General features: G+C 36.2%; 4 protein-coding genes and 1 pseudogene across 5 annotated transcripts; 3 read left to right on the top strand and 2 right to left on the bottom strand.

Moving 5' to 3' along the window:
• Positions 1-1,834, bottom strand: part of LOC114757518 (leucoanthocyanidin dioxygenase-like) — a 12,490-nt pseudogene extending 10,656 nt beyond the window's left edge.
• Positions 1,835-35,499: 33,665 nt separating this feature from the next.
• On the top strand, positions 35,500-39,253 carry LOC114757501 (PGR5-like protein 1A, chloroplastic). The gene is made up of 10 exons (XM_028946577.1): positions 35,500-35,961; positions 36,067-36,163; positions 36,270-36,370; positions 36,535-36,591; positions 37,035-37,111; positions 37,370-37,421; positions 37,789-37,899; positions 37,997-38,094; positions 38,210-38,287; positions 38,878-39,253. Exons 1-9 carry the CDS (start codon positions 35,623-35,625, stop codon positions 38,277-38,279), a joined length of 1,002 nt encoding a protein of 333 aa, XP_028802410.1. The 5' UTR covers positions 35,500-35,622; the 3' UTR covers positions 38,280-38,287; positions 38,878-39,253.
• A 379-nt stretch (positions 39,254-39,632) lies between these two features.
• On the top strand, positions 39,633-40,777 carry LOC114757508 (putative expansin-A30). Its single transcript, XM_028946583.1, has 2 exons — positions 39,633-39,789; positions 40,149-40,777. Exons 1-2 carry the CDS (start codon positions 39,633-39,635, stop codon positions 40,775-40,777), a joined length of 786 nt encoding a protein of 261 aa, XP_028802416.1.
• A 3,430-nt stretch (positions 40,778-44,207) lies between these two features.
• On the top strand, positions 44,208-49,835 carry LOC114757519 (protein FIZZY-RELATED 1). 2 transcript variants are annotated; one of them, XM_028946596.1, is made up of 10 exons: positions 44,208-44,760; positions 44,844-44,966; positions 45,150-45,254; positions 45,599-45,778; positions 45,939-46,001; positions 46,105-46,299; positions 48,182-48,283; positions 48,392-48,438; positions 48,558-48,626; positions 49,405-49,835. In XM_028946596.1, exons 1-10 carry the CDS (start codon positions 44,272-44,274, stop codon positions 49,484-49,486), a joined length of 1,455 nt encoding a protein of 484 aa, XP_028802429.1. In that variant the 5' UTR covers positions 44,208-44,271; the 3' UTR covers positions 49,487-49,835. The 2 variants fall into 2 exon arrangements, with proteins under 2 accessions (XP_028802429.1, XP_028802430.1); XM_028946597.1 differs by having other exon boundaries at positions 48,376-48,438.
• A 790-nt stretch (positions 49,836-50,625) lies between these two features.
• Positions 50,626-52,539, bottom strand: LOC114757517 (protein STAY-GREEN, chloroplastic). Its single transcript, XM_028946594.1, has 4 exons — positions 52,125-52,539; positions 51,824-51,997; positions 51,412-51,579; positions 50,626-51,306 (listed from the first exon to the last, which is right to left on the bottom strand). Exons 1-4 carry the CDS (start codon positions 52,251-52,253, stop codon positions 50,938-50,940), a joined length of 840 nt encoding a protein of 279 aa, XP_028802427.1. The 5' UTR covers positions 52,254-52,539; the 3' UTR covers positions 50,626-50,937.
• Between the last annotated feature and the right edge of the window lie 19,550 nt (positions 52,540-72,089).

Genomic DNA, 72,089 nt, shown 5'->3' with positions numbered 1-72,089 from the left:
ATCTTGGTCCTAGAAGTGTTCTTGCTTTGGTTACTTTCTCTTTTATGGTTAAAAATCTGTCTCCTCCCTCTCTTAATGTGGACCGAACTGATTAATAAAAAGGGGAAAGAAGTTTTGATAATCACACTTGCTAAGACACAACAACATAAGTTAGATCCTAGTGTTTGCAAGTGAGTTTAAGTTGTTTTAAAGCATTTTTCATGGTTGTTTTCTTGAGCATCCATTTCAGCCAAGTGAGGAAATGAACCCTAGGATGATTTTTTCATTGTTTTAAGGCTTCCATGATGCTTAAAATGAGGAATGGTGTAGAGTAGACTAAAAGGAACAAGTGTTGGAAGCTTTAAAGCAAAGTTTTGATTTTTGGTCATGATTCCTTATGGTTCGGTCAAAAGGGAAACTGAAGGAGGCCATTTTATTTTCCTAGATCTAAGCATATATTTGAAATCTACATGAAAAACCATTTAGGGTTGAGCCAAGGAGTGATTTTTAGGGTTAAAGAGAACCAAGTTCAAAAATAGTGAGCAAAGGAGGGAACTTTATGGTTCAAAAATCATTTTGATGTATGCTCTTACTTTTTCATGGTTGGATAATGATTATGGCTGCCTTTGTTGATGGATTATATGGTTAGGGTTTGATATTTGTCAAGGGAAAGAGGAGAAGGAAGAAAAGCTAAGACTTTTGGAGCAAGGTAGTAAGTTAAACCTAGCTACTACCACTAACTAGCATTGTTGATTATTGTATGGTTAATTACTATTATTGTGGTTGAGCTTTCTTGATTGTTATGTGGCTGCTCTTTATAGTATCTTGCTTTGGCCTTTGCATGTTTGAGTTTGCCAAATGATAAGCATGTTAGTTCACCAATAGTAGCTAATATGATCATGCATAATAATGATGCTTGCTTGGTGCTATAGTTGGTTAATTTGCTACTGGGATTTTCAAAAATCTCATCCCTCAAAAATAATGTAACATTTTAGGGCTTGAATCCTCTAAGGGAAATCTGCAGATTGAAGGCTAATTTGTGGGGTTTAGCCACAAGAATTCGTGAGCTCATTTTGGTTATGTAAATATTAAACTAACAGTGCTGGAAGCACACTGACACTGACTGGTTGATGTGACTTTTTGATTATGGTCCTAAATGCGTTTAATTATGAAATTTGGCATGATGAAAAATAACGTCCTGAGCTTCAATTTGATAACTAATACGTTAAAAATGGCCCATTATACGATTTATAATGATTTTTCAAAGTTAATGGTCAGAATCTGGGAATCAGGGTTTTTGGCAAATGGACAGTGTTGCTTTTCTCAAAAACCTGACGCTTTCTCATAAGGAATTGGATAATGAGATTATTTTTTCTTGAAATAAGAATTAAATATCTTTAATTAGAATTTTGAATCACCCCAATTGGAGTTTTGTAGAATAAGTTATGAATTTTTGAAGTTGGGCCAGAAAAACTGGATTTTTACCCGATGAACAGTAAAAATCCGAAAATTAGTGTTTTTATAGAAAAAAGTGAGCCCAACACCATCCAATGTGGTCTAAAATGATTTTGAAAGGAACCTAAGTCAATATAATAGTAAGGTGTGACACATCACACCCCACTCCTCTGCTGCTTTCTTCAACCTCTCTCTGCAACTCCTTCTAACCTCCTCGTCCTCCGACTCCATCTCCTTTAAGTCCACCGTCGGAACCTCTAGTCCTTCCTTCTTCTTGTCTTCTTCGAACATGTCGCCCATGTGTATCAGCTCTTCTTCTGGCCTCACATACTCCTTTGGATTGACTTGACCCACTCTTTGCCAAGCTTTCCACCCTTGAACCAACTCTAGTACTCACCATCTTCTCACTTATACTTCAGCTTGATGGTTATGTTATATATCTATTCAGATATATACTAACCCTTCTCACTGTCTATATTTTTTATATTGTTCAAAAGGTGTTAGAGCCAAGTTCTTGAGGTTTATATAGAAGTACGTACTGAGTGTGCGTGTTAGTCTAGATCAAGGAGTTGATTAGTGGATGAAAGCTTAATTAGGAGAAACTTGGAACCGGCCTAACTAACGGTCTCCATATCTTATGAATTTAAGTTTTGTTTTTTGTAACTTGTGTATTTTATACTGATGATACTACAAAACAAATAGTGAAAATTTTTGCCACTAATAATCAGTTCAGCTATCAAAAAAGGATATTGTTCGCCAAATTTCATCATTAATTTATTGTTTTTTAGTAGAAGATGGAATGTACGTGGCATGACTTGTTACAAAGAGAGATGCATGCACTACTACAAAATAATTGATTTGTAGCGCACGTTTTGTAGCATTTATAACGAAAACGCTACAGCTAGTAGTCAATAATTTATTAAAAAAAAGATATATTCTGTAGCTGTATGATACTTGCTGTAGCACTCTCTCAAGAAAGCGCTACAACATTCAATTTACCTTTTAAAAAAAGTAAAAAAAAAATCTATAGCGCTTTATTGAGCAAGTGCTACAGGAAGTAGGAGACTTACAGAAAGCGCTACAGAAAGTAAAACCTTCTGTAATGCTCTCTTCAGAAAGTGCTACAGAAGGTTCTATATGACTTTGTGTAACGCTTTCTACAGAAAGCGCTACATAAGGCCTCCAAATTTTTAAAAAAATTTACAGAACCTTTTGTAGCGTTTTAACTTGAAAACACTACAGAATCCTTTTTTATTTTCATTTTTTTATTAAATTAAAATAAAAGATAATGCATTGTTACAAAAATTATAAAAATCCCCTGGTAATTATATTTCCTATTTTCCCTCTCTTTTTTTATTCATTTTCAGAATTTAATTTAAAATACCTTGTGTAGTGTTTTATTTAGAAAACGCTACAGAAGCCCACCTTCTATAGCGTTTTATTTAGAAAACGCTACAGAAGGCCAAATTTTTTCATTTTAAATTTAGGTTAGAAAAATGCTAAAATTTATTTTTAAAAAAATATAAAAATCCCTTGCTAATGATATTTCTCAACTCTTTTTTTTTTTTTCCATTTTCACAATTTAAAGAAGAAAGCTAAAACAATTTTTTTTGTAAAGTTAAAAAAATCCTCTGGTAATGACACATTTCCCTCCATTTTTTTTTCATTTTCCATTGATAATTTTAAAAACAAAGGTAACATATTTTTTTTAAAAAAAATTATATAAATAACCTGCTGTAGCATTTGGATTACAACATTTCCCTCATTTTTTTTCATTTTCCCTATTTAATTTTTAAAAAAAATATCTTAAAGCATTTTCTTTTTTAAGTTATAAAAATCCCCTACTAAAGACATTTCCCTCCTTGTTTTTTTATGTTCTTTGTTAAGTTTAAAAAAAAAAAAGAAAGCTTAATTCAATTTTAAAAAAAAATTTAAAAAAAATCTTATGTAATGTTTTAATTTAAAACGCTATAGAAAATTTTCAAAATAATAACATTTTGTAGCGTTTTTTTCCCCTATAAAACGCTACATAAGATCAAATGCTGTAACGTTTTGTACACAAAACGCTACAGCAGTTCACATTTTTGCTTCCCCAGCTCCCTCCATTTTTTTCCCATTTTCCCTCTCTTTTTCTAACCCACAGTTCCCCTCCACACCCGTGATCCCACAACCCCAGCTCGCTCTCCCTGTCTCTTTCTAAGCCCGTAGCTCCAGCTTGACCTCTGTCCTTCAGCTACTCCATTTTCAGCTCCCTTTTTCCCCACAGCTTCCTGTCGTGCCCCTTTCCCCATGCATCCCCACCACTAAATGTTTCCCTATGCTCCCCCACTTCTCTTTTCCTTCTTTGTTGCCACTCCCACCCCTTGCCCATCCCGACTCCCACCCATGGTCCTCACCCTTACCATCCCACCACCCGCCCACGATCCCTACCCACATCGACAGTCCCTACCTTTTGTCCCCACCCCTTTCCCGTACCCACTTTCCCAATTCACCCCCATTCCCATTCCCATTCCCTTTGCCCTTACCCCTCTTCCCCCTCCACACTTTTATTTAATTTTTTTTTGCAGGACTCTCAATTTAATTTAAGTCAGTCTACAATACACTGTAAGTATTTTTTTTAGCTAAATTATTTAAAACCTTACAAATTTAAGTTTGTTATTACATGTGGAAATATGTGATAGTTTTATTTTTCTATTTTCTATTTTAGGTTGAATCATATGTTGGCAAATATGATTGCTATTGTTATGAGCTGTGAAAAATTAACAAAATTTGCTATATGAATTGTTTAATTAACTGTTAAAAAGGGATTTTAGGACCATGAAATTTTTAGCCTGGTATGCTGCTAAAATTTTTAAGGTAAAAAACATTATTTAAACAACTATTTACATAGTTTTGTATGTGATTTGGTTTTGTCAGATATGGAAGTTAGAATGGTCTAAATATTTAATCTGTTAGCTTTTAATGCTTTTTATTTGAGATTTGATATATGATGGCAAATATGATTTTGTTGTTGTTGTTTATAGTTGTGAAAAATCATTGAGTTGTGCTGGATTAATTGGTTGATTATAGTTAAAAGACAAGTGTTGAACCCGAAAAACTTGCATTTTGAAGCCGTTATGCTGCCCATTTTATTTTTAGATAAATAAAAAAATATTAAAAGTATTAGGAGGTATAATAATAATTATGTACTCAACTATTTATTTATAATAGGTTGAAGACATGGATAAAAAATGGATGTCATCTAATCAGTGTTCAATGGAATATATAAATGGTGTGAAAGAGTTTATTAGTTTTGCAATGAGGCATGCAAAATATCCTGAAAAAATTGTTTGTCCATGCTTATGATGTTGCTATGGAAAGTAAATTAGTGTCACATCCAGAAATATGTCATTTAGGAATAAGGATATTCCTAAATAATTAAGGGTCAAAAATGACAAGGAGAAATAGAAGAATTGTGGTGGAAAATAATTATTATAATTTTCCCAGCCAATTATGAAAAGCTTGACTAATTAAGGAAAATTGGTCAAGAATAATTATGGAAAAATATTTTCAAGTCTCAGAAAATTAAAGAAAAATAAGGACAATGTTTCTTGAGAATTATATGGGATTATAAAATTAGTTTTATGACCAAATTGCCCTTAGAGAAATTACAAAGGAATTTAAGGGTGATTTAAGCTAGTTTAAGGTCCTTTATTTGGAAAATTCCAAATCAATATTTTGAAGGAGGATAAAATCCCAAGAAAATTCCTATGATGTCCCAAGGAATTATAAGAGATTATGAAATTAAAAGAAGACCCTCAATTATCCAAGATTTTTCCCAATTCCTTTGAAATGAGGAAAAATCACTAAAGAGAAGGAAAATAGTTTTCCTTTTTATTTAATTATTGGAAAATTAAATTTGAGACAAAGAGGGCAATTTGGGAAGATAAAAGTGAGGAGAATAATTTATGGATCTGACAAAAAATAATTACAAAGGCTAGAGTACTGTAATTATAGAAAAGAAATTAAACCCGGAGTAAAAGTACACCGATAAAGTGTTAATCAGAGTCTTGCACTTGGCCCACAAGTTACCACTTGTCAAGCCTTTAATGGATGGTCATTAAAGCTTTCCAAGTGTCAAGCTACCAATAGAGAGGATCTTGACTTTAAAATTTAATTACATTATGGTTTAAGTTAATTAAGAGAGAGTTTTCAAGGAGGCTTAGGCAATTGACACTTGGACTTTCATTAAATGTGGTAGATGAGATATTTTGGTGCCTTAATGAACTCCTCCTTCCCCCTAATTGCTGATAGTGGTTCGGCCAAGTGAGAGAAAGAGAGAAAAGAGAGGGTTTTGAAGGAGAACCAAGAAGAAGCTATCAACTTTGGTCACTTAATCAAGGATTCAAGGTTAGTTTTTGTTCTTAAGTTGTTCTCTACCTTGGTTGCTTAAGTTGTATGGTTGAAAATCATAGTTTCCCTTCTCTTTTGATGCTGGCCGAAACATATCTATGGTAGAGGAGGAAGTTTTATGGTTCAATCTTGCTAGAACACTTCAAAGTATGATAGATCCTAGTGGTTACAAAGGGTTATAGGTTGATTTTGAAGTGTTTTCTTTGTTATGAAGCTTAAGTACCATTTCGGCCAAAGCTAGATCTGAACTCTAGGATGAGTTTTTCAAATTTTTGAGGCTTCCATTGTGTTCAAAATGACAAATGGTGTAGGATAAACCTAAAGAACAAGTGTTGGAAGCCATAGAATCAAAGTTGAAATTTTTGGATAAGGAACCCTAATTGTTCGGCCAAGCTGAAACTAAAAGAAGAAAATTTATTTTGTTAAATCTAAGTAGATATTTGGAATCTACATGAAAAACCATGTAGGAAAAGGTTAAGAGGGAATTTTTAGGGTTTATGGAAACCAACTCTAAAATTTCAAGAACAAAGATAGAAGCTTTAAGGGGGTTTAGGAGTTACTTGAGTTATGTTATTGGATTTTATGAGGAATGGTTGATGATTCTTGCTGCCATTTTTGTGGATTGCCATGTTAGGTTTTGGCATTTGTGGAAGCAAGAAAGAAGAACAAGAAAATCAAAGAGCATTGGATTAAGGTAGTAAGATTTAATTAGCCTTAATGTTGAATGTCGCATTGATTGCTATGCAATTTCATGTGCTATTATGTGGTTGAACTAAATGATGATGATGATGATGATTGTGTAGCTATACTCCTTGCTTTATGTGCCTTGGCTATTGCATGTTAGAGTGCTACATGTATGAGGTAAAGTAGTTCCCTATTAATAGCAAAAGGTTGGAATGCTTGTAATTGATGCATGTTAATGTTTTGGTTGATTGATCTTGCTACTGGGATTTTCAAAAATCTCATCCCCCAAATATAATGTAACATTTTAGGGCCTGTAACTCTCAAGAGCAAGCTACAGATTGGAGGCTAAATTATGGTGTTACACCATAAAAACTCATGGACATTTGGTTATGTATAATTATCAATGGTTGGTGCTGTAACCCCTAAGCAGGAGGTGAGTTTAGAGCCACGTTTTATTTAGTTACCAAGAGAATTTCTGCATGAAATTTGGTATGGTTAGATTTGACGTCCTTAGCTTCAAATTGATAGGAAGCACATTAAAAATTGCCAAGTATACGATTTTTAATGATTTTTTAAAGTTAAGGTTCAGAATCTGGAAAAAGGGTTTTTGGCAAATGGACAGTGTTACCTTTTACAAAAGCCGGACACTTTTTCCTAAGGAATTGGATCATAAGATTATTTTTCCTTGAAATAGAACTTAAATAGCTTTAATTATAATTTTAAACCACCCTAATTGGAGTTTTGTAGAATAAGTTATGAATTTTTGAAGTTGGACCAGAAAACTGGATTTTTACCTGATGAATAGTAAAAATCCGAAAATCAGTGTTTTTCATGAATTTTTGAGTCCAAGACCATCCAATGTGGTCTAAAATGGTTTTGATTAAACCCTAATTGGATCCGATAGGTAGGTGTGACAATTAGTCTACCTGATTTGTTAGATCATTTGGTGTGTCATGGAATTGATCAATCTTATACATGATGGACAAGGCATGGTGAGACTTATGATACATGTAGTGATCAAGTTCATAGCATAAGTGGTGCTTCAAATGAGTTTGGCACAAGCATATGTGATTGATTAATGTGCTAGACTGTCACCTTCCGGATCGTCAAGAAAGAGAGTTGCACCAAATAAAATGCAGTATAGGATGCAACCATTCGTTCTTCTCGAGGAGCTTGTTATTGGAAATCCTAGTCTAAATTAGGTTTCAAAAACATTGTAAAAAGGGGGGTTTTAGTTGTTTTAAAAGTGGTGCAACAAATGCAAAGTACAAAAAATTTACTATTTTTGGTATTTTGAATGAATGAAGAAATGTTTTAGATTGAAAGGGAATTATGGTTAAACAGTCTCTTGATGATGAAAGCTCAGCTATCACTACTTTTTAAAATGATTGGGAGTTTGGAAAACCTCTAAGTCTGAAGAAAACCCCAAGTAATCACTTGGGTCTAATGTCTTAATTAATGAAAACTGACTTTAATCAAAGTTAATTAACACCTCTTAAAGACACTGCTGAAAACCACTTAAAGTGTAAATGAATGAATGATGCTAATGCCCTCTGAATGTCAATCGATAGCCACAGAATACCAAGCACTTAGATTAATCAACAATTATCACTGATAATCAAACTGAGCACAAGGATTCAAACTGAAATATTAAAATAGAATAATCAACATTAACACAATCCAATCCAAATACAATAGAATAGTCTAAACACAAGATTTACAATCATAAACCAAGTTTGATACAAGTGTAGAAAGTTCCGAAATCTAGAAAAATTCAACACAGCATTAAACAATGATTTAGACTATAGAAAGAAAACTCCCCGATTAAGTCCTTGAGCTCAAGCTTTGTCTTCCATCACCAACAGGCTAAGGGTTTAGCCTCTTATGCCTTTAAACAAATCGCAATCGTTCCAGGAATGAATAACCATGGTTAAAGCTAAAAATAAGGTTGGAAAAATGGAGAAGAAGGGTGTTGGAGTGTTGATCGGTTTAGAAATACAGAAAATGATGAAGAGATGAAGAAAATGAAAGTTTTGGGTATAGAATCAATGGAGACTTGAGAGGAGATGATGGTGGCTGAACCTTGTGCAAATCTGCAGAATGGAAGAGTTTCCTTTCATGGTGGTTGCCCTCCTTAGGTATAGAAGCTCAGAAACCTATTCCAAAACGCACAGCTTCACTTAACGCACTCAGGTCGCGACCTCAGGAATGTAAGGTCGCGACTCAGGGGGTCAGGTCGTGACCTGAGAGATTTCTTGTCATGACTTGGGAACGACAGAGAGCTCTCATCTTTACTCAGGTCCAAAACATGTGGCTTCAGTAAAATGGCATCTAGGTCACGACCTAACTAGTCCATGTCGTGACCTGGGGAGGCAGAACACTCCCAACTTTTGTGTTTTGGTCCTTGTAACATTTTGGCTCCATCCATGCTCTATCATGACTCTTGGGTCCTTCTCCAATTGCCTGAAAATCACACCAAGGAGCTTTTTAAAGACTAACTGATTACAGATCAAGGCAATTAAAATTTAGAAGAGAAAAATGACCCTTTTTTACCCCTTAAACAGCAAAATGCAATGCATGACTCAATGTAATCAAATGGATATAAATGCATGTATAATGAGGGTAAAATTGTTGCAAAACATCAGAAAATACTTGAGAAAACATATAAAGATTAGGTTCTATCACTCCCCCACACTTGAACCTTTGTACTCGCGGACAAAGATTTGAATCATTCTAAAGAAAGTACAGCTACAATTAAAGAGACTAGCATGTTCAAAAGTGATCTCAAGAGCTAATCGATCAACCTCTTTTAGGAATACAAAAAATGATAAAATGAACAATGCCAAGTAATCAGATACAAGGTGTAATTGACTCAAAATGCATGAACAACAGAGATTTGCTCACAGGGTATAAGTGTTTGAATCGCTCATCTCTCCTCATTGGGGTTCTTTTCTCTCAACTATCTAAGTAGCAAACATTCTACCATAAGCTTGTAATGACCTTAAAATCTCCACTACTATTCAACATCCATGTAAAGAATCAAGAGGACTTTTGGGGTTATGGTGATGGGAAGGCTAAATCGAATCGAAAGGAAGAAAAAGAAAAAAAAATGAAATCGAGTGCCAAGAATTAAAGAAATGTGAGTTGAATAACATCTATTTCTAGTCAAGGAAGTTCAGATCCCAACCTTCTATCACCAAGAGAATACTTTATTCAACTACATTTTGTTGTGATAACTTATGTATATAAAAGGAGTATTTCCTTACTCTTTTGTGTCTTTCCCTTTTGTTTGTTTTTTTTCAAACTGAAATAAAAGGAAAATTCCCAATTAAGTCCGATGAAGACTAGGAAATCGTAATTGCTGAGACGGATTCAACTCAACAAACATCGTTGTTCAAAACACTCGAAATAGTAGACAAAATGAAGGAAGTGCGGGCTCAAAAATGGTCAAGCAATAGATAAATGATTGTGGGTTGTGTTTGGGTAGAAAGGTGTAGAAAGGAATGCCTCCATCATATTCAAAATCATAAATGCACACGTAATTTTGACCAAGAGCTAAAACAAGTTTTAAAGAATGTAAACCACATGAATAATCACTCAATATAGGAATCAAGGCTCAAGAATATCCTTCCAACAAGGGTTTCACATCTCAATTGCTCATACAAGAAGTTTCAATCAATATGCACTAATCACAAGGCATTAAAACACTTATCACAAAAGCAACCCAATAGATGAGGATTAAAAAGATCACGATAATCACTTGAGAACATACTTGAATCCCAAAAGTGACTATAAATTCTTCAGGAAAAAAAATCCTTTTCAAAATCCAATATGCTTAAAAATCCAAGGATGGCATGGTTTTCAAGAAAAACTATTCGATGCAATGAGGGTATATGAAAAAGGCAAAGGTTTGCTTTAAAAAGATGCAAAGATAGCTTAAAAAGGTTCCTCCTACACAGCAATGCCAACAAGCAAAGAGAAGGGTAATGGTGCTCAGAAAAAAGAGTCTAGGTCATGACCTAAATACAATGAGGTCGTGACCTGTGCACACAGAGGCATGAAGACAAGAAAGGGAAATGAGGTCGCAACCCTAAATCACATAGGTCGCAACTTGGGATCACACAAAGAATTCCCTCGCCAAAATTAGTCTTCAAGTCACGACCTGAATCAGTGAGGTCGCGACCTGAAGTCACAGAGGCTACCAATGCAAAAATTTCAAACAAAGGCCACAATTAACAAGTAAAAACCCTTTCAGTAAGCATCAAATGATCCAATTCACAACAATTCAACATCTACAATCAATTCAAAGCCAAATAATGATGATGAAAGATTGGATTTTTGAGAGAAAAAAAATAACCACAGAGCTGATGCAACAAAGCGAAGAGAATTCCTCCCCCACACTTAGACTTGACAGTGTCTGCACTGTCAACAGAAAAGGGAAAAGAATTACAACAACCATAAAAGAGAATGAAAGACAAAACAATCATTGCAGAAAAGTTAATATACAAAAAAGTTAAGCCTTCAGTTACAGACATCAAGGAAGAACAAAGACCAAAGAAAAACTAAAAAGAAAACAAAGATTATTCTCAGTCTTCTGCCCCTCCTCTGTCTTCCTGGCCAGTATCCCCTCCTGCCTGGACATCTCCTTCTCCTATCTCAGCATCAGTAGTAGCAGCACCAGCACCAGCACCGGATGATTGTCTGGACCCTCACTAAAATAACTGGCATCAGGAACGGTGTTCTCCCAGAAAGCCCACTCATACTCGTGGGGGAAATTGACCTTAAGAGCCCTGGCCATCTCCAACATCAGGGGATCCAAAAACCTTTGCCTTCTGAATTCGTGAGACATGGAGATAGCTTTGTATGCATTAAACTCCTCACTTAGGTTTGTCACTTGATGACTGAGTTCGATAATCTGATCATTCAAGGAGGCGAGGTTGAGACTAGAGCCACCCTCAACTGCCTCCTCTTCTAGACCTTCCCCAGTCACCTTTTTTCCTCTCTTTCTTTCTCTGTTGGATTTAGAGGCGACATAGCATCTGGTCGCGAAAGGGTCTAAGAGAGAATCAGAGGGGCACGTTGGTATCTCAAGTGCTGCACATAGATCAGTAATCAAGTGTGAAAATACCATAAGAGTTTGGACATTATTGATACAGCAATCAATCTGGTCCAGGGCAATAATGGGAATGTCAACCAGCTGCATGGTCATCAGGAGATGTAGCAGAAGTGCACCCTCTTCAGAACATCAGAAATATGGGCCGATGGCATCACATTATAAACCATGAAGTTCAGCTAAATCCTGGCTTTATCATTCATGTGCTTGCGCTCAAAAACTTTCCGCCCACTCTCCTTTATGGTCTACCCAACATCCCCTGTCCCAATGGTTTAGAAGACTTGTGCCCAGGGAACTTCAGTAAGTCTGATCCTCCATCGTTGGTATTCGTAGACAGGGACATTGGGCAAATTGTAGAACTTCTCAACAACCTCCTGAGTTAAGAAACATTCATTGCCTCTAAAGGTGATCCCCCTGTGTCTGTCCATAGTAGAACAAGTATAGAATTCTCTTACCAACGTCAAATTGGCCTTGTTCCTCTTCTTCATAAGTTCCTCAAGGCCCCTTTGTTTGGCAAGCTCATAGAAATGGTACTGTTGCATTTATGGAAAATATCGCTCTTGAACCACCCCTCTGTTGGCAAATAACTCCACCGCTTCCTTCCTTGAAAGTCTGGTCTCTTCACGAGGGTGAAGCTTCTTCTTTAAGCTTCAAAACTCAGGGTTTTTGGTGCGAGGCATCTGGGTGCAAAGCAAACAACCAACAAGCAACCAAAGTAAACACATAAAACAAAAAAACCTAGGAAAAGAAACTAAAAACTACACTAAGCCCAGAAACCAAGCACTCCCCCACATTAGGCCTACATTTACCCATTGCCAGACTCACTTAAGCAAAATAGTTGAAGATTTTGAACTGGGACATTTGCATTTTAAAATCATTAGGGAAATCATGAGAAAACCCAAGTATTTATAATTATCCATTTCCAAAACCTATTTCTTTCAAATCCTCAATATGTAAAATTAAAATCCATTGAGAAAAAGCAATATAGAGACAGTAGGAGTGAATCAAAGGTTTAAAACCTCCTCTGTGAACTCAGGTCGTGACCTGAATATAGTGAGGTCATGACTTGAGCAGACAAAGGGATATTTTAGATTTCAGAAAACATCAAGGTCGCGACCTGAAAACAGTGAGGTCACGACTGGAGCAGACAGAGAGACATTTTAAAGTTCAGAAAACCATCGAGGTCGCGACTTGAAAATAGTGAGGTCTCGACTGGAGTAGATAGAGAGACATTTGAAAGTTCAGAAACCAAATCTTTTTTCAGAAAATGCAGTCTCAAGTAGTCTGAAAATCTGTTAAACAATATTTTCAACGTCCAGTAATACTCCTCTCAACCAAAATCAAAGCCCTAACAAAACAACACTAACTACCCCTAAAACAAAACGCAGAAAACTAAACTAGGAAGAACAAAAAAACTGAAAATGAAGAAGGAAGATTAAACAGACCTTGAGATAGTGGAAGGATGGAAGAACTAAAATCAAGCCGGCTTGATTTCACACTGCAGGAGGAGAATCTTAGAGTGAAGGCACTCAGAAATCAACAGAGAACAAGGAACTGAAGCAACTGAACAGTTGTAGAGGAAGCAACCATTAAATAGGAGTTGAACAGTTGTGACTTTGGAGGGAATTTGAAAAGAAGCAGCTGTTGAAGAATCTGTGATTGGAGGGTCGTGACTTCAGAGAGAAACTGGAAGGCTGGAGGGTCGCGACTGGAAGGAGAAGGAATGAACGTGTCGAAGGAATGAAAAACTGAAAGGAAGGTTAAGTGGGGTTTTACAAAGGGAGGCTAGGGTTTTGGGTCCTTGCAGTGAATATAGCTTGAATAGGGGGCAGGTTCAAGGGGCAACAAGGTAATTAGGGTGGAAATAAGAAAGGGTAAAGAGTTGAACTTGCAAAAAAATCCTGACTTTTCATGTCAGGTCGCGACTTGAAATATACGAAGTCACAACTTCAAGAGCCAGAGGGGGATTTAGGGTTTCAAAAGACTCCATGTCGCGACCTGAAAACAGTTAGGTCGCGACCTCAACTCACAAAGAGCCTTTACCCAGTTTCTTCCCAAGTCGCGACCATATATACTGAAGTCACAACTTAAACACACAGAGAGCTTCCAAACTCAGACTAACCCCCAAGTCGCGACCTGAAAACATTTGAGTTGTGACCTGAGTGCACAGAGAGGCTTTAACACTCTAAACCCTGAAAAACTTCAAATTTAAGTCCCTAAACCAAAATCACTTACCAAAATGCCTACCATAACAACCCAACTTGACAATCCATCATCAAATTCTTAACAATTCAAAATAAAACTCCTGGACCATAAAACCCAACACCCAAAACACAAAACCAACTTTTAAGAACTCCCTCCCCTACACACTCAAAGCAATGTCTACATTACGGTACATAGTCACACCAAAGCGCAAAGCCAAAACACAAAACAACGAAGGTGGAAGTTGTGAAGTTCAGTTCAAAGATGAATCAAGCTCATAAGATTCATGTGATGATGCAGCAGAAGAATCAATCAACTTAGGTGAACTCATGTCATAACTATCATGCATATGCAGCTCATGCTTATCCGTAGCTTGCTCAACAGCTAAATCAATAGTATTTGAACCCATGAATGCAGAATTGTCAAAAGGATAACGCATGGCTTCATTCATATTAAAAGTTACAACATGGTCTCCTACTTCCATTGTTATACAACTATGTTTTATGCTTATGATAGTCTTGGAAGTTTGTAGGAAAGGTCTTCCCAAAATCAAAGTACTCTTATTTGCAGGTTTATTCGACATATCTAAAACATAGAAATCAACAGGGAATACTAGATCCTTGACTTGGACTAGAATGTCTTCTATGATTCCCTTAGGATACCTAATAGACCTATCTGCTAGTTGGAGTACTACACTTGTGTCTTTGATCCCATTAATCCCTAGAGCCAAATAAACGGACCAAGGCATGACGTTTATGGCAGCACCTAGATTTAACAATGCTCCCTTAATGTGAACTTTTACTATGGTACAGGGGATGGTGTAAGACCCAGGATCTTGACACTTAACTGGTAGTTTAGCTTTGAATAAGGATGACAAATTAACACTCACCTGAATTCTCTCAAGGGGCCTAAACCTTTGCTTGTTGATTGAGCTCAAATTATTCTTATCTTTTTATTACATCACCTATGGTTTGGTTGCATTTTCTAGCTCTTTTGGCTATAATTGAGCTTATTTTAGATCAAGAGTCCTTGCAGTGAGTTAGTGTCTTTTTTAGGGTAAAATCGTCATAATTAGTTATTAATTGTATTCAATTAATTTCTAGGACAATTGATGCCTTAAATTGTTGCTTTTCAGTGTAGGACACTTAAGATTGGAGCCAAGGTTGAAGACTCAAGGCACACAAGCAAAGAGGAGCCTCTGCCATGGTTCGCCGCAGCGAACCCCTCGTATCAGCACATTCAGACCCAACCAGTTCGGGAAAATTTGACTTGCCCACTTCCATGAACTGACCCAGACAAGTCATATTCGGGTTAGAAACCCTATTTTCAGTATGAATGAGGTCACACACGGATATTCAACCACCATCCACATTTTTCTCTTCATCTTCTCTCATCTCTCCCACCAGAACCCTAATCCCTCACCTTCCACTGTCATCTTCATCCATTGGCAACATTGAGTCAATTTCAATGGAGATGTTTCTACACACCATGAGTGGCTAGGCTTCCTCCAGCTCTTGAAGATGGATGATTGGCATGAGTTCTAAGAGCTTAAAAGGGGAGTTTTAGTTTCATCTTAGTTTTAGCTATATATTTATGAATTCCTAGGTCTAGGATTTGTAAATTCTTAGTGAAAGACTTTGATTGATATGTAATCACTAGTTGATGATTCATATTTGTAGTTGGATTGGTTAACGTTGGATTTCATGCTTCAATATATGTAGTTACATATATGTTCTTTACAGCTTTGTTGATTCTCTTCATCTTGCATGGTCATGTTTTGATGATGAGTTGATTTTCTGTTGCATTAAACCATTTACATTAATATTCTTAATTACACATTAGGGAAGCTTAACAATGTTTTCATTAATGAGTTCATTAATGTAAGCATTAGACTCAATAAGTTATTGAGGTTGTTATCAAGGAAACCTAATGAATTTCTAAAACTTCCACATCTTAAGAGAACTATGATTGCCAAGAATCCATTTTCAAGAGGTTTTATCAATTGATTCAGTACTTGATTTCCATCCATTTCATCTTAATCTCCCAAAAATCCAAAAATACATTTACATTCTATTACATTTTATCTTAATTACAAGTCTCAATGAAAACCCCCAATCTTTTCAGATCAATTTGCATAACCATGGCATTTCGTTAATCTAGGATCTTAATTTCGGCTCCACAAGTGAAATGACCCGAGGTTGTGCCTATAGTACAATCCTTGGATAAATTTTGAAATTGGCCCCAAGGTGTAAGCAAAGACAAGTCAAGGTGATTTTCAAGTGGCACCGTTGCCGGGGAGCCAAGAAATTGGTTCTCTAGGTTAGCTTGTGTCATTGGGTTGTTAATTGAAGTTTTGATCCTTTTAGGTTGCATTTTAGTTAGTTTAGTTGCATATTTGTTCATAGTATAGGTTTCCATCTTGCATAGCATCAAAATTTTTGGAAATACAAACAAATATACTGATTTTCTACACTTTCAGCATGTTTACTTTGCATCAGTGGCGTCCAGTATTTGATAAGCTTTTTGTGACAGTTCGCCACGGCCAACCTGTCCCTTCGCCGTGGCACACTCCTGCTTTCACCGCAGCAAACTTCCTGCACTCAGCTGTCTGTTCGCCTCTGTCACCTTTTGCCGCGGCGAACTATCTTGAAAAGTTTTGAAACTTACACTTTTTGCTTCTTTTTCTGTGCATACATACTCATACTAATCCATACACTGCATCCATCACAACTCATACTTTTATCTGACTTTGTGTGCTACAAGTCAATTTTGTTTGCTCTTTCTCTTGTGACTCTTTTCTTGCATGCCACGAAAAAAAAAAACTTGTGCCCTATAACCCTGAGATTGAGAGAAAACTTAGAGAGATAAGAAGAGAGAAAAGAGTTGAGGGGACAAGTGAGTTAGTGGTTGAACAAGAGAACATTTCTGTAGAATCTAGCCTATCTAGTAGTGAGAGTGAGCCTACTGATCAAGAGATAATGGCTTATTTACCACCTAACCACCCTAATCCTAACCCCAATGCCAACCAAGTGAGGAATGGAGGCAATGGAGGGAATGGAGAACAAGAGAGAGTGAGAGAAAATAATATGAACCCTAGAAGAAGAACAATTAGGGAAGCAACCACATCTGATGTCAATTTTGACCCATTTACTCCTGCTTGTCCAAATTTTGAAGTTAATTTTGAAATTAAAGGATTATTGATTAACTCCCTTCCAAAATTTCATGGCTTGACAGGAGAAGATCTATATCTTTATTTGCAATCCCTTTCTATGATCTGCCAGAGTATGAAGCCTGTGGGAACATCGTTAGATCAAGTGCTATGGAAGGTTTTCCACCTATCATTGGAGGGAAAAGCTAGAGAGTGGTACATAAGCCTTCCAAGGCACGTAGCTGATGCATATCATAGTTGGGGGAACTTAAGGAAAGCATTCTTGGAGAAATACTTTCCGGCTTCTCATACTTCATCAATGAGGAAGGAGATCTATTCTGCCAAGCAAGACTATGACAAATCTCTATGATTATTGGAATAGATTTCAGGACATGCTTTCAAGATGCCCACATCATCAAATTCCGAATGAACAACTGGTGCAATATTTCTATGATGGGTTGAAGAACCAAGAGAAGGGTATGTTGGATGCTGCATCAGGAGGATCTTTAATAGACTCCACTGCTGAGGAGGATTGGGATTTAATTAAGAAGATGGCCCTGAATCATCAACAATACGGTGTGAGAGATACTAGAGGAGTACATGAGTTGGGAGCTGCTTTAGTTCACAATAGAAGAATGGACACTTTAGAATCAAAGATGGATTCATTGGAAAGCACGATGACCTCTCAATTGTTTGTAATCACTGCGGAATTGAAAAATATGAATGTGCATAGACCAGCACCCCCTATGGATATTACTGCCCCTAGTTATGAGACTTGTGGCTCGGTTATGCATATTTCTAGCGTATGTCTAGGCCGTTATGAGGAGGTATTTACAGTCTACCAAGGCCGTCCAAATCAAAAGTGGGACCCTTACTCGAACACTTATAACGAGAGATGGAAGGCAAACCCTCGATTGGGCTGGAGGAATGACGATAGTAGACCTCCAAACAGATTTCAGAAGAGTGGAGGAGCTGGTCCATCTTTAACCTAGTTCTAAAACCAATCTCAAGCCCTAACCGTCCCACCCAAGGATGATACCAACCAACTCCTACACAATATGATGGCCTTAATGAAGGAAGAAAGGGCTGCTAACGCTACTCAGTCCAACTCCTTAGCCTCACTAATTCAACAAGACTCATCCAAGAATGATGTTAGATTTAGTGCTTTGGAAAAGAGGATGGAACAGTGGGAAACTAAGTCTGAGAACATCAACTCCTATGTAACTCAGTTGTCTAATAACATGAGTGAGCAACAAGCAAGGAGCAGTGGCGCTATCCCCTCCAACATTGTTATCAATCCTAAGGGTTTGAATGCCATTACTCTTAGGAGTGGGAAGCAAGTGAATTTTAGAGAAGAGGAGGATGAAGCTATAGATGAGGAAATCTTGTGTGATGAGCTGCCACAAGCATCTTCAAAGGTCAAGAATTCTGAAAGCTCCAAGGAAATGAGGCTAAAGTTAAAAGAAGCCCCAAAAGAACATGATGGCAAGGGTAAAGCTGTAGAATCTGAGCCAAGCAATCATGGAGTCTCAAGCAAGGAAGGTAAGGAGGTAAACATCAATGAACTACCTTTCCCTCATGCTTATTTGAAAAATGTTAAAATGGGTAAGGAGAGGCAAGATCATGAGTTGCTTGAGACATTTAGGAAAGTAAAAGTGAATATACCCTTGCTTGACCTGATTAAAAAGATTCCTAAGTATGCTAAGGTCTTAAAAGAATTATGTACTCAAAAGAGGAGATTTAAACCTAATGAAAGAGTCCAATTACCCTCTAATGTGTCTGCTTTGTTTAAACCCCAAATTCCTGTAAAGTGTCAAGACCCTGGATCTTTCACTATCCCTTGCACTATAGGAAAGGTTACTATAGGGGGCCTTGTTAGATCTAGGTGCAGCCATTAATGTCATGCCTAAGTCTGTATACACCTCTCTAGGAGTCAAGACTCTCAAGTCTACTACTATTGTGCTCCAACTAGCTGATAGGACTATTAGGTATCCTGAGGGCATTATTGAAGACATTTTAGTCCAAGTTAAGGGATTGGTGTTTCCTGCTGATTTTTATGTGCTTGACATGTCTTCTGAACTTGTAAATGACACTACACTCATCCTTGGTCGACCTTTCTTAAGGACTGCTAACACTATGATTAGCATGAAAGAGGGCACCATAACTATGGAGGTGGGTGATAATAAAGTTTCTTTTAACATGTATGAAGCAATGAAACATCCTTATGAGGACTATTCACTTTTGGGGGTTAACATGATAGACATTGCTGTTGAGGATGCTTGCTCTGAAGTTGAATTGCAAAATGACTCTTTCTATTCTGATCTTTACACTGATGATTCTATTAATGAGAATGAATCCATTTCTTCCTTTTCATCTCTTTACTCTACACCTTCTATTTGTTCATGTGGTGGTGATGTTACATGCCTTGATTATACTGTGGTTAATTACATGCTTTCTATCCCACATACATTTTCTGTTTCCTCCCTTGACTCCAAGTTAGACTGTGATTCCTCTATTGTCAATGATGCTTCCCTTGGGGAAAGGTTTCCTGTTGTTGTTTCAGATATGGGGGAAGATGTCATGGAGAAGAATCCCTCTAAGGCGGTTGCTGTAGATCAACTAGAAGTTGGTTCAACGCTTGGAGAGGAAGTTATCTACAAGGCTGAGGAACTATCATTGGTTGAAGGAAAGGGGAGTAATCTGTTCTCTCTTGAACTTCATAAATTGATTCCTTCTATTGTGCAACCACCTACACTTGATTTGAAACCCTTACCATCTACTTTGAAATATGCTTTCCTTGAGTCTAATGAACAACTACTTGTTATCATTGCTAACTCATTATCTGAGAGTGAGGAAGAGAGACTCTTGTCTGTTTTGAGGGAGCATAGAAAGGCAATAGGTTGGACACTAGCGGACATACCAGGAATTAGTCCTGCTGTGTGCACACATAGAATTTTACTGAGTGAGGAATCAAAACTAGTGAGACAACCCCAAAGACGATTGAACCCTCTCATATTGGATGTAGTTAAGAAAGAAATTACTAAATTGTTGAGTGCTGGGATAATATATCTAATTTCTGATAGTGAGTGGGTCAGTCCGGTGCATGTTGTGCTAAAGAAGAGTGGGGTAACAGTAGTAAGGAATGAAAGGGATGAGTTAATTCCTACAAGGGTTCAAAACTCATGGTGTGTGTGTATAGACTATAGGAGACTAAATGATGCAACACGTAAGGATCACTTTCTAATACCCTTCATTGAGCAAATGTTAGAGAGACTAGCTGGTAAATCACATTACTGCTTTTTAGATGGTTTTTCCAGTTATTTTCAGGTACCTATAGCCCTCGAGGATCAGGACAAAACCACCTTTACATACCCCTTTGGTACCTTTGCTTATCGAAGGATGCCATTTGGGTTATGTAATGCTTCAGACACCTTTCAAAGGTGCATGATGGTGATTTTTAGTGACCTTTTAGAGCATAATATGGAGGTTTTCATGGATGATTTTACGGTTTATGGGGAGAGCTTTGATTAGTGCCTAAATAGCCTAAGGCAGGCTCTAGAAAGATACATAGCCAAAAATCTTGTTTTGAACTTTGAGAAATGTCATTTCATGGTGGGTAGTGGCATAGTGTTAGGTCACCTCATCTCTAGCAAGGGGATTGAGGTTGATAAGGCTAAAATTGAAGTTATCTCATCTTTGCCTTACCCCACCTGTCTTAAAGATTTTAGATCTTTTCTTGGGCATGCAGGGTTTTATAAGCGCTTTATTAAAGATTTTAGTAAAGTTGCTTTACCCCTTTCTACTCTTCTTAAAAAAGATGTTGAATTTAATTTTGATGAAAAATGTAGACATGCCTTTGATACTCTCAAATCTATGCTTGTTTCACCTCCTATTTTGACTGCGCCCAACTGGAATTTACATTTTGAACTCTCATGTGATGCTTCTAATTGTGCAATGGGTGCTATGCTTGGCCAGAAGGAGGAGAAGCAATCTAGAGTCATAGCCTATGCCTCTAAGACACTCGACCCAGCTCAAGTCAACTATACCACCACTGAGAAAGAAATGTTTGCCATTGTATTTGCTTTAGATAAGTTTAGACAGTATCTAATCAATTCTCGAGTGGTTGTGTATACAGATCATGCAGCTGTCCGCTATCTACTTAAAAAGCCACAATCTAAACCAAGATTGATCAGATGGGCTTTACTGCTTCAAGAGTTTGACATTGAGATTAAGGATAGACCCGGGGTAGTGAATCAAGTAGCCGATCACCTAAGTAGGCTACCGGAGGACACAAGGGGAGTAGATTCTTCTGACTTGACTTCTGACTCTTTTACTGATTCAGATTTATGTTCTGTGGCTACTATAGAGCCTTGGTATGCTAATATTGTCAATTATCTCATGTCTGGACTCACTCCTCCCTTTATGTCTAGATTTCAGGCACAAAAGCTTCGTAGCGAGTCAAAGTATTACATTTGGGATGCCCCTCATCTATGGAGGATGTGCAGTGACCAAGTGATACGGAAGTGTGTGCCGGAGAAGGATTTTGATCCTATTATTTCAGCTTGCCATTCCATGGTTTGTGGTGGTCATTTTAGTGCAAGGAGGACATCTAAGAAGGTCTTAGATTCTGGATTTTATTAGCCTACCCTCTTCAAAGATTCTTTTACATTTTGTAGATCTTGTGACAAGTGTCAGCGATTTGGAGGGTTGGGAAAAAGACATGAGATGCCTCAACAGCCCCTTCTGTTTTGTGAGATTTTTGAGGTTTGGGGAATTGACTTTATGGGACCCTTTCCTTCTTCCTTTGGTTTTGTATATATTTTATTAGCTGTAGATTATGTATCCAAATGGATTGAGGCTATACCTAGCAGAAAAGATGATGCCCCAAATGTTCATAGATTTCTAAAATCACACATTTTCTGTAGGTATGGGATCTCTAGGGCTATAGTGAGTGACCGGGGAACACATTTTTGTAATACGATAGTCAACAACCTGTTGTCCAAATTTGGTGTCACTCATAAAATCTCTACCGCCTATCACCCCCAAACCAATGGTCAAGCTGAAATATCTAATAGGGAAGTGAAGCATATTCTGGAGAAAATGGTTAAGCCATCCAAGAAGGACTGGAGCTCACGTTTAGAAGAAGCATTATGGGCTTACTGGACTGCATACAAATCACCCATTGGCATGTCTCCCTACCGCCTAGTTTATGGAAAGCCATGTCATTTTCCAGTGGAGCTGGAACACAAAGCATATTGGGCGGTCAAGCAATGCAACATGAATATAGACTTCTCTGGTATGGAAAGGAAGCTGCAATTGCAAGAGTTGGAGGAGATTAGACTTGAAGCTTATGAGAACTCCAGACTCTACAAGGAAAAGACCAAATTTGTGCATGATTGGAGTATCTTGATAAAGGACTTTAAGGAAGGCGATAAAGTGCACAAAGCATATTGGGCGGTCAAGCAATGCAACATGAATATAGACTTCTCTGGCATGGAAAGGAAGCTGTAATTGCAAGAGTTGGAGGAGATTAGACTTGAAGCTTATGAGAACTCCAGACTCTACAAGGAAAAGACCAAATTTGTGCATGATCGGAGTATCTTGAGAAAGGACTTTAAGGAAGGCGATAAAGTGTTGTTGTATAAGGCTCGGTTTACTTTCAAACAAGGAAAATTTAACACCAGATGGGATGGGCCATACACAGTTACTAAAGTGCACAATTTCAGTATGGTAGAGCTACTACAAGAGGAGACCGGGGCCAGATTCAAAGTTAATGGCCATCTACTGAAGCTCTACCATGAAAATCAAAAGCATCCTTAACTCCCTGGTCGTTTCTTTCCTTCACTCATTTACATGCTTTTGCTTAATTATTGATCTTGCTATGTTTTGTGCATTGTATGTCGAATAAGTATGGGGGAGAAACCATTTCAGTAGTATAGTAATGTAGTTGTTGTTTGAATTCAATAAGAACCCCTGCAAGTTCTGATCTCGATCCTATCTCATTTTGTGCTTGTTGGTAATATGGTGCTTGTAATGAATTATATGAATCAGATTGATTGAGAAAGCTTGTTTGTGGTATACTACTTAATCATGGACTTATTGAGCACCTTTTGATCTCTTTTGATGCACTTTAAAGTTTTTGAAGTATCCAGCTACCTCTGTTGTTTGTGTGTTGTGTTTCTCTGTTGTTTGGGTGTTTCTTTGTTGTTCTGTGCGTCTTTGTGACACTTTGCTGTGGCAAACCTAAGCTTTCATCACGACGAAGTGGTCCGTGTCTGTTAGGTTGCTCTCTGTGACCTTTCACCGCGGCGAACTCCAGCCTTCGTCGCGGCGAAGGTCGCCAGCTTCTGGGTGTTGCTCTCGGGATGGTTTGGCCATGGCGAACTTCTACCTTCGCAGCAGTGAAACCTCCTTTTCTCCCTTTGCTTTTTGTCTCGGGAAGCGGCGAACCCACCGTTTCAGTGCTGATCAGTTTTGTTTTTACCCTATTTTTCCTTCTTTTTGCCCTTATTTCTGCCTCACCCACTCTCTTTTATTGAACCCATTTCTATCTTTTCGCCTCCCCATTCCATTAAACCCCTAATATCTCCTCTACCCCTTTCAATTCTTAGAAAAAAACCGTCAGTCCCCTAATACTTCAGAACTGTCGCCCCCTTCACTTTCTCCCTCTCAAAAACTGTAAGCGGCGAACCCTCTCTACCTTCCATTTTCCAACCCGTCGGCCCCCCTCCCTCTCCTTATTCCTTCACTTATTCCTCTCTTACACCCCTTCCCCTCTTTTCTCTACTCTCATTCTCCCTTTTCTCTTCTCCTTCTTTTCCTCTGTTCTCCTCACTCTGCTCTGAAGCTCTCTTTCTCTCTATTGTGATATGATTTCTCTCTTCCTTTGTTCTTTCTTTTCTTTTATTTTTGTTTAGTTGTTAGTTTGTTTATTTGTTCTACTATTGTGTTGTTGGGTTGGGTTATTTTGATGTTAGATTGTAGTTACGTAGCTCTTGGACTATCTAATGATTCATGGTGTATTTTGTTTTTATTTAATCTCTTTACTTAATTCTGAAAGTTTTTGGTAAACTGAAAACCTATGAATCATTACATAGCCATTTGCTACTGTCTAGGTTGTGATTTTGGTTTTTTCTGGGGTAGTGTTCGTTGCTGTTTGTTTGGTCTTTGTTTAGTGTATTTTGTTTCTTGTGTTTAGAGTATGCCTTGTACTAAGAACCCTGCGCCTGTATCTGAATCTGATTCGGGGGATGAGTACACTTTTGAGGAGTTATATCAATAGATTGACCAGAGACCCCTCCTTAAGGAGCGACCTTTTCCCTTAGACCCCCCTGATCACCCTTTTGTCCGCCAGCTCGTGCCTCCCAATTGACCGGTTTGGTCCAAGAGCGTTCTATGGGTAATGACGCTTTTGTTCGCCATTTTTACACCTATGCCCGTTTCCATGGTTCCATGGTCATCGACTTCCGCAATGTCCTTGTCTGCCATTCCTTTACCGCTGACAACATCCGTTTCCATTACTGCCTTCCCTCTTGTCGCCATTCGGGTTATTCGGCATACAGAGACAACTACCCTTTTGATGATGTGGTCCAAACCTTATGTCATGACGAAGCCACTTAGCATCGCCCCAGCACTTTTGAGCAATACCTTAAGCGATCCGAGTTCCGACCTGAGGCTCGCCCTTGGCTACATTTTGTCTGCAACAACCTAATACCCACCACCCACCTAGCCAATGTTCCAAAGCGCCAAGCCCTTTACGTTTACCTTCTCATGACTGACCGATCCTTTGATGTAGCCGACACTACTTACTCAGCCCTCCATGATGCCATTAATACCCCCAAACTCACCAACAGCATCATTTTTCCCCACCTAGTCACTGATCTTTTTAGAGCTACCAATGTCCCTGAGTACAACAATGACAGCTATTTTGAGCCAGCCCCTTTGTTTCGTTATGACCGCCTTAAATAGCCTGTCATTGGACCCCCTCCACCCATCTACCCTGTGTATGATGTTGGCGCAGCGCATATAGCCGGTGCACCAGCTCCTGAAGCTCAAGAAGAACAGCAAGATCCAGAAGCTCCTGAACCTGTCACCTTGGACACCTTGGCTGATGATATTGATGAGCTGGCAGACCATGTCCACCAGTTGCGAGTCACCCTCCTCCGCAAGATGAAGAGGCAGAAGGACTGCGATGCTCTGTATGATCGAGACTAACGCTACCGCCGTCGTGTGGATGCTTTGATTGCTGACCGGTTGAACTTCATCCTACCTCTCAAAGAGGAAGACCCTCAGAGCGAAGCTGGGACATCTGGAACAGGAACTTCTGGTGCAGGACCATCTAGGTCTGGGGCGGATGATACTGGGACACAGCAGTAGCTCTTTGTTTGTGTTTTGTTTTCTTTATTGTTTTTTTTGGTTTCTTGTTAGTTGGTGTAGCTGGTTACTTGTTAAACTTTTTGGATGTTACATTGGATGTTGTTTGACTCTTTGGCTATTGATGGCCTTTACATTTTGCTGTTACTCTTACATTGGTCCCAACTTCTATTTTCCTTTTCCTCTTTGTTTTGCATGCAACCTATCCCCTTCTCCTTTCTTCTTGTGAATTCGATGTGTTGTGCTTCAATTTCAATTGGACTTCACAACTTCCGGTTTACTTTGTGATTGGTTTGCCTATAGCAATTTAAACATTGAGGACAATGTTGTGTTTAAGTATGGGGGAGGGACCTATTGTGGATTCTAGCAAATAATTCTCATGCATCCATGCACCTATTTGATTTTGAGGTGTTTTTGAACTGATAAATTGGTTGAATTGTGAATATTTTGAACTTAGTTTTCTGAAGAGTTGAAAATTGCATTGTTTACTGCTCTCTGTCACCTTTCGCCGCGGCAAACATCTGATTTCGCTGCGGCAAAACCCCTTTTGTCAGCGTGAATGTAGCTCTCGGCCACACTTCGCCGCGGCCAACTTATGTTTCGCCACGGCGAAGCAGGCCATTTCTCCAGGATTTGCTCTCTGTGAGCTTTCGCCGCGGCGAACCCCAAAAATATATATATATTTAAAAAAATAATATTAATAAATAATAAATGCTTTGCAATTTCAGTTGCTCTTCAGAAATTTTTCCTGGCTTAGATTCTTTATGCTCCTGCATCCTTTTGAAATTTATGGAAAGTTCAAATTGTACTTGTGCTTTTAGAAAACTTTCCATGCTTTTAAATGAGGTTTGAACTTGGACTAGTTATTCTCATGTTTTTGACAAATAGTAAATGATGATATGCTTTGAAATTATGACTATGTGGTTTTTAACCCTTGAGATTGATTAATTGAGATTTTAGCCTTGTTGGAAGGATTTTTAGGCCTAAAGTTATTAAATTGAGTGAATCTGCTTATTTTATATTTCTCTAGAACTTGTCTTAATTCTTAATCGAAGCTTAATGAATCAAATTTTTGTAAAGATGATAGAGGTATTCGTTTTCAAACCCTCACTTCCCAAACACAAACCCAATCATTTTACCATTGTAAACCCCTTTGGACCTTCATCTTGAGTACATGCATGCAATTATTTTGTCATTATTTTATCCTGTAAAAAAAATGAGGAGAGTTGCTTAAAAAAAAGGAGAAAAAGAAAAAGAGAAAGAGAAAAAGAAAAGAAAAGAATAGATAGAGAAATAAAAATAATAAAAATAAAAATAAGTAGCTTCTCTCCTTATGTTTGTTTAGGATAATTCTGTTTTAATAATTTGTATGCTTGTACTCATTTCCAGTTTCATTCTCATTCCATTCATTTAATTTGGCCTTCATTCAAATTCTAACCCCAAAAGTCCTCTTGATTTGCAAAGTTTGCTTCCTGTGGTGGAGAAGTAGAATTATTACAAGCCTATGGCAGAAATTGGATTGAGTAGACTTAGAGTAAAATAATCCCAAAACAAGTGAGTTAAGAGTGAAACACTTATCCGTGAGATAGATCTCTTTTGATCAATCTTTTGAGTTAATTGTCCATTGTGCTTATTTTCTTAGTATATCCTTGTTTTACTGTTATCAACTCCTATGAGAATTTCTTACCAATCTTCTGCTTTCATCTTTAAGCATGGTAGTGCTTCTCTTTGTGCTGGTATCTCTTCAAATTATTTTTGAGCTTTGTCCAGGAGTACAAAGGTCTAAGTATGGGGGAATTTGATTGAGCTCAAATTATTCTTATCTTTTTATTACATCACCCATGGTTTTGTTGCATTTTCTAGCTCTTTTGGCTATAATTGAGCTTATTTTAGATCAAGAGTCCTTGCAGTGAGTTAGTGTCCTTTTAAGGGTAAAATCGTTATAATTAGTTATTAATTGTATTCAATTAATTTCTAGGATAATTGATGCCTTAAATTGTTGCTTTTCAGTGTAGGACACCTGAGATTGGAGCCAAGGTTGAAGACTGAAGGCACACAAGCAAAGAGGAGCCTCTGCCATGGTTCACCACGGCGAACCTACCCTTCACCGCGGCGAACCCCTCATATCAGCACATTCAGAACCAACCATTTCAAGAAAATTTGACTTGCCCACTTCCATGAACCGACCCAGACACGTCATATTCGGGTTAGAAACCCTATTTTCGGTATGAATGAGGTCACACACGGATATTCAGCCACCATCCACGTTTTTCTCTTCATCTTCTCTCATCTCTCCCACCAGAACCCTAATCCCTCACCTTCCACTGTCATCTTCATCCATTGGCAACACTGAGTCAATTTCAATGGAGATGTTTCTGCACACCATGAGTGGCTAGGCTTCCTCCAGCTCTTGAAGATGGATGATTGGCATGAGTTCTAAGAGCTTAAAAGGGGAGTTTTAGTTTCATCTTAGTTTTAGCTATATATTTATGAATTCCTAGGTCTAGGATTTGTAAATTCTTAGTGAAAGACTTTGATTGATATGTAATCACTAGTTGATGATTCATATTTATAGTTGGATTGGTTAACGTTGGATTTCATGCTTCAATATATGTAGTTATGTTCTTTGTAGCTTTGTTGATTCTCTTCATCTTGCATGGTCATGTTTTGATGATGAGTTGATTTTCTGTTGCATTGAACCATTTGCATTAATCATTCTTAATTACACATTAGGGAAGCTTAACAATGTTTTCATTAATGAGTTCATTAATGTAAGCATTGGACTCAATGAGTTATTGAGGTTGTTATCAAGGAAACCTAATGAATTTCTAAAACTCCCACATCTTAAGAGAACTATGATTGCTAAGAATCCATTTTCAAGAGGTTTTATCAATTGATTCAGTACTTGATTTCCATCCATTTCATCTTAATCTCCCAAAAATCCAAAAATACATTTACATTCTATTGCATTTTATCTTAATTACAAGTCTCAATGAAAACCCCCAATCTTTTCAGCTCAATTTGCATAACCATGACATTTAGTTAATCTAGGATCTTAATTTCGGCTCCACAAATGAAACGACCCGAGGTTGTGCCTATAGTACAATTCTTGGATAAATTTTGAAATTGGCCCCAAGGTGTAAGCAAAGACAAGTCAAGGCGATTTTCACTTGTCATTACACAGTTCCTTAAGTAATTTAAAGTATTTAGGATTCCCTCTTAAGAATTGAATTATGGGCATATTGATTTCTAGTTTGTTAAATAATGTGTAGGCATCAATAGCAAACTCAGCATCAAACTTTTCTTACCAAAGAAATAGGCTTTGGGAAAAGGAAGATCTTTAGCACATACCTCCTTACCTACAGGCTTAGAGGCTCCTTGGTTGCTGGTCTCTGGCTTGTCTTCCTTTTTGCTTATCTTTGTGAGTTAAGCTCTCTACAGTGCTCTCATCTTCTGACACAGCTACTTGAGATGCTTCTTCTTGTGCTTGAGTTGACTTCTCTTCTGGTTTAATGTGTGCTCTTGCCTTCATCATGAGCTTTTCTTCTTTAGAGCTCTCAAACTTACCAAGTCTCATTGGAGAAAATGGAGGACTCTCTACCCCTTGTGCATAATCATCCTTGTCTACTTTTTCACTTTTAAAGTGAACCTTTTTACCACTTCTTAGAGTTATGGCGTTGAGCCCCTTTGGATTGATCACTGTATTGGAGGGAATGTTGCCTCCACTTTTAACTTGTATGTCATTGACCGTATTAGACAATTGGATCAAATGACTGGTGATATCAGTGTTCTTTAAAGTGAGCTCCTCCAGTTTCTCATGAACATCTGAGTTATCTTTCTGCATCCCTTGCAATATGGTAGTTATGGAAACAAACTTGTCATCACTTTCCTTCATTCGCCCCTCTATGTTTGTCATCTGAGCAGCCATGCTTTTTAAAAGTTGAGAAGTGTCATCACTTCTTGGCTGTGGTTGAGATGTCATAGTGTTAGGTGGAGTTGTCAGCACTGCTCTTGAAGGATTTGGAAATGTGCTTGAGGAGGCCCCAAGATTATGGAACTGATTGCCTTAGAACTGGTTTGGTCTATTTGCTCCCCCACCCCATTTGAAGTTTGGATGATCTCTCCAACTGGGGTTGTAGGTGTTTGAGTAGGGGTCCCTTTTCTGATATTGCCCCTCTCTTCCTTGGTACATGGCATTTACTTCTTCAACTGGCCCAGGGCAATTAGTAGTAGTATGCATTGGTGAACTACAAAATTCACAACTTGTAGCTACTAATGCAAGGGATTGACTCTTATTGGAATGGAGACTCTCAACAGTATTAGCAAGTTTAGACATGTCTTGTGCTAACTTGACCAAGAGGGGGTCTCTTCAGATTTGGGCTCTCTTGAATCTCTTGCATTCACATGTTGTCTATTAAGAGCAAAGGTCCTTATTAACTCCCATGTAGCCCTTGGTTTCATATTTTCCATAGACCCATTAGCAGCGGTATCCAAAACTTGTGCATCATATGTTGACAACCCATTGTAGAAATATTGCACCAAGTGCTCCTTAAGAATCTGATAGTTGGGGCAGCGGGTAAGCATCTCTTGAAATTGACTCCAAAATTCAAAGAATGTCTCAAATGATTCTTGCTTAACTGCTGAAATTTTCTTGGCTCAGGTTGCGACCTCACTGTTTTCAGGTCGTGACCTCGATGGTTTTCTGAACTTTAAAATGTCTCTCTGTCTGTTCCAGTCACGACCTCACTGTTTTCAGGTCATGACCTTGATGGTTTTCTGAACTTTAAAATGTCTCTCTGTCTACTCCAGTCGCGACCATCATCTCCTGATGTTGGATCCTTGACAACGGCGCCATTGATCGATGTGCCGGACTGTCGCCTTCCGGATCGTCAAGAAAGAGAGTTGCACCAGATAAAAATACAATATAGGATGCAACCAATCGTTCTTCTCCAGAAGCTTGTTATTGGAATCCTAGTCTAAATTGGGTTTCAAAAACATTGTAAAAAGGGAGGTTTTAGTTTTTTAAAAAGTGGTGCAACAAATGCAAAGTGCAGAAAATTTACTATTTTTGGTATTTTGAATGAATGAAGAAATGTTTTGGATTAAAAGGGAATTATCGTTAAACAGTCTCTTGATGATGAAAGCTCAGCTATCACTGCTCTTTAGAATGATTGGGAGTTTAGAAAACCTCTAAGTCTGAAGAAAACCCCAAGTAATCACTTGGGTCCAATGTCTTAATTAATGAGAACTCACTTTAATCAAAGTTAATTAACACCTCTTAAAACATTGTTGAAAACCACTTAAAGTGTAAATGAATGAATGATGCAAATGCCCTCTGAATGTCAATTGACAGCCACAGAATACCAAGCACTCAGATTAATCAACAATTATCACTGATAATCAAATTGAACACAAGGATTCAAAGTGAAATATTAAAATAGAATAATCAACATTAACATCATCCAATCTAAATACAATAGAATAGTCTAAACACAAGATTTACAATCATAAACCAAGTTTGATACAAGTGTAGAAAGTTCCTAAATCTAGAAAAATTCAACACAACATTAAACAATGATTTAGACTATAGAAAGAAAACTCCCCGATTAAGTCCTTGAGCTCAAGCTTTGTCTTCCATCACCCTAATAGCCTCTTATGCCTTTAAACAATCGCAATCGTTCCAGGAATGAATAACCATGGTTAAAGCTAAAAATAAGGTTGGAAAAATGGAGAAGAAGGGTGTTGGAGTGGTTTGATCGGTTTAGAAATACAGAAAATGCTAAAGAGAGAAGAAAAATGGAAGTTTTGGGTATAGGATCAATGGAGATGATGGTGGCTGAACCTTGTGCAAATCTACAGAATGGAAGAGTTCCCTTTCGTGGTGGCTACCCTCCTTAGGTATAGAAGCTCAGAAACCTATTCCAAAATACATAGCTTCACTTAACGCACTCAGGTCGCGACCTCAGGAATGTAAGGTCGCAACTCAGGGGGGTCAGGTTGCCACCTGAGAGATTTCTTATCGTGACCTGGGAAGACAGAGAGCTCTCATCTTTACTCAGGTCCAAAACGCGTGGCTTCAGTAAAATGGCATCCAGGTCACAACCTAACAAGTCCATGTCGGGACTTGGGGAGGCAAAACACTCCCAACTTTTGTGTTTTGGTCCTTGTAACATTTTGGCTCCATCCATACTCTATCATGACTCTTGGGTCCTTCTCCAATTGCCTGAAAATCACAACAAAGAGCTTTGTAAAGACCAATTGACTATAGATCAAGGCAATTAAAATTTAGAAGAAAAAAATGACCCTTTCTTTACCCCTTAAACAGCAAAATGCAATGCATAACTCAATGTAATCAAATGGATATAAATGCACGCATAATGAGGGTAAAATTGTTGCAAAACATTATCAAACATTTGAGATAACCATATAAAGATTGGGTTCTATCACTCCCCCACACTTGAACCTTTGTACTCCTGGACAAAGATTTGAATCATTCTAAAGAAAGTACAACTACAATTAAAAAGACTAGCATGTTCAAAAGTGATCTCAAGAGCTAATTGATCAAGAAAGTCAGAGAAACGTGGACCAAGTAAATTCAGAGGAAACTTAAGGATTAAGTTTTGATCCAACAGCTAGGATCTAATCTCCTTTCTCCTCCACCATATTTGTGACACTTGGTGTCTTCTAGAAGAATGAGATAAAGATGATGCAAGAAGATGATGCAATGATGATGTAAAAGTCAACTTGAAGTTCCAAGATTGCCCTTACTCTTTCTATTAGCCACCAAGGGCATTTTGGTCCATTCAAGCCAAAGTTTTGGCTATAAATACCCCACCTTGGAAGAGCATTTTGGTAGTCATTTGTAGAGGGAAAACTCTGCCAAAATTTAGAGAGAATAACGTACAAGTGAAGGCTAAGAAGAAGGAACAAGATTCAAGCATCAAGATCAAGGTATGTGATGGTTGTAGCATATGATTTGATACCTATTTCGAATAAGTTGCTCTTTGTATCTGATTCTAAAATTTGGCATGCTTAAAGTACACTCTGTAAGATTTAAATCCATGGGTAGAACACTTCATTTGGATATGTGTACGACTTATGGTGATTTTTCAAAGTTAGGGTCTGAAATCTGGAAACAGTATCTAACCTTTAGAAGAGTGTCGAATTCTGTACAATTCTGGTACTGTTCAGCATAGAATTGGTTCCTAAAACTATTTTTCCTTTAAAGAGAACTTAAGGAGCTTTCAGTGAGACTTGAAACCACTCACTTTTGATTTTTATAGAATTAATTATGAATTTTCAAAGTTGAGCAAAAATTCTGGAATTTCTGTGTGAACAGTACCCGTGAACCAAAATTTTCAGATTTGATCTTCTTGAACCTAAGACCATCTAAAGTGGTCCTAATTGACAAGAAATAGATCTTAAGGATAGGAAATGATGAGATTTATGTTAGAAAAGCTAGAAAGAAAACCCTAAAATGAAGAGAAAGGGTTGAGGTTCAAGAGAGCTAGTCTTGAATATTATGTAATCTAGTGGTTCTAATGGATTGTGTGATCATTATGACTATGTTTAGGACCTTGGAACATCCAAGAGGATGTTTGGTAATGTTAACCGAATGCCCACATGGTTGGAAAGTCAAGGGAGTTAAAGGAAAAGTAAGAGGAAAGCTTAAGGTGCAAGGTAGTGAACTTACCTATTGTCATTGCTTGATGTTGTATGCTTGTGTGTTGCTATGTACATGCTATTTGAATGTTAATGTGAGACATTTTAGCTGCTGTAATTGCTATTCATGATGAGTAGATTATGTCTCCATGGCCATACATCAGGAAGTTAGCTTTGAGCATGCTAATATGTCACTAATTAACAAGAGAATAAACAAGTTGCGTGTAGTGCATCAGCATCCATCTAGCATGATTAATATGGTATTGTTTGCTACTGAGATTTTTCCAAATCTCACCCCTCCCTAACCAACTATTTAGGTCAATCATCAATGGGCAATAATGGCATGAGAAGCAAGGAGATGAAAGTGGAGAATTATTCATGTTAATGAATGATATTATTATTCAATGTGTAATTCTCCTATTATGTAATTTATGTTATGGATGCCTATGATGCCATGTAATTAATTATAATAGTTATGGCATGAATGAAAGTGTATGAGCATGAATGGCAAAGAGTAAGCCCATGGTATGTATGCCAAAGAAATAAAAAGAATTAAAGTAAAGAGATGTTAAAAGATAAAACGTAGGTCTTGGAGCAATGAGTTTGTAGCTCCAGTTTGACCTATCGAACGAATGAGTTAAGTCACAAAATTTGGCAGAATCATAGTACACATCCCAAGCTTTAAAATGAGAGGTAGATCACCTTAATTGGATGTGTACACAAGGAGATACAAATTTCCAAAGTTGAGGCACAGAATCTGGAAGTTCCAGATTTTATAAAATAAACAGTAATATTTATTGATTAAACTATATGAATTGGGTAAGGATAAGTCTAATTGGATATCTTTTCCTTAAAGATCATTAAAATAAATTTTCGTAGAATTTTAGAATATATCAATACGATTTTTATGGAATTAGTTATGAATTTTTGAAGTTGGGTCTATAATATGGAAATTAAACAGTGAATAGTAACCCAAGTAATTATGTTGAAATTTTAAATCCACTTGCTTGTATCGTGATCTGCTTAAACTATAATGCTTACGAATGTGTACTCTGAGGGATTAAGGTAGGACGTTTCAATATTCAAATATGACATTGAAAATTTTACACAATAAGGAGAATATAATACAAATTTTCTCAATATTCATCCATAAAACAATCAATTGGTTACGATAATCAAACATGTTATCCGAAGAATGTTTTAATCAACATCTAATACTAATCATGTGGAGAATAACCATCCCATCTATATAGATATATAAATACATTCCAATATTCATATCTTTATCTATTCTAGCGAATATCTCATATGTCATATATTGTATAACTCATGGTGAGGAAAATCGTCCCACCTATATATATATATATATATATATATATATATATATAGGGATTGTGATTGAGAAAGGGGGGATTTGATTTGAGATTGTGGAGGTAGAAAAGGAAAGTGAGGTTATTAAATTCACAACAGTTTAAAATCTCAAATTAGGACATTTGACCTAATTAGGAATTGAATTTGTTGAATTTAGTTATTTGATTTTGGATTTGTTTATTTCAAATGGTTTTAAAAAGGATTTTCCTTTTCTTATTAAAAATTTATGTCTAAGTACACATTTGGTTCCTTTGACTTTATGTAAGGTTTCATTTTAATTCCTTAACTTTAAAAACTATAATTTTAGTCTTTTAACCCTAAAATTGTTAGTCTTAAATAATGATTTTTTGTAACAATCATGTTTGTTTTGAAAATTAAACTTAATATATTAACATTTAGTAATGTTTTATCAATATTCAAAAGCTTAATATTATCTTTTTTTTTGTTAACTATTTTGGGGTTACAGGACTACTAACAGTTTACTTTTTAAAATTAAGAGACCAAAATGAAATCTTTTGTAAAGTTAAAAAATTAAAAGTATACTTTAGTCAAAATTGTTTAAGTTAGTATTTTAAAATGGCAAATATGTTCAACAACCTAAATTTGTTAAATATTACTTTTTGTTTGCCGCAAATTTGATAAATGTACTTAACTTAATACGTGCAGATTCCAAGTTGAGATAAAGGAATGACTGAAGAATGTAGATCTCCTTGATACCTCAAGCCAAAATCAATAACAGCATCCTCTGCATAAAATTTTGTAGAGTTGTCACCAAAAAATAAATTGGAGAGATTTTAACTTCACTTTCCAAAATGGAAAAAAAAAACATCATAATCCACAATTAAAGATCCTTATTCCTTACAAATACCGCTCCGTGCGAAGAGGGTCAAATTCGGGCCCAAGGCCCAACTAATTAATAGACCCGAATATGGAATTTTTTGGGGTTCATGTGGTCCACGTCATCTGCCAACTCAAGACACCCGCGTGGCACAACGTAAAAGACCAGACATTTTGATTTGACAAACTAGAAACATGTGAATCGAAACCTAAGCATCAGAATATCGGCATTAATCTGATCCTCCTCCTATCCAATTGGAAAGCAAAACAAAGAGTATGGCCGTTACGTTTCCCTCCACATACTTTGTTCTTGCCTTATCTCTTTCTTTCCCTCCATTTCCAAACAAATCCTTCGTTACTTCACTCGCTGTTTCTCACTGGTCAGCAGTCACAGTTTCACAACATTATGGCTCACAAATTTGCCTTCACATTAACGTGCCCTCGTCCATTCATTGTCCCAAACACAAGACCCTTCATTTCAATTTCTTCCTTATTCTCTCCTGATGCTTCTGGAGTCCACTTGATTCAGTTCAACGGCCGCCACTTCTGTCTCCGCCGCCGCCGCGTTTTTCTACTCCCCACTAAGGCCACCGCCGATAAAAAAGGTGTCACTCCACCACCTTCGGGCAAGGTTGAAGAAGATGAAGAAGGCGTTGACGGTAAAATCCTTCCGTATTGTAGCATAGACAAGAAAGAGAAGAAATCAGTCGGCGAACTTGAACAAGAATTTCTTCAAGCACTGCAAGTACATATATGTTCGCCAAAATCTTCTTCTTCTTAGTAGTTGTTTATATATTTAACTTAATTTAGATATTAATTAAGTTGGGCAATTATTAATTTCAATCGACAGGCATTCTACTATGAGGGAAAGGCTATTATGTCGAATGAGGAATTTGATAATCTCAAGGAAGAACTTATGTGGGAAGGAAGCAGCGTTGTCATGCTAAGTACGAATCACTGAGAGTAGCTTTAGCAACTGTGATAAGTGGATTCATGTTATTGCTTATCTTTCTTTGTTTTTTTTTTTTTTAAGTCATTTTTGGTTCACTTCAGGTTCTGATGAACAAAAATTTCTGGAAGCTTCTATGGCTTATGTTTCTGGAAATCCAATCTTGAGCGATAAAGAGTTTGATGAGTTGAAGCTGAGGCTAAAGGTTCGCCTTTTGCTGTTTTCATCTTCAAATATTTTATATATATATGATCACCTTCTCCCTGACTGACGAAAAGTATATCATGCCAACCTGAAATTCATACTTGTCAATTTGTTTTTTAAGACGGCTGCTAGTCATATTTTCTGATCTGATAGTTTGTTTCCCAGATGGAAGGAAGTGAAATTGTAGTTGAGGGTCCACGATGCAGTCTTCGTAGTAGAAAGGTGAGTGATAGTCTGTAATCTGTTTTCTCATTCCTGTTTTGTAGTATTCACTTTGTTTCTTATTATAAACTTCAATAAATTACTTTACGTAAGTCAAGAAAATTAGCTAAAATTAATGCTTCAGGAAATTAAAAAAAAAAAAAACATTATGAAACATGCAGGAGATTCTTATAATAAGGACCAGAGAGGGGTAGTTGATTAAACCAATCATTAATCATTATGGACTTGTTTTTGAGGTTGAAGTACAGGGAAGTTTTATAGATCAATTATTACAAACACTCAGAGTGGCAAAAGATATTAGCATGATCAAGTGGCATTATTCTCCTTATTAACTAGAATATTTCATTAGGCTTTGTAATAAGATGCGGTTCATCATGACTATTAGACTCTGATGTCCGTCCAATCTTTATTTCTCTCTTAATTGGCATCATCTCTTTGAATAGGTTTACAGTGACTTGTCTGTTGATTACTTAAAGACGCTCTTACTGAACGTCCCAGCAACCGTCATTTCATTAGGATTGTAAGCAACTTTCTTCTCTCTCTAATTATTTATAAGTGCATGCATATTGTAATCAAATTATATTAAGTTATATTAGCAATAAATATTCTTCCATTTATTACAATAATTTATAGTTATTTACACTAGCAATTGGACTGGCATTTGCAAGAGGCAACTGGACGTGATTTTACCGTGTGTTCATCTGATGTGGATTGACTGTTTACAAGAGTTGGCTCATGACTTCATCCCTTTTTTTTAATACTTTTCTCTATTTCTTAGGTTCTTTTTCCTTGATGATTTGACTGGATTTGAGATCTCAAATCTCATAGAGGTACGGTCTTCTTTTTTTTTTCCCTACTCCTGTTCTAACATTGCAAGTAATTGATTTTTTAGAGCCTTTCTTATGTTTGATTTCCTTTTTCAATATCAAGAGACTTAATTGATCAATCCAAGAAATTAATCGTGAACCACAAGTACTATGCACTAGTGCATGATGGCTCAATTCCTCTTAAAGTCCGCAGAGTTATTAGCATACGTTTATGATTGTTTAGGAAACAATTTTAGTTATGAGAAACCAGAGATGAAGTTTCTGCAGAAATTAAAGCTAGGAAAACATGAGTGGTTCTTTTTGGTTAACTTCAGATACTTTGAATGATTTATATCATAACAGATATTCTGTGAATTGTTGAGTGCTGCAGATTCCGGAGCCTTATAGTTTCATTCTCACTTGGTTTGCTGCTCTTCCCTTCATTCTGTGGCTAGCTCAGGCTCTCACAAATGCAGTCGTAAAAGACTTCTTGATTCTGAAGGTGTAAAATTTAGTAGCGATACTATTTTCTTTTAGGCTATAATATTGATTAATTTTGTACAAGCTAATTAAGTGCTGACAGATTCACTTTTATATAGGGCGCTTGTCCAAACTGTGGTACTGAAAATACTTCCTTCTTTGGGACCATACTATCGATTTCAAGTGGTGGTTCTCCTAACACTGTGAAATGCACCAAGTAAATATGAAACTATCCTTTAATTAATTGACCTCATACATATTTTTAGTACTAGTCTGATTCAATCGATGATGGTAGAGCGTCATTTTTAACCACTGAATGGAATTTGTCTCAGCTGTGGCACTCCAATGCTGTATGATTCCACTACACGATTGATTACATTACCAGAAGGAAGTAACCCTTGAGCAGTGTGGTACGTTCCTGATCTCCTCAAAAGAAGTGGTTCTCTTCTAAATCTAATCTATAGTGTTGATAAATTCTACTCCTCCAGTCCTTAATATAAAACCTTTTTAACTAATTTGATTAGATTAAGAAGTTAGGTAAGTTAATTAACTATAAGAAATATAGCATGTTTTTCCTAAAACACCATAATCATTTTTCTTAATATTCTTCCTCCCTCACTTACTTGATTATGGTTGAGAGAATATCTATAGGGTAATTTAGGAAAAATTGATAAATATAATAAATGGGTCTTATATTTAGGATCAAAATTAACTGAACAATTAGGTCCTATAATGTACTTAATTTCTGCTGTCTATCTCTTTCTGGCTAAAATTAATTAAATCTCTGTGCAAAGACGTGGGCGCAATTAACAAACCAAGTGAAAGCTAGATTGATGAGCTTTTGACTAGAAATACCATGTCCATAACCAAAGTCCCTTTAATAGACTTTAGTGGATATACGCATATATATATATATATATATATATATATACGTGTAATTTCTCCATGAACATCTGATCATTTAATTTGAATGTGTGTTTGTGATCGCATCTATGAACAGTCTTGCTGTGCCAGACTCAACGACGCTAATAAGGGGAGGAGCCAAATAATAAAAGCTACGTACTTTGATATGAAAGTGACTTACATATCAACTCAAAAGGCTCTCAAGGTCATCCACGAAGAAAGACATTGAAGTAAAATATTCTTGTTCTTAATTACCAACGATCTGATGATCAACTGTTATGAAGTTCTTATATAGCCTGATTAGTTGTAACTTTGTAAGTATTTGGGCTTTGTATAGAATATAAAGGAATATCTACCTGACGAAATGAGTTATTAATTATCAGTTAGGAGGGTGCATACGTGTTTATATAATTTGTATCAATAATTAACCAATGTTAGCTTTCCATGGTCGATCATAATTTATGTTTCTGGAAGCATACCGATCCTTAATGTAATCCTTGCAACTTGCCCGCACGTCCTAACATTGAATAGAACAAATTCCAACACTGACCTCAACTCCAAATATTTGTTTGTTCTTATTGTACCCCACCAACTTCTATTTTCCCCTTAAAATAAAAGGTCAAACCTTGATCAGGGGTGTACAATGTGGCCCAGTTTATTCATCTGTTTCTCCATTTCTCATTCAATTCGATACATTTTAAAACTAATAATAATGCCTTGAAGAGTAGAGAGATCCTTGGATTGTAGCTTCGTGGGCAACACGAAGGCATTTTGCGCTGTGTATATAAGAACGCATGATGTACAAGTCAATGACCATATCGATCATACACCACATTAACTCTTCGATCAAGAATGGCTTCCTTCCTTCGCTTTGGTAGCTTCTTGCTACTTTCATGGGTCCTCACAGTCGTCGGAAACCCAGCAGCCGCCGCTGGAGTGTTCCGACCGAAACCGTGGTCTCTTGCTCACGCCACCTTTTACGGCGACGAGACAGCTTCTGCCACAATGGGTACGTTCATTAATTCTCACATGAATAGGGTTAATCAATATAATATATATATACTACCACCGGTCTCAATTATAAGAGCTAGTTAACTAATTTGAGGAGATTAAAGAAATAAGTTAAATTAGTTATTTATAATAAATATGTGTTATCTTTTCTAAAATAGCTTTACTAATCAAGTGTATTGATTAAAGGTATAATTGTTAGAAGAACTACTTTGAAAAAAAAAAGTATAAATATGAGAGACAAAATAGATTGGGGTCTTATATTTAAAATCAAAATAAAAGTTAAACAAGACTCTGTGTTATATAACTTGACATAGCTTTTTGTGTTAATAATTCTTGTTTTGAATTCATATATTAAAGGAGGAGCGTGTGGGTATGGGAACTTGTTCATGAATGGATATGGAGCAGACACAGTGGCGCTGAGCTCCACCCTCTTCAACAATGGCTTCGCTTGTGGAACATGTTATCAAATAAAATGCTACCAATCAAGCACCTGCCACAGAGACGTCATATTCACCACCGTGACGGCGACCAACCTCTGCCCACCAAACTGGGCGGAACCCTCCGACAACGGGGGGTGGTGCAACCCGCCACGCATACATTTCGACATGTCAAAGCCAGCATTCATGAAAATAGCTGACTGGAGAGCCGGGATCGTGCCGGTGTTGTACCGGCGAGTGCCGTGCCGGAGGAACGGAGGGCTGAGATTCGCCTTCCAAGGGAATGGCTATTGGCTGCTTGTGTATGTGATGAATGTAGGAGGAGGAGGAGACATAGGAAGCATGTGGGTGAAAGGAAGCAATACAGGATGGACCAGTATGAGCCATAACTGGGGGGCTTCGTATCAGGCATTTGCGACGTTAGGTGGACAAGCTTTGTCGTTTAAGATAACATCGTACACTACGAGACAGACTGTTATAGCTTGGAATGTTGCTCCTTCTAGTTGGTGTGTCGGCCTTACTTATTCCTCCAACATTAACTTTCGCTGAGGAGGAGGAAGGCTTGTCTTTTCTTAAAAACCATTATCGGATCATTGCTGTTTTTGTACTTCAACATTAACATTGCAAGCCTAGCTATAAATATGAAAAATAAACCATTACTGCTTGTGTACTTCAACATGTAAGTTGGATCCTCTCAAGTCAAAACTCTTCATTTTGATCTATAATCACGGGATTGACATGAGTTTTATTATATTGCATTATTTTTGCAATATGTGTGCTTGTGTTTTTCTTTTTCATTTTGTTTGGATTGGAAATTTATAATTAAAAATGATTAATCTGTGATTAATCTGAATTAAGCTGTTTGTTAATTAAGTTTAAAAAGTGATTGTAGTTAATTAAACATGAGTGAATTGTTGGGAGAACACGTCCCTCGATTCTCATGTTTACGTCTAAGTATCCTAACAACTCCCTCATGTGTTGATTAATTAAAATTACTTTTTAAAATTTATTTCAAATTGACCCTAAATTTATGAGTTTCTAATTTTTACTGCCCTATTTTATCAACAATGCTTCTCCTTACCACAGCTTGAGAAGTTCTTGTATACTACTTTAGACGTGTAATCCAGGTTAAAATCACAAAATGATCTAATTAATTTGAATAGTGGGAGTATCTTTTTAATAAAATATTTACACCAATTATTAAAATTTGTAACCACTATCATTCACATCAATTTTTTTCATTGCTTGTGCTAGCTTTTACAATAGCAGAACGGTCTCATTGATTTTAAATAGTTGACATGTTTATTTTGAAAAACATTCACGTTACAATTGAAATTTTCCATTACTACCATATCAACTTTATGCATTTTGTGAATCAAATTTCAAGATTACCAGATGATCTAAACATTTAATATTGATACATTTTTCATTAATTATTCCGTCGCATTCATCTTGATTACTATATGTGTCTAATAACATTGATATCGATTGATTGGTTTAATTGTAAAACTTACCATGACGATGATTTTTCTTGTGATATATCATTCATGGATATGAATTCTGAAGTGAATTATATAATGCAAATTCAAGATGATCATCCTTATTTTATTCAACTATCTTCTCCATCCCTAAGCATTACTATTAGTTGCATAAAATCTGATTTTTGAATTTAAAAATAAATATTATCATGTATTATAATATAAAAATCTTCTGAAAATAATTCAACAACAAAAATACCCTTTAACCCTTTTGTTAACCAACAAATTAATATTTTATACAAACAGCAAGGCTGGTTCCCATTTTGGACGGAATCGATCTAACTAAGAGAAAATGAAAGAGTTTTTGAGGGAAGTGGAAGTGGAAATGGAAGTAGAAAAGGAAATAAGTTTTAAAACATGTTTGGTGAAATGGGGTATAAATTTTAATTAAAATATGAGGAAAATTAATCTTTTAGTCCTCCAACTTTTAACCGACTTGTAACTCAATCCCTCAATTATGACTCGGTACAACTCAATTCCTGAATTTTTGACTTGCTTATAACTCAGTTCTCCATTTTTTTTTTTTGCTTTTTATATTATTATCCTTATCATTTTTTATGTGTCAAACATTCACCCAAGTCAGCTCCACATGGCAAAAGTTCTTCCTATTCAGTTCCACGTCTGCGGCCTCTAGCTCGCTTGCCCTCCTTTTCTCTGAACTCACCCAACTTATACGCCACCTTGGACCTCTCTGACCGTCTCTCTCCTCCCAGTACCCATTTTCTCCCGCCGCCTCTCTCCTTCTCTCCAACTTCCAATCCACCCAAGCAGCGTAGGAAATCAGACAATGAAATGCCAATGTTGCGATCAGTATTTTTTTTTTTTTTTAAATGTGTAAGGTCACCACACAATACTCTTGCTACTGGTAAAGATGGATGAATCACAATGTCATCCTTCTCAAACTCACTATCCATGGACCGGATCACCTTTCTAATCACAAAAGCCGTAATCACTTGCATGCATATATAAATCAAAAGCTAGGTTCTTGTTTATTCTAATGTTTTTTATTTTGTGAAGAATTGCGAGTACATGCATAGTTGGTTCTGATTAGAGTACAGGCTGTCGAGAAGCCATTTTGAAGCTTGAGATCATCGGAGGTGGGAACATCCTTTGACGCAAGAGAGGCCGTTTCAGTCACAGACTCTGGAGCTGAGGTAGAAGAAATTTTGCCATGTGAAGCTGACTTGGATTAATGTCTGACACGTAAAAGATGATAAAGATAATAATATAAAAAGCCAAAAAAGTAAATGACTGAGTTATAACGAGTCAAAAATTCAGGAACTGAATTGTATTGAGTTATAATTGAGTAACTGAGTTATAAGTAGATTAAAAGTTGGAAGACTCAGACTAATTTTCCCTAAAATATATAATGTGAAAATACCAAAATATCCTTGGGCTAAAAAAAACTCGACCGCTCAAAAATCCAGCCCACACCAGATGCAACTATCCACCAAAAACCACCAGCACAGTCGAAAGAACCAATGACCACCATAAACAGATGTAGTAAAAAAGAAACAATAACTATGAATCACAAATTACACAATTGAATGATTAGAAGACAACAATATTCTAGTCATCAAAAAAGAAAACAGACTGGAGATTAACCCCCCAAAAAAACCAAAATCATGCTAAAAAGTCGAGACCAGAAAACCTCTCAAAGCAAGCAAATCAGCACAAGGTTCTTGTTTGGGGAGATTCATGAGCTTCAACATTTGCATTGTAAACTTTGTTCTAAGATTTGCAAGCTTCAATCATTACAAATGGAAAAGCAAAAAATTAGAAAGTGGAAGGAAGAAGACGAGGTAGAAGGGATAAGATGAGATCTGGTGGAGAATGAGGAGCCATGGAGGAAAAGAGTAGAGATGAGATCCGCACCACTCCGCTGCCGCTGCTGTCGCCCTCTATGCGCCAGATCTCATGCCGGTAAGAGCATCGCTAGAAGCTTTGAGCAATCTGTGAGCCTCGGCTAAGGAGAGGCCGTCTACCGAGTGGTCACCGGCGTCGACGCCGTCCATCATCGTGCCCACCGGAATCATCGCCATCTGCCGTCATGCTAGCAGGTGTTGAACAAAGGGAAGGGTAGGCATGGGGCAAAATAGTCACGGAGCCAGTTCCATGAGAAGTGAAACTGGGCTCCTAGGGGGACCAAGGAAGTGAGTTCCAGCAATTTTGACGGAAGTGGGAGTTTTATGGAAGTGGCCTCCAGCTTACCAAACACCCTAAATTTGGATTCCACTTCCAATTCCACTTCCCTCCCTCCCACCCGCTTCCATGCTACCAAACGGAGCATAAATAAAATGGTACATGAGAGTGGCCCAAAAAAAGTTGGCCCAAAAAACAGAACACCAAAAAACTCAAGCCCCACCCGTACAAATACACCTTTTTTTTTTTTGCCAAAACCCGTACAAGTACACTAAGTTATATGATTTTCCCGCAAAAACGAAGCTCCTCTTCTGGATTTCCCGGGAAAATTAGGAGCCATTGTCAGCTAACCCCTCTTCCACAATGGACGAGTCCGGCACTCAGCATTCACAATCTTCTCACCTCAATCTGCCTCCCAATGTGGCTCTAGCTCCTATCTCCCTCGACAATCTAGCTCCTTCCCGTCCTATTGACCGTTTGATCAACTCTAATCACTATAAATCACCTTCCAGAACGATTTACTCTGATAGGTTTATACCCAGCAGATCTGGCTCCAATTTCGCGCTCTTCGGTATCTCGACGCCTAAAAATTCTACAGCAGAAGACAGTTCTAGCACCTACACCACGCTTTTGCGCACTGCGTTATTCGGGCCTGATGCCGGAGTTATATCTCCGGTGACGCCGGAGAAGAAGGGCTTATCCACGCCACCAAACCGAAATATATTTCGCTACAAAACTGAAACTTGCCAGTCCATGCACTCGCTTGAACCGTTCGTGTTCGATGATGTGGTGCCAGAAGCCAATCATAGCCCGGTCAAGGCTCCTCAGAAGATTCCACGGTCGCCTTACAAAGTAAATATACTGTCGTTCTTGTCTTTCTCTTCTTATACTGTTATTTAACATTTTGGGGTGTGGACAATATAATGTTTTGCAAGGTTCTAGATGCTCCTGCGCTGCAAGACGATTTTTATCTGAATCTTGTGGATTGGTCTTCGCACAATGTTTTGGCTGTGGGCTTGGGTGCTTGTGTTTATTTGTGGAATGCTTGTAGTAGCAAGGTATGTTCTCGTTCGATAATTGTTTTTGGCAGACTCTGTTTCGATTATTGTTATTGTTGTTTTAATCTTTTCTTAAATCAATATTCCCAGTGTCACTATAATCTTCCTTAATGAATATAATTTGAGGACAATGGATAAGCATATTATGCTTTGCCTCATCTCATTTTGCTTTCCCTCATGAAGGTAACTAAGTTATGTGACCTGGGGAATGACGACAGTGTTTGTTCAGTCAGTTGGGCTCAACGTGGCACACATCTTGCCGTTGGAGCTAGCAATGGTAAAGTCCAGGTAACGTTTGTTTTGTTGCTAGATATACTGTGGGTGAAGCAAGCCCCCTCGATGGCTTCCTCTATTACTGTTGGCAAGAAAATGGCTATCAAGCTAAAATAAATTGGCAAGTTATATGCATATACTAAATGGAATAGAATAAAGTATACTCTGATTATCGTTCCTCTAAGCTCATTAACCTTTGAGAGGGAAAATGGGAATACGACATGGTGAAAATTAATTAGAGGTGTTCGTACTTGCATTACATCTTGTCATATTCACTATTTTTAAACTTGCTTTGCTCACGCCTTTATGACCAAGAAGACTGCTAAGCAATTAACTTCCTCTTACTATTCCTCATATAGATTTGGGATGCATCTCAATGCAAGAAGATCAGAACAATGGAGGGTCATCGATTACGTGTTGGGGCTTTGGCCTGGAGTTCATCTCTTTTGTCTTCTGGTGGCCGGGACAAGAATATTTATCAACGAGATATCCGTGCACAGGAAGATTTCATTGGTAAATTCTCAGGGCACAAGTCAGAGGTCAGACTTGTTTCTATTTAGTCCAGCCTTATCTGGTCAGTTAATTTGGGGAGTTCACCTTGTCTTTGTTCTTCTGCACAACCTTGTAGTCCATGTTAGATTACCTTAAAACCAATGAAACTCAGCCTGAAATCAATTATTATGCTTTGCATCTTCTTAGGTATGTGGACTTAAGTGGTCGTGTGACCACCGGGAGTTGGCATCTGGAGGAAATGACAACAAAGTATGCAATTGCAAACCCCCTTTTAGACTTATCCACTAGCATTGTTGTTGCTACTTTACTTCTCCTGGATTGGTACTTTATAATTTACTTCATATGTTTGCAGTTGTTTGTTTGGAATCAACACTCAACCCAGCCAGTCCTAAAGTTCTGTGAGCATACAGCAGCCGTTAAAGCTATTGCATGGTCTCCTCATCTTCATGGACTTCTTGCATCTGGAGGAGGAACTGCTGATAGGAGCATTCGCTTCTGGAATACAACCACAAACTCACACTTAAGTTGTGTCGACACCGGAAGTCAGGTCAACCACTTACCCTGTATTTGTTTTTTTTTTTTTTATGTAATTCACGTTTTGTTCTTCTGTTTTTGGACTAATATGAAGCTGGTTATTCAGCGGCACTATGAAATGATTGGAGTTGTGGATTAGTTGCTAGGTTAAAAAAAACATGTTTCCTTTTTAAAGGATAATTTTGATCACTCATTTAAATCAAGAAATAACTAGAGTCTTCCAAGCAAAATGTACTGAATGGAAAGTTACTTCAGCTGAAAGTAAGTGGTGTAATTCCAACTCAAGAACAAAAGAATGATAAAAGGCCCATGAAATAACTGTTGTAGTAAAGAAAGGAGGTTAGAGATCAGTGACTTGGTAGAACAGCTTGGAATCTTGAAACCATTGCTCAAGGATCTTGTCGAAAGTGTTTCTTTTTCTTAAAAGGATTAAAAACTAATCAAAGAACTTGTACCATTTTACTTTGAGGAGCCACCATTTTGCTTTGCTATTGAATCCTTGAGGAGCCACCAGCTTTTAATGCGATTACTTAATCAACACTAGTCGGCATTGTCATCACCCCTATGATAACCATGTGGCAAACTCTCCAATATAAGGCATTGGTCATAAAATACCCTCAAAATTAATCAGCGTGTGGAGATGCCACTTTTATCTCCCTGTTCCACACATCTGAATAGAATGCAATGCTTCCACAAAGTTGCAATCAAGTTGCTTAGCTGCCTGTTCAGATTAAAACAGTCCAGTCCAAATTCTGCTTTGGATGCTGCAGTTTCCCTAAATGCTGATAAGATAATTTAGCTACATTTTTTTGTTCTAGACCATGGTTTGCAATACTGTAGATGCTATGTTAATTTCATTGCTGCAACAGAACAAGCTTTCTTCCGCTTAAGGATTGCTACATTTCTGCTATTCTGAATATTGTACAAAATAATGATCATCACAGTACTATCCCCATGAATCATCTCTTCATTGTCAGCTGTGAAATTAAATTATAGACATGCTCGCATTCTTTCAAAAAAATTATAGACATATCTTCATTGCTGCAACAGCCCATCACTTACTCAATATATTATAGACATACCCTATAATTCACTTTTCTTGGATTTAAAGCATTTTTAATGGAGAAAGATGATCTGAACGATATGGTTCTTGGAAAGTCATGGTCAACAAATATATGATTCATGGTTTCTAGTACTTATTGGGGAATGGGCACCCTTGATTAGCTTTAAAGTGCTTTTGTTCCTCTTGAATACAATGAACTGGTATTGCATCATACAGCACCTTGCCCGCAAAGTTAGTCCTCATTCGTGACCTAAGTTTCCACCAAAATCGTTTCCAATTATTAAGATGATTTCGTGACAGGAGAAGTTTTCAAATAGCCCCCCCCCCCAAGGGGGACATAACGTCCATTTTGGTTTTCTCTCCAAACCAGTATAACTGGTATAATGGAAACTAAATTCTTGCAAATAATTTTGGAGGTGCCTGTGTCATATATCTAATGAGGAAGCTGCATTTTCTTCTTTTTTCTTTTCGGGAATAAATCAAGGCAGGTGTTTAGCTTGAAACTACAAACAATATATCAACCCTGGCTATTACAAGCCCTGCCTCTCTTCCATGAAACAGCATCACCACCCACATCGTGGGCACTCTTGGCTAGCTTGTCAGGACACCTGACTCTCCATGAACATGACAAATCTCAATACCCCAAGTGATGTAAATGGAAAGCTGCATATTTTAGTGACCTTTGTGCAGCATAAGATTCTTGACAGAGCTAATAACTCTGGAGGATTCTTCTACCATTTATCACGTAGATTACTTATAGCCTTCATATGGGGAGATTAGTGTGGACACAAGTGGGCTGACATTTGACCTTTTACTCGTGGCCCTATGGCAGGTCTGCAATCTTGTCTGGTCGAAAAATGTCAATGAACTGGTCAGCACACATGGCTACTCGCAGAACCAAATAATAGTATGGAGATATCCCACCATGTCAAAGGTAAAACTTGTATCTATGCTAAAAAATGGCACGTGTTACAATTTTTGCCTAATCTGAACAATATCATCTACTTATTTTGTCTGTTGATTCAGGCGGCAACTCTTACAGGCCATACATATAGGGTTCTTTATCTTGCCATTTCTCCTGATGGACAAGTAATTCAGCTGCTTTCCACTCTCCTTTTCCTTTAAGGCTTGGTAGCTATTTGTAAGAGTGATTTTCTAACTTCGTATTTGTGTTTTCTTCTGTTTGTGATGATGACTTGCACTACCAGAACATTGTCACTGGAGCTGGAGATGAAACACTTAGGTTTTGGAATATATTCCCTTCTCCTAAGTCTAAGGTAAATTATTCATTGAAAGGAGGAAAAACTAATGCCATTGTCCTCCTTTGCTTCTCTTGTTTATTTGAGTACTTGATTGACCATGTTTATGACGATGAGTTTGAATGGTCATGTGTGAAAATCACCTTTACGTCTTTCTCATAGGAGGGCCTGCACAATCATTTAGTTTTTACAATTTTTCAGAGGAGGAATTTGCAGTTGCTCTGAATTCTCATTGTGGTGCATGACGCCATTATCTTTCTATTTCTATTTGTTCATAAGTACTCCCTCCATCCCTAATATGAGTCCTGATTTACATCCTCCTTTTGTCCCGAAATATAAGTCCTAATGCAAATTCTAGGTATGATAAATACTTGCTTTCAAAAATACCCTTGATCTAAATATAAATTTCCTATCCATCTTTGAAATTTTACAAGTAGATGCACTCTTTACGATGGCATAGTGTGAAAATGGAAAGGAAAAACTTCTGCGTAATTCATAGATTTTGGTACTTCATTGTTTTACATGTTTTTCAATATTAAGATTTATATTGAGGAACGGAAGTTAGTCTTTCAGAAAGTGAGTGCGATCTTCTGCTAGATCTCATTGTTTATTTGTTCAGTCCTTTTCTTTATAATTGTCTCCTATCTTTTCCCACTTTTGAAAGCTCTCTCTCTCTCTCTCTCTCTCTCTCTCTCTACACACGCGCCAAAAAAAAAAAAAAAAACCAATCAACCACTTTTGAGAGATTGTTTACAGACAAAGATCCAAAACTGAAAATGCATATATGTTGGTGCAGAACACTGAGAATGAAATTGGAGCATCGTCGCTTGGAAGAACTATTATTAGGTGACTTTCAGGACAGCATGGGGGGAAACTAACACACTTTATGACACCATCAAAGTGGACTTCTTGAAGGGCAGTTATAGAGTGACGTTGTGGCTGCTAATATTTATGTATATTGATACAGTTTTTGTCGATTTTATAGTTTTAGTAGTAGAGTCGTGGCCAACTTCTTTTCCTTGTAAAGAAGAGCTACCTTGCTTTGTATAGTTTGAGGATTAAGTTTATATCTCAGAGGCATCCTGAGACGCATGTCTGTATGTCTCCCAAAGTTTTGTATATAAACACGCTATTATTACCTGGTTTGACCTTATTTTAATCATGCTACTCTTGTTAGATTTTTTTTTCTTCATAATTTAATTAATCAACGTGGGATTCTCTCTGTTCTGACATTCTTCCTACTATTTTTTATTTTCATCTTTCGTTCATTTTTTTTCTTCTTCACATTTCTTGTACTTCTTTTTGAGTTTTAAAGGACCCAGGTCCACAATATTTCATTTTTCATTTCATTTTTTTTTCCTTCAATCTGATAAGAATCATTTGTAAGAGGAATAAAATGATAAATGATAAATGACTAGTGCAATATTTTATTAGTGAAATAGCAGATAAATTAATGTAAAAGCAATTATTTACATAAATTTGGGGAAACTTCTCACCAAATTTCAAAACTTATGAGATTATTGGCACATGCTTAAAGTTCTAGAAAATTGTGTCAAAGAGACAAGAAAGAGCTGGATAATTTATTTTATTTGCTTTATAAACAATCTCACCGCTTAGAGTAATCCAAGAAGGCAAGCCATCAGCTATTGGAACAGAACAATACAATGGATGTTGTGTATTTTTTTTTAGTAAAAACCAAGTGGAGCTAGAGGCTAATCCTCCTGAGACGTAGAAAATAAATCACCAAAGTAGGTTTTGCTTCTCCTAACAAAGTCTTTTCCATACACACGGCCTGGTTCAAATCCAGAACATCATGTTTAAGGGACCCAGTTATCTACCAATTCTACCAGGTTTTGCTAGCAGATGTTTTGTATTGATTCAAGCAAAATGGATACCAAAATCAAAGATGTTTTCTATTGTTATAAAGAGATTTTTTTTCATTTTTTTTTTTCTTCTGTTTTCCCCCTAAATTTAAAGCTAAACGTGATTCATCTGTCTCCCAGTAATAAAGGGGAAGGACCTACAATACAAGTATAAGCCTTCTTTCTACGAGATAAGGCCTCTGATGTGGTTCATCTCAATACTGATTCATCCCTATCTTGCTATCTTGTCCCATCTCACCAACCTATTAAAAATAATAATTTTGAATACAACATTCACAAAAATTCATGTAAAATAGGATCTGATATTTACACTAAAAAAGACTTTTTTTCCTTCCCTTCCCAATAATATTCAACACAATCTGCAGTATCTGCCAACAACTTGTGCGTCTGTGAATTGTGATCACTATTAACAAGAGAGAGAAAATGAGACGCATCTCATACTTGTGCTAAGCTGAAGAGTTTACATTTGGTTGCTGGGTCCCACTATAGAGTTTGTCATTGTGAAGGGGAAGTTCTCGGGACCATTTAATTGAGCTCAAGGCCATGGGGGGGAAGCAACAGTCACAATCTTGATCACATGGTTGTGGTAGGTCCAGGTTAGTGTTACTTGGAGAAGTTGCCGACCCAAGGGCCTGCTCTTCCTGGGGCCCACTTGATAAAGTTTTAGGTGCAGACGGGTCTTTAAGTGGGCCCCAGCACTCGACCTTGCTGAATTCTGGAATGTTTGAGTGGAAATAAACCCAAACCAAAGCTTCCTGCAATTCTGGGTAGTTGTTGAACAACCCTCCATCCCCATGAACAAAAGCCTTCAACACCTAGTGGATTCAGAATTCAAAAGTTGGTTCATTTCTTTCTATTGTGTTTGAGAATTGAGATGGCCAAACAAGTCTTAAACTTTGATTATCATGTATAGAGCTTACCACAGGAAGTTCCTTACAGAAGATGAAGTATCTAAGCCTGGCACATATATCTAAAAGGAAGTGACCTCCACTGATATGGCAGTGAACGTGTAGGGACATCTTGCCCTTAACCTTCTTCCACTCTGCCACCACTTCGTCCCTCTGTAATCTATTGTACCACCCCTGTAGCTGCAATTCAATCTCCAAACTTGTTTCTAAGAATATTCAATTATTAGTTAATCAGTAAACAAATTGAAAGATCTGTAACTTATTCTTCCTCTGATCCACAAATTCTATGTTAAACTAAACTGGGTCAAGCAGGGATGTAAGATCCCCTGCTTTCCTCTGTTTTTTTGACAGTTTTTGATGATTTAAAGGACTGGGAAAAACAAATCGACGAGAATTAAACCAAAATATTCAGATGAGGAATTACCTGAGAGTTATTTATAGTCTGAGAGATCGCGAGAGTGAGTTTGGAAGTGATATCACTGTGGGTTAAGGTGTAAGTCCTGGGAAGCTTGCCTGGATGTTTCTTTTCATCCACACCCAAGAACAAAACTTTGAGCTTTGAAGCTTCAAAGATCGCAGGCCCGAACAACCTAGCAACCTGATCCCACCAAACCCACATCAGAAACAAGAAAAAGAAACCATCTTTAAAACCCCCAAGACATCTTGATTCCGAAATTCAAATCAAAACCGAAAGAAACCCAAAAAAAAAAAAAAAGCATACATACAGGAGAGATTGGCTGTTTCTTCTTGCAGGGTCGCCTTCTGTGGGGAAAAAGATAAAGCCGTTGATCAGAGAAGGAAGGCTTAAGCATGGAAGGGACGATAGGAGTAGTAGTAGTAGTCAGAGTACCCATCTCCGATCAGAGAGGAAGAAGAAGTTATAATAATAAGAGATTGTTTCCAGAAGCCCCAATCTCTGTGGGGTTAGTTCAAAGGTTGGCGCTCGGAACAATCTTTCGAAGAGGAAGAGACTTTATATTTATGCCTTGTGTTGGCTCGGCTTTGGATTTTGGTTCAGATCCAGAATCTGCTTTTAGCTTTGTTGAGCTTTAGATTTTGCTTCTCAGCTTGAACTTCGAAAATTGGGAACAAAACTTCCGGAGAAGTGGACAGAGCTGTCGGAATCTTCGTGTTTGTGCGTGTTAGATGTTGAATTGCGTGTAGAACGTGAGATTTACGTTGGGTGTTCGTCAATCTTAAATGAGCAGCTAATACTTATCAAATCTAGACGGTTCACATTTATTTTTATTTTTTATTTTTATTTTTTTAAAATTATTATTTTAATAGGTATAGAATAAAAAAATAAAAATAATTTCTTAACTATTATTTTTTAAAAATATAATTTTTTTCTATTTCAAAATAATTATTTAATAATATTAAATCTGGACTGTCCAGATTGCTCATCAGGTGATGAGTATTGGGTGCTCATCACCTGATGAGCACCGAATGGGAACCCGTAGAACGTGCCTTTCTTTCTCCCACAGTTGCTGGGTAAGCAAAACCTAATTGAAAATCAAACCAAACCAAATTTAATTTTAATTTTTTAATTCAGTTATTTTGGTTTTCAGTTATATATTCAGTTTTTATTTTTTTAATAATTCAGTTTCAGTGTTCAGTTCGGTTAGTAGAAAAAAAATTCGGTTATAACCGAAAAACCAAATCAAATATATTATAAATATATTTAGATTTAATAAATATTATTATAATAAATATATGTGTGGGTTCATGTAAACTCTTTAAATATATTTATATTTAACAAATATCGTTATAATAAATATTATTATAATAAATCACATTAAATGATGAAATATTTATTAATTAATGATTGTAATTATGTTTTGTTATTATTATTTATTTAAAATCACTTTTCATATTTATATATTTTGGTTAATCAGTTAACCGAATCGAAATATTTTAGTTAATTCGGTTTCTATTAGTTCGATTAATAGGTTTTGATTCGGTGTTTAAAATCTTCTTTGTTCGGTTAATTCGGTTATCATCGATGACTGAACTGAAAAACCGAATGCTGACCCCTAGTTGTAGCTTCCTCATGAATATGAACCTGTGCTTTAATAATGATCATAATTATTTTTCACATGTGTCCTTACGCAAAATATCCACGATGTCTACTCACTCTTACGCCATCTCTTCTTTGTTTTTTCTCCCCTATAAAATAAAGGAAAAATCTCATAAAAAAAATATTGCTGAATTTCAAAATTTTAAATTAGGAACTATTACAAAAATATGTGGTCATTTGCTTTTTAAATGTAGTAATTTTCTTTACGAGTATAGTAACCAATATTGATTTGAAAATTTGAAATTTAATAATCACCTTTTGAGATTTTCCCGTAAATAATGAATGCCCTTATGACTTAACTCAAAAAATCAAAATAAACTTATCTAATTCCTTTTTATAAGAGAATTTTTGGGCAAAAGTGAGAAAGATTTCTTAATCAATTTTATAACAAAATACAACTTTCTCTATGTGACATTTATTAGATTTTTAATTAGAAACCCCTATCAAGTTTACATAGCTCATTTGGCATGTTGGAATTGCCAAGCATGGAGGTAGAAATGAAATTGATTTTCATCAAAATATTTGTTTGGTTGGTATGATAGCACTCCTCTGCTCATAAATATAAGACTCATTTTATAGTATAAATTATATTATAAAATAAGTCTTATATTTAAAATGGAGGAGGATTAAATAATTTCCTAATTCAATTTCTATCAAAATTGCTGGAATTGACTTCTCTTCTCGCCTCCTATGATTTGTAATTGCATCCCCCAAAATCTATTTTTGTTCCTCCCCTTCTCTCATTCAAGCTTGGTTGTGAGGAGCCTTAAGCCCTCCCACTGACGAGCATCTCACCCCTACTGTCGACAAGCTTCTCATCCACACCACCGGTGAGCTTCTCACTCACCGTTAGTGAGCTCCTTTTAAATCTCCCACCTCTATCGTTGGCAGTAATCCACACCTCCTTCAACCTCCAACCATTTCACATTCTGTGATGGCAACGATGAGAAAGAGGCATTGCGTAGACAGTAGAGAAGACAAGCCCATGACTCGCAGTCGGAAGATCTAAAGACCCCCAAGCACAATCACATTATTAATTGTCAATGCAGGAAGCTTGGTTTCATGACGACCATGTGACTCCAAATGGTGTTGATGATGGAAGACGAAGGCATTGTTGAAGGCATGAAGATGAAGGCATAGATGAAGAGCTTGTTCGGAATAGTGATTCGAGCATTTAAAAACAACTTTTTAATTGTAATTTAAATGTTTTCTTGATTCATTACAAAAAAAAAAAGGGTAAATTACTAGCGATCCATTTCTAGCGGTTAAAAAAAACCGCTACAAAAGTAGACGTTTCTAACGGTTATAACACAAACCGCAAGAAATCTGCAGCGTTTTGACCAGAAAGTGTGCAGGACCCACACATTTTTAGTGGTTTTAAACCAACTGCTAGAAAGTGACCGCCAGAACTGTTCGTGCCATTTGGCATGAAGTTCGTGCTATATTTCTAGCATTTAATTTCTAGCGATTTTGTTGCTGGAACTACTAGAGAATATAAATCGTCATTGTATTTTCTAGCGGTTATGGAACTGCTAGAAATTCCAACTAATTTTCTAGCGGTTTACATTGAAACCGCTAGAAATTTTTTATTTTTCTCGAGGAGGCCTAACACGTGGCTGCATGCGAGTGGCAGCGAACTAGCAGCACTACAAATTTCTAGCGGTTTTAGTATAACCGCTAGAAAAGTGCAGCCTATATATACCCCCCTCGGCCATAGAATTGTGAAGCGAAGCTCTGTCGAATTCTCTCCACAAGATGTATCTAGATCTAGATAGTATTCCACATTTTCAGGTAAGAATAGAAATTTATTTATAAATTATTTTCTTTTTTCTTTTTTATTTTATTATATTTTTTATATTGAGTTTAATAGACAGGTTTAGTTAAAGTTAATAGAAATATTTTTTTATATAATATACTAGTTTATTGAGAGTTAATAGAAATAATCATTTTTTAATGAGTTGATAGCAAATTTAAATGTACAAATATCTGTTTTTCAATTATTATTATTTAGAGTTAATAGAAATAATTATTATTTGATATAATTGTTAGTTGGAAAATATATTTTTCATTACAATTGCTATTTTTTATTATTAGGATAACTCGTAGACCAGGGAAGGAGCTGGTATATCCTCATAGTGGAGGACCCAGCGAGGATCATGGTGCTGGGGGTGATGATGCTGGTGAGCCATTCCCAAGCATTCATGACTACGATTTGAACGAGAACAATATCTCAGACTTTATGAAGCATGATGATATCCAGCCTATTGAGGAGGCTCATTTCTCAGGAGATGAATAACCCCATGTTGATGTTGGTTAGGAGGAGGAAGAGGAGGTTCAGGGGAATGAGAATCCCCATAATTAGCAGCATCTTACTCCAAGACGTTAGATCAGTTTTGAAGTAGAGTTTGTGGGTAAGTGTTTATTTCATTTTTTTAATTTGACAACTATTTGATTTATATAAAAATTATTTTAATTTAATTAATATATAAATAATTTTTCAATTAAATTTTGCAGACTCTGAGGGGAACAGGTCCTATAGGAGGTTGATAGTCAGAGATCTATCCATGATGATGAGTGCCGTTGAATGAATTGGGCCAACCGACTAAGAAAGGTGACCAGCTATATAATAAGTATGTGTGCCTTCTTGGTTAGTAGTAGACTTTGTTCCTTATTTATGTGAAGGATTGGAAGAAAATCACAGTAGAGAAGAAGCAATAAAGTTGAAAAGTGATGAAAGTAATATAAATTTGTTATTTATAATTTTGTTTAAATTAGTTAAATGAATATATATTTTTTATTTAAATTATTTAATTGTTTGATTATAATTTGTTATTTATGTAATTAATTTTTTATTTATAATTTTTTAAATTAGTGAAGTGAATATATATTTTTTATTTAAATCACTTAATTGTTTGATTATAATTTTTTATTTATTTAATTAATTTTTTATTTATAATTTTGTTGAAATGAGTTAAATAAATATATATTATTTAAATTACTTAATTATTTGATTATAATTTTTTATTTATTTACTTAATTTGTTATTTATAATTTTGTTTAAATTAGTCAAATGAATAGATGTTTGATTTAAATTACTTAATTGTTTGATTATAATTTGTTATTTATGTATTTCATTTTTTATTTATAATATTTTTAAGTTAGTTAAATGAATCTATATTTTTTTTATTTGAATTACTTAATTGTTTGATTATTATTTGTTATTTATTTAATTTATTTTTTATTTAAATTAGTGAAATGAATATAATTTATTTTTTAAATTACAAAGTAAATGTATATTGGGAGAGGAGTTGAGGGCGGATACCATCAAGAGACTTGAGGTGGCATGGAAGAACATAAGGGCTGACTTGTGGCGGGAGAAGAAAAGTGACAGGACGAGGCCCCTGCAGGAGATATTAGCAGATATACCTACTAGAGTCCCAGAGCAAGACTGGTTGAGCTTTGCGTATTTTAGGATGTCGGTTGAGCAAATGGTATGATATTATTACATTAATTATAAATTTTTTGTCCAATTTGACTAATTTAATTTTTATACATTTTGTTGCAAGCTCTCTCCCAGAGAAATACTGGGAACATCAGGCTACAGACAATGCGTCATAGGGCTGGATCCAGGAGCTTTGCTATCACCTATGATGAGATTGTAAGTACATGAAAACAATTTGTATGTTGTGTATATGTATTTAATTTGTAATTAATATTTTTTTTCATTTCATTTACAGAGGAAAAATACGTAGCAGGATTGGGGATATGTAACATCCCAAAATTTGAAACCCTAGTAGAGTCGGTAATACGGGCTGGGCCTGCGGGCCCAGCCCGCCAAAAAAGGCGGGCTTGGGTTGATGTTTTCCCAGCCCGCCACGGTGCGGGCTACTCTAGCCCGCACCGCTTTTGGCCCGCTCTGCCGCGGGCTAACCCGCTGGTTGGCGGGCCAGCCCGCCAGCCCGCTTTTTTTTTTTTTTTTATTTTTTCTGATTTTTAATACATTATATAATATAGTTAGATGATTTTGACCATTAAATTTCATATGGACATTACCTCATCCATATCATTATATATATAATTAATTAAGCACTTCATATATATGTATGGTTATATGAAGAGCACTATCCATCTTTTATTTTTATATCTATTTGTTGTTAGTATGCACAGCTTCATAAGATTAGATAAATATGTGATTTTCATATAGTCATACATACACACACATAAAAGATTTACTTAATTAATTTGGATAAGAAAACTAGTTAAATTAATTATTTATAAAAAATATATATGTTAGTTTTTCTTAAATTTCTTCTAATATTATAAATTAATTCTCTTTTTTTTTATTAGGATCCATTACTCAAGTTTAAAACTCGGAGCTTAATTTCAACATTTTAAATTAGGCTTAACTCATACTAATATAATAAATTTAAAAAAAAAAAATTTAGGCGGGCTGGCGGGCTCGGGCTGGCAAAATGCCAGCCCGCCAAGGTGCGGGCTACTTCAGCCCGCACCGCATTTGGCCCGCACCGCGGCGGGCTGGCCCATATCCACACCGCCAGCCCGCTTTCCCAGGTCTAAACCCTAGTAATGGGAATGTGAGAAATGAGATATGATTGATAAGCATAAGGTATGAGTAAAGCATGGAAATCCAAAATGGACGAAACTGACTTTATCGGGTCCCTAGGGACAAAACGGTAATTTTGAGAAAAGTTCTCAAAAATTCCTTAAAAATAGAAAAATGTGGAATTAGGGATTTTTGAGTCATCTATGATGTTTTGGAAGTGAGAATAGCCCAAAATAAATTTTGGTGAAAATTCCCAGAAAAATAATAATTTTTGGGAAAATAGGGAAAAATAAAGGGGAGTTAAAGTGATATAATTATTTTAATTACCTAAGGACTCTAAAAATTTAAGGAAAAATATGGATACACTCCATAGGAATATTTATAAATTTATAAAATTGTTTCCAAGCATTGGAAATGCAAGAAATAATTTATGGAGAATTTAATCCCGAATTCCTATCGGTAAAGACCCGATTTCGAAGAAAATGTGAAAAAAATACCTAGAGGTATTGAAAAATTCCCAAAACTTTCAGATCACACTTTTGGAATAAATAGGGATTTATCATGAAAAGAAATGGAATTTTGGAAGCCCGTAGCTATTTTTCTCTAATAGGGGGCAAGAAATGGGGTATTATGTGACCAAATAATTTTTAAAATTACCCTAACCAATTCCATTGCTTCCTAATTAGTTTTTACCATTTAGTTAGCATCAACAAGGCCCAAACTCGTGCTCATCATGATTAGAATAGCTGGCTTGTGTGCTGGGCAAATTTTTAACCATTGGATCAACTCTCTTGAAACTTGAGTCAAAGGATGTGTGGCTGAGATTACGCCCTCATTTTGGCAGACTTATACACTTACTTTTGGGGCAGAAATAGCTACCCAAGGGCAGGTTTTGGGGCAGCAAATGAGGTCTATAAATACCCCCATAATTTAGCCAAAATTAGTGCAAAAAATATGGAAAAATAAGGGAGGTTCTGCACAAATTTTTCTGGACTTCTGAACACCCTTCAAATCACTCCCAATCCAAGGCTAATCATCAAGCTTTAATCCAAGACTCCTTAAGGTATGTTTAGGCTTTTAATTTGATGCATTTTAAATAGCCAAATCGTGACTTAATTTGAGGTGGAAGTGCTGTTCCATTTCTGTTATGCTGGAAGTGTTAGGAAAGGATAGCAAATTGAGTATGGGCTTGTGTTGTTGATGTTTGATGCGGTTTTGAATGGGTTATGGAAGAAATTACCCTAGGACTTATGAGTATTCAGTTCGGCCAACTCAAGAACTCAAGGGTAGGAATTGTTTCAATAAGTTCTAAATGGTTCTAATGGATTTAAAATGTGATTTTGTGTAGGATTATGCTATGGAAGGATGTTTAAATTCATTGGAATCAAATGTGAAAATTTATGAACCTAAGGGGAGGTGTTCGGCCATCTTGAATTCACGGACTTATGATTGGATTTTAATGGTTTTGATGCTTCCATTGAACTCCTTGGGCATTTTTGTGTAGGGTTATGTGGAGGAATTGAATTTGGAAGCATTAAAAATCAAAGTTGGAAATTTTGACATCTTCCCTTGTAAAAATTCATTTCTGTTTTGACCAGAACTTAAGGAAGAGATTTGATTTTGTAAAATTTGATTTGATATTTGAATTCTACATGAAAAACCATGTAGGAATGGCCAAGGAGGTTTTTTAAATCAAAGGGAAAACAATTAGGCCAAAAATCCCAAGAAAAAGGGTTTAATGTTTAAGTAATGGAGAATGTGTTTGAATAATTGTTGAATGATTGGCATTGGTGTTGGTTTGATAGGTACCTTGCCAAATCCTCAAGAAAACATCTTGAACTTAAAAGAAATCAAGGACCAAGTACCAAAAGGTAGCATTGAATTACATTTGATTGCTTTCTTGCTTACATTGATGTGTCAATGTGTATGTGTGCAATGTGTGCCATGATGTGACTAAGCCTTATTGCAAATGTTGAGTGCAATGTTTGAAGTATGTTGCCTTGGCATTATGTCCATTGAATATGTGTATGATAGCTTACTTTCCATGGCATAAAAGCGTGAACACATAAACAAGATAAATGCACAAAAGCATTACACGTAGTGTTTGCAGGAATGCATGATAATTGTGATTCTGTGCTACTAGGATTTCTTTAAAATCTCACTCTTATGTTTAACATCACCTAGGAGGGAGTTCAAGCAAGGGCAAAGGCAAAGAAATTGTCCTGGAGGCCTAATGAACAATTAATGTACCCTAGTGTAAATTTTGGAACTTGTTATGTAATATTATGACTTTGGAAATGTTTGTTAGATAATAGCTCCTAAGGGAAGCCAAGCATGTACGTCTATGTTTAAACATGTGAAAATATAGTAGAATGTATGTTCAAGCTTGTGTTAAGCCCCAAATGATTAAGGATGGGTAAAAGGTTAAGAAAGAGCCAAAACAAAGGTAATTAATGGATAACCTTTGACTAAAAAGGACCAAACTTGGTACATATGAAATAAATAGAAAATGTTTGAATCTGAATTTGAAATTTAGCAGACTTTGTAGATCATATTTTTAGCTTTAAATCAAGTGGTAGATCATTCAATCTGGAAATTTGTGGAAAGAGTTATGCCCTTCCAAAGTTGGGCAAAAATACTGGAAATTCCAGTATTTACCAAATGAACAGTACATAATTTCGTGGAAACTGGCATTGATCTGTGAGAAATTGATACCTATGAGTATTTTTCCTATGTAGAGTATTTCATAAGCTTTGCGTGAGGCTTAGAACCACTTTGTTTTGATTTTTCTACATTTAGTTATGATTTTTCAAAGTTGACCCGATTTTTAGGGGTTACATGAATAGTAACCGAAATCAAAATTTTAAATCTTGGTTTTTACCTACTTTGAGCATCGTGTAACAATTCCGAATGGTTCCAAATGACGTATAATGGGTTTAAAATGAAGGTGTGACAGGATACATGCCCACCTATGGCGAGATGTGCTCGACTATGTACAAGCCTTGAGACGGGTCTCCTGCGTCGGATGAGGTTGAGGAGATGGCGGTAATTAATTAAATATTAATAACGTAGTATAAATATTTCATACTAATATTTTTATATTAATTTTGATAGGCGCGAATGACTCAAGTCAATACCAAGCTGCGGGAGTCTTAAGGGTCTGCCTTAGATCCCATCGCCTCACTTTTAATAGGTCATGGTCGAGCGTAGCACCATGGCCGAGTTAGCGGGCTCGATCTTGGACCCATACCTAGTAGGCTGCCCCGCTCAGGTGGCACTGGCCCTTTATACACTACGGGGAGCTCTCAGTTAGGAGCGGCGTCTTATCAGGCGAGTGCAGGAGCGAAGCAGCCGGGTTCCTTGTCCTCAAACGAGCTGTGAGAGAAGATCATGCGAGAGATGGAGGCCAGCATAAAGCCCATGGTAGAGGCCAGGGTGGAGGCCACTATTGAGGCCAGGATGGGGGAGCGTGATCATCAATTGTAGTTACAGCTTGACTAGTTCAAGGCAGTTGCTATGGCCATACGTGATGTGATGATTAGTTTTGTTCCAAACATCCCGTTTCTCGAGTTCCCTGACATACGCCTAACATTAGCCTAGCCCCAGCACGACCAGTAGCCAGCCCAGCCCCAGCATGACCAACAGCTTGCCTAGCCCCAACAAGAGGATCCAGGGCCTAATGATTACGATGATGTTGTTTATGCCCCTTACCTCTGATTTACGCCCATCCGTTGTATTGGATTTTATTATGTTATGTTTTATATGATATTTATTCAAATTTTATGTTTATTTATTTAAAACCGTAGTTGTTTAATTTTATTATTAGTCACTCATTTCTTTTTTGTTAATTTGTTACAATTTTTTTTTTTTTCAAAGATGAAATTTGTAGTTGTTACAAACTGCTACAAAGGTTGCAAGAAATTTTAAATCCTAGTGGATAATTTCTAGATGTTCTAACCGCTAGAAATTTCTTACCGTTACACTGGAATTTAAATTTCCCTCCCACCTTGACATTTCTAGTAGTTATAAATCGCTTGAAAAGTATTGCAGTTGCAAATTCAAATTTTCCTCTCACCTCAACATTTCTCTTGGTTATAAACTGCTAGAAAAATATTACCGTTGGCAAATTCAAATTTCCTTCCCACCTGAACATTTCTAGCGGTTACAAACCACTAGAATATTCTTCTGAATTGAAATTTCTAGCAGTTTTACCTGCTAGAAAATGTATAAATCCTAGAAATTTCTAGTAGTTTTTAATCGCTACAAAATGTTGACCATTATATAACCGTTGGCAGCTTCCTTTATAAGCTAAAGAACTTCATCTGAAATTCTTTTTAACTTCTCTTTGAGCTTTTCATCTCATGTGTTCACAAAATTTAAGCAGTATTAGTGATGGATAGGTCGTGGATCAACTTGCACCTCCGTAATACTTGGCTGGTCTAAACTATTTCTTAGATTTTGCTTTCGCCAATGTCGCCGTAAATGGTAAGAGTTAGTGTCTATGTCCTAAATATAATTTCAAGAAGTGGCATCCAAGAGATATTGCTAGAGAGTATTTGATATTTAAGCCCTTCCCGTGAGAGTATGTATTTTGGCAACTACATGGGAAACGACTAGATATGATTGCTGAGTCAGTTCCAGTTCTTTTATGGATGGGACTTCGAGCGGAAGAAGCTGATGCCATGAACGATGCTGTGCGTGATGCTTTCGGCATTCATGAAAGAGAGGATCCTAATGAAGATGAAGTAGAGGGGCCTCAACCGGAGTTCCTTAGAAACGAAATTGCCTGGGAATTTTTTGACCTTATGAACGAAGCTGATAAGCCTCTTTATTCTGGGTGCATAAAGTATTCTAAGTTGTCATTGTTGGTGAAACTTTATCATATCAAATGCTTGTGTGGCATGACTGACAAGATGATGTCCATGCTATTAGAATTACTGGGAGATGCTTTTTCTCAAGCTGAATTCCCTCCATCTTTTTATGAAGCAAAGAAGATTACTAACAAGTTTGGCTTGAACTACAAGAAGATAGATGCATGCCCAAATGACTATATGTTGTACTGGGGAGATGATGCAAACAAGGAGATTTGTACCAGATGTAAGACATATCGCTATAAGTCAGTACGGAAGGGAAAAAAGCAGAAGAAGAAACCAGCCAAAATTCTTAGGTACAATTCATTATAATGTGTTACTTGTTCTATCTCTAAATATTCAATATTTGAAATTCTTAATGTATTATTTTGTTAGACACTTTCCTTTGAAACCGCAATTGCAAAGAATGTATATGTCATAAAAAATGGTTAAGCACATGAGGTGACATATGACTGAGGAAAATCCAGATGGCAGGTTAAGACACCCACGAGATTTGGAGGCATGGAAAATGTTTGATGCAAAATTTCTAGACTTTGCCGGTGATCCTAGAAATGTACATCTTGCATTGGGAACTGATGATTTTAATCCCTTTAGAAATATAAGGACAAGCTGCAGTATCTAGTCAGTGGTATTAATTCCATACAATCTCTCACTTTGGATGTGCATGAAACATAGCTCCTTTTTGCTTTCCATGATCATTCCTGGCAAGAAAGCACCTAGAAATGATATAGACATGAATTTGCAACCGTTGATACACGAATTGATTGACCTATGGACGAATAGTGTTAAGACATATGACTCATATGACAAGTGACTATTCAATCTCCATGCAGCCTTGATATGGACAATAAGTGATTTTCCCAGTTTGGGAACTTTGTCCGGCTGGTATGTTCATACTGGGTTGGCTTGTCCTGAGTGCAATTTTGACATCGTATCATGTCGCCTTCACACAGTCGCAAGTGGTGCTTCATAGGACATCAACGGTTCCTCGATTCCAAGCACAGATTTAGATTGCAATGGATTCACTTTGATAGAAAACAAGAAAATAGACGTCCTCCTGTTACTTTTTTTGGTGTGGATACTTTATGGTAGTTAGAAGATGTTCATGTCGAGTTTGGCAAGAATGTAGATCTTGAACAACTAGGATGATGGTCTCGTGGGACATCTGATAAGCAACCTATGCAATGACGGAAGAGAAGCATATTTTTCACTCTTCCTTATTAGGAATCTAATTTATTACGACACAGTTTGGATGTTATGCACATTGAAAAAAATGTGCATGATATGTGCATGATAATGTGCTATATACGTTGCTCAACGAAGCTGGAAAGTTCAAGGACCATCTCGCAGCTAGAAAAGATTTATGGGCCTGGGGAATTCTTGAAGAGGCTTGGCCTGATGAAAACAACAAGTTTCAACCAACTAAATTCACCTTGACGAAGCAAAACAAGGATATCTTCCTTTTGACACTGAAGAACATAAAAGCACTTTATGGATATTCTAGCAACAGCTTAAGATGTATCGATCTGCAAGCTCAAAAGGTCACTGGGTTAAAAAGTCATGACTCTCATGTTCTTATGCAACAGTCACTTCCATTGGCTTTGAGAAATATACCTCCTTTTGATGTATCAGTGGTTTTGGTGGAATTGTGTTCATTTTTCAAGAATTTGTATGTGAAGGTCTTGATACCAGAAGAGCTCAATCAGTTGCAAAATAAAATAATTCTTACACTTTGTCACCTGGAGATGATATTTCCTCCATCATTCTTCATTGTCATGGTTCACTTGACTGTCCACCTTGTTCGAGAAGCAAAGGTTGCTGGCCCAGTTTAATATCGATAGATGTACCCCATAGAGAGGTACTAGATTATCTTTTATCCCTGTCTCTTTAAATTTGACATTGTTATTTCAATTGCTCACAATTATTAATGGAATATTAACTTGCAGGTATTTTAAAAAATTAAAATCATATGTTAGGAATAAGGCGTGGTCTGAGGGGTCAATAGCAGAAGATTATTCTAGAGATGAGGTCCTAACTTTATGTTCAAGGTACTTTGATGACATGGAGACATCTTTTAACCACCCACGTCGCGTAGATGATTCTCCTCCTGGTCCTTCCATGTGAACTTTATTTCCTCTTGCCAAAAAACTAGTTGGAGGATATGAATTCTTCAGACTCACTCCCACAAAGAAACTCTAGACACACAGACATGTTTTGATAAATTGCAGTCAAGTTGAACCCTTCATGTAGTAAGTATTATATAAGCTCACTAACTTTCACACTTTATATTTGTTTCTCACAGACTCTTCTAACAAATTACACTTTATTGTAGTGAGTTTAGAAATTACCTTAGGCCGCAGTTACGAGGGCATGCACATTCCGTTGATATTGATAAAAAACTCCACAAAGAGTTTCCCAGTTGGTTTACACGTCGAATGCATAATGACAACAGCCTATACACAGATGAATTCAAATCTCTTTCCCTCAGTCCGTTAGACTATGCATGAAGGTTTACTACCTATAATGTCAACGGGTTCAAGTTCTGTACGATTAGACATGATCAGGTATGGCTCACACAAAACGCTAGAGTTTGCAAGACATTTGGGACAAGATGTTATGCTATCAATAGTGATGGTGATATGTGCTTTAGAGGCATCACTTACTATACAAAGCTAATTGACATTATTGAGTTAAGTTACTAGCTTTTCACTATAACTTTGTTCAAGTACTCTTGGGCAAATACAAGAACTTCATGGGGAGTCACTGTCACATCTCAGTTTTAGGCCTAAGAGCCCTTGAAATAGCTTGAAGAAGGTAGGCTTCTAAGTCCCTTTTGAGCAGAAGTCCCAAAGATGAGAAAGGAAGTCAAAGCGGCTTTAGGGACTAAAATGTAAAGTAAAAGTTTTCAGGGACTAAAGTATAATCAAAGTTAGAGGCTCTAATAAAGTCTTAAAGGCCCAGAAAGAGAAAAGAGGCTAGATACATACCAAAGGTTAAGTTAGAAGCCTCAAAGAGATAGTTTTATGAGGTTGAGCCCAAGTAGGGGTAAAATCATGTATTTAGAAAGTTACGGTCATTAAGGATAAAAATGGAAAGTACACGAAAAATTCTAAGCAAATTCCAGAAAATGGGAAATAATATTGTAAGACTCTTTTATAAAGAGAAATGACCAAAATGCTCCTGAGGCAGCTTAAATGGAATTTATAAGTTTATGGTCAGTAAAAAGTACATTATTTGAGGTAATTATTTAAAATAGCAAGAGACCTCAAAAATGTACACAAAAATGAAGTTAAATGGTTGAAAGATTGTACTAATTTATAAAGTTAGTCTTGCAACCAAAAGGCCAGTGGAATGGCTTTAATAAATAATAAAGCTGATTATGTTGATAAAGGGATATTTTAGTAAATAATTTTTTATGCAAAGTTTAAAGAAAGTGTTATGGCTTAAGAAAATTCATAGATTTTCTCTAAAGGTGAAAAGAATTTTTGGAGTAGACAGAATAATTTTCAGAGCTTCAGAAAGCCAGAAAGAAATCTCCAAAAACGAGAGCCAAGTAAATTGAGAAAAATATCTAAGAAAAAAGACAAATGTAATGATGGCTCTTTAATGTATTAGATGCAGTAATTATGATTAGTAGGAAATAGGGTGCCATTTGTCATGTGGAAAGGATTTTGACTTTAAAAACAAATTTCATTTGGATACAATTTAATAGTAAAAAATAGTTCAAGAAGCCATAATCAAGTGACACCTCATCCTTGTAATTTCCTTGATCTTGAATGGCAATTGTGAGGGACAAGGCTTATAAATAAACTCTCTCCCCTCTCATAAGACACTCATTTCATCTAAGAGGAGGAGACTCTTGCAAATTCATTTCTTGAATTTCAAACAAGAAGGGAGCTAGCCACTTTGATAATCCAAGCTAAGGTTCAAGGTTAGTGACTTATTCTAGCATATTTCTTGTTGTGTTGTCTTAGTTCAGTTGGTTGAAAATCTGTTTTCTCCTTAAGTTTGTTGCTAGCGGAAATGTATAAGGTTTGGAGGAGGAGGTTTTGATGTTATATCTAGTTAAAACACAATGGTTTAAGGTTGTTTTAAGTGGTTTGTGTTGATATGTGAAAGATTTCATGGTTGTTTAGGGAAGGGTGCTGTTCGGCCAATATGAAATCTGTATCCTAGGATGAGATTGTCATAGTTTTGATGCTTCCATTGTGTTTAAAATAAAAAATGGTATAAGGTAAACCTAAAGAACAAGCATTGGAAGCATTAGAATTAAAGTTGGAATTTTGAAGTTATGAACCCCCTATTCGGCCAAACTAATTTTTGGAAGAAAAGTTGGATTTTCATAAATCTAAGTAGATATTTAGATTTCTTGGGCAAAATTGTGTAGGATTAGCCTACGAGATTAATTTTTACAAAGCTAAAACATTAATCCAAAATTAAGAGAAAAGAGTTAAGTTCAAAAAGGTTAGTCTTGAACTTTATTTAATCTCTTAGTCCTAATAGATTGTATGATCAATGTGACTATATTGAGGACCTTGGAACATCCAAGAGGATGTTTGGTGATGTTGACCAAATGTCCACATGGTTAGAAAGTCAAGGGAGTCAAAGGAAAAGTAAGAGAAAAGCTTGAAGTCCAAGGTAGTGAACTTGCCTATTGTCATTGCTTAATGTTGTATCTTGTGTGTTGCTGTGTATATGTTATTTGAATGTTATTGTGATATGTTTTGGCTACTGTAATTGCTATTCATGATGAGTAGATTATGCCTCCATGGCCATGCATCAAGAAGTTAGCTTTAAGCATGCTAATATGTTACTAATTAACAAGAGAATAAACAAGTTGCATGTAGTGCATTAGCATCCATCTAGCATGATTAATATGGTATTATTTGCTATTGAGATTCTCCTGACAATAATGGTGGGCAATAATGGTATGAGAAGCAAGGAGAAGAAAGTAGAGAATTATTGATGTTAATGAATGAGATTAATGTTTAATATATAATTCTCCCATTTTGTAAATTAGGTTTTGAATGTCAATAATGCCATGTAATTAATTATAATATTTATGGCATGAATGAAAGTGTATGAGCATAAATAGGAAAGAGAAAACCCAAGTTATGCATGCCAAAGAAATAAAAAGAATTAAAGTAAATAATGGTTAAGGGATAAAACATAGGATCTGGAGCAGTTAGCTTCAAGCTCCAGTTTGACCAATGAAATGAATGAGTTCAGTCATGAAATTTGACAGACTTATAGTACACACCTCAAGATTTAACATGAGAGGTAGATCACCTCAATTAGATATGTACATGTGGAGATATGAATTTCCAAAATTGAGGCATAGAATCTGGAAGTTCCAGATTTTACCAAATGAATAGTAATTTTTATTGATTAAATTGTATGAATTGGCCAAAGATAAGTCCAATTGGATATTTTTCTTTTAAATAGAATTGAAAGAGATTTTGGTAGAATTTTGAGACACCTCCATACGATTTTTCTAGAATTAGTTATGAGTTTTCAAAGTTAGACCTGTAATCCGAAAAATGCACAGTGAATAGTATTTTCCGTAAATCAGCATCCAGTTACATTTTTATGAGCTTAAGGCCACCCAAAGTGGTTTGAAATGGCTCTAAATGAACTCTAAGGTATGATATAAGTAAGATGTGACACTCACTACGGACTATTTGGGCATTATCTCTGTTAATTTCTTTAGACTCATTCATACGAGAGAATCTGAAGATGATGAGCCATATATTCTTGCCTCCAAGGCACACCAAGTTTACCATGTCGAGGACGAGAAACATAAAGACTGGAATATAGTGGTTCACCTCAAGCTACGAGATCTTTATGATATGGGTAATGGTGACATTATTTATGACAGCGAATCCTTCCAACCCACGAATTTTGAAAACTTCTTTCCTCAAGGAGATGATAATTTGGCCATTATCAGGTATATATCTTTTCTTAAATTATTTAAATAATTAACTATTAATTAGTGATTTTTTTCTAAATATATTATGATTCTAACAATAATTTTTTTAATATTTCCTTTCAGGCAAGATGATGATTAAGAATAGCAGTTTTAATAATTTTTATCATTCATATAATTTTCTTATAAATAAATATGTATAAATTAAAATTGGTTCAATTTTTTTAAAATAAAAAATTACAATTTGTAGTTGTTGCAGAACTACTAGAAAGAGCACAATCGCTACGAAATGAATAAAATTGCTGCAAATTGTAAGAAACCGCTAGAAACGTCTCACTGATCTCTATAAATACCATATCACCTCCTCATTCATTTACCCCATCTCTTTTTCTTCCTCTTCTCTTCTTCTTTATAATTCTCTCTTTTCTTCTTACTCTCTCATATGGTGGTTTTTTCCTCTGCTTTATATGATAAGATGGTACTCACTTTATAAATCTTAATTTCTTTTATTTATCTTTATTTATAATTTACTAACATATTTATTTATCTTTTTCTTTTATTTTTTTCTTTCTCACATTTGTCATGTCCTCCTTAACTGATTCAACCACTTTTCAACATAAGAGTTAAAGTTTAATATTATAAACTATCTCATCTCCAATTCAACTATCTTATTAAATTCAATTCAATTCATTTGACACAATAATAATTTAATTACTTATTATTGATCACAAAATTCAAATATATAACATGTAATACATTGGTAAATATACATATTAACAAAAATTCTCTAATATAATTGATTTAATGGTTTTTTAATTTATAAAATTATATTTTTAATAATGAAATATTTGAATTTTATTTTTTTGGCTTGAAGTGAACTTTCTAGCAGTTTTGAACCACTAGAAATTTTTAAAAAAAAGGAAAAAATTTTGCAAAATTTAAATTTGGTTCCACCTGGTGCCAAATTTCTAGCAGTTAAAAACTACTAGAAATTTTTGGCGTCAATTTGAAAATTTTGATTCCTGGCAAAATGTAATTTCATATCAAACTTTCTAGTGGTTAACAATAGCTAGAAATTTTTGGCGCCAATATAAAAATTTCGTTTCCCGGCAAAATGTAATTTCGTCCAAAACTTTCTAGCGGTTTACGTAACCGCTACAAATATTTTTGAAATTTTCTATGGGTTTTTAACCGCTACAAATGTCGTCTCATTCACCTGTACCTGCTTGTCTTTTCTAGCGGTTATGTTAATCGCTAGAAAGTTTCATACTGTGTAGCAATTTTCTTAACCGCTAGAAAACTGTTTCCTACACTTGATTTTCTAGCGGTTATAAATGTTGTTTGTTGCGATTAAAACCTCTAAAAAGGTTATAATTTAACCATTAGAAAATACATATTTTTTTTGTAATGATTTATGTGAATATTCTTATGATAAGCAGCTTCAAACAAATATGAAAGAATTAGAGAAAAAGATTTCGGATTTGCCATGGAGATATACCCTCAAGAAGAATGCAGGGTTTTCTTAGGAGAGAGTTTTTATTTTTAAATTTAAAAGGATATTTGAGTCAGAGTTGGGAAAGTTGGCTAGCCTAACTTTACAATGGCGGCCCTTACTAGCCTCAAGCCTAGAAGTTTATTTTTCTTAAATTGATCCTATTGGTAAAGTTCAGCCCTTAAACTCGCAAGCTCAAGTCAGCCTACGGAAATTGGCCCGTTTTCACCAAGAAAACAATGCATTATTTTCTCCCCTTTTTTCAGTCATGTTAAACAAATTAAAAAAAATCCCAACTTAAAACATAAGTATTATCAAATTTAAGTCACAAATACTTAGCATCAGTGAGTGACATCAACATGAATACAATTTCTACATAAAACTAAAAATATGAACTGCCATTACTCAAATAAATGGAAATCGATGTTAATTTTTTTTTTCTGTTCAAGACATCTAATTCTTTCCAATATCAAGCTATAATATTAGTAAATATTAGAAAATTAAAATTTTAATTCAAGTCATAAATAATAGCAAACTAAAGTGTCAAATTAATGTCAACATAATCAGAACCAAACCTGCATTCTAATAGAATAATAATCCATAATTGTATATGTATCTCGATTTTTTTAAATATTAGATCATGGAATATAAAAGACTAAAATAATTGCAAGTAAATAGTAGCTAAATAAAAAATAAATAAATATAATTATTAAAATGGTTGAGGAATGTTTCAAATAATAATAAAAAAACATGTGGGGTCAGACGGGTGACCCTAGATGGGTTCAAACTTAAAAGGTCATGCCTCAAAGCACAGTTAGCCTCACTTTTTTTTTTTTTTGTTTTAAAGCCCGACCCTTAATGTGTTTGGACTTAAAAAAGCTGGACTTGATCTCCCATCTCTAACCTTAGTCCTTTTAAGATCATGCTAGATTTAATGATCACACCAAACATGCTTTTAATTTTTAAACCCCATTTTCAGTTTCATCTCCCACCTCATGAAAATCAATTCAAACGTAACGTACGTTACAAGTATTTTTGGAAAGAAAAAATTACACTTATAACATATTGACGGCATTTAACTAATTTCAATTACATTTTTAAATTTTAATAATTTAGGTACTTATTTCTTATAAAAAAAAAAACGATATAATAATAAATTCATGCAAAGAATCACGTTAAAAGCACAACTCCAAAGTAAATCATGTTTCTTGTGCGATGCTGTCTTTTTAAAGTTGAGAGGATGATAGGGATTAGTAATGATCTCTGGTCTTCTCGTTTTAATGAATGAATATGTACTGCATTAAATATGTCTTGACTTAACTATCTTAAATTTTTTATTTCATTTTATCTTGTGCACTAAATAGCTAATAATAAAATAAACCAATGAATTATGAAACATGAAGAGGAACCAACTCTGTAAATACATAAGTAAACCAGAATCAATTGATTATTAGGAGAATTGTAATAAAGTCCCACGAAAAGAAAATAACTATAAAAAAATCCCAACAATTACAAGTTACTTAATTGTTATTAAGACTTTACCGCAATTATGTTCATTCCTTGGGACTTAATCACAAATCTCTCGTGATTATTCTAACCTTGAGGGTAAGCCCCTCAAGGACAAAGCTAAAATTAAGACAAAATGAAGAAATAATCAATATGCATTACTCAAACAATTATAAGAGTTGAGGGTACAAAGCTGATTGGATTCACCAGCACTCAACTTTGCACTCTCCCTTAGTATATGTGTCTATTTTTAT

The sequence above is a fragment of the Neltuma alba genome, unplaced genomic scaffold (assembly GCF_004799145.2).
Source record: "Neltuma alba isolate B1F8T4 unplaced genomic scaffold, ASM479914v2 tig00010603_pilon, whole genome shotgun sequence".
NCBI classification, from domain to species: Eukaryota; Viridiplantae; Streptophyta; class Magnoliopsida; order Fabales; family Fabaceae; genus Neltuma; species Neltuma alba.
Note: the sequence above shows the minus strand (reverse complement) of the source record. Positions and strands in the feature narration are given on the sequence as shown.

Coding starts and splice junctions, on each gene's coding strand:
- LOC114757517 (XM_028946594.1), bottom strand. CDS start 52,253: ATGGGTACTCTGACTACTACTACTACTCCTATCGTCCCTTCCATGCTT. Junction 51,998..52,124: donor AGAAACAGCCAATCTCTCCT/GTATGTATGCTT, acceptor TGGTGGGATCAG/GTTGCTAGGTTGTTCGGGCC. Junction 51,307..51,411: donor TCTGTAAGGAACTTCCTGTG/GTAAGCTCTATA, acceptor TGAATCCACTAG/GTGTTGAAGGCTTTTGTTCA.
- LOC114757519 (XM_028946596.1), top strand. CDS start 44,272: ATGGACGAGTCCGGCACTCAGCATTCACAATCTTCTCACCTCAATCTG. Junction 45,255..45,598: donor CTAGCAATGGTAAAGTCCAG/GTAACGTTTGTT, acceptor TTCCTCATATAG/ATTTGGGATGCATCTCAATG. Junction 48,284..48,391: donor GATATCCCACCATGTCAAAG/GTAAAACTTGTA, acceptor CAACTCTTACAG/GCCATACATATAGGGTTCTT.
- LOC114757508 (XM_028946583.1), top strand. CDS start 39,633: ATGGCTTCCTTCCTTCGCTTTGGTAGCTTCTTGCTACTTTCATGGGTC. Junction 39,790..40,148: donor GACAGCTTCTGCCACAATGG/GTACGTTCATTA, acceptor CATATATTAAAG/GAGGAGCGTGTGGGTATGGG.
- LOC114757501 (XM_028946577.1), top strand. CDS start 35,623: ATGGCTCACAAATTTGCCTTCACATTAACGTGCCCTCGTCCATTCATT. Junction 35,962..36,066: donor AATTTCTTCAAGCACTGCAA/GTACATATATGT, acceptor TTCAATCGACAG/GCATTCTACTATGAGGGAAA. Junction 38,095..38,209: donor AACACTGTGAAATGCACCAA/GTAAATATGAAA, acceptor AATTTGTCTCAG/CTGTGGCACTCCAATGCTGT.